The 72,089-nt window shown below is 39.7% G+C and overlaps 1 long non-coding RNA gene across 1 annotated transcript; it reads left to right on the forward strand.

Annotated features, from left to right (window-relative positions):
• The first annotated feature begins 19,117 nt into the window (after positions 1-19,117).
• On the forward strand, positions 19,118-39,285 carry LOC122552822. Its single transcript, XR_006312515.1, has 3 exons — positions 19,118-19,143; positions 29,252-29,477; positions 38,906-39,285. It is a non-coding gene; the product is annotated as an uncharacterized LOC122552822 (long non-coding RNA).
• Positions 39,286-72,089: the final 32,804 nt, after the last annotated feature.

The raw sequence follows: 72,089 nt of genomic DNA on the forward strand, positions 1-72,089 counted from the left end.
AGTTACAGACTGTTGTGCCTGCACCAGTTGACGGAACATGCTGTCCATTCTAATTCTACTTACCAGCACCTAATCTGCAGCCTTGCATGTTGTTGGGCTTCTGGTGCAGATCCAGACTTCTTTCAAATGATTCAAGGGTTTCTGCCTCTTTCTGCATCAAGCCATGCAGTGAATTCCATAATTCTGTCACCCTCTGGGTGAAAAAGCTTTTGCTCATGTCCTCTCTAATCACTCTACCTTAAATCATGTCCAGTGGTATTTGACCTCTCTGTTAAAGGAAAGAGATCTCTGTAAATCTCTCCAAGCCCCTCATTATATTGCACATATCAGCCTCCTCATTTCTAAGAAAAACAACACTAGCCTATCCAGTCTCCCCTCATACCTGCAGTTTTTCAAACCCTGTTTTCATAAATCTCCTCTACTCTCTGTACTCTCTCTACAGCAACTATATCCTTCCTCTAATGAGGTGACTATAGCAATACAAAATAAAACTTCAACTGTGGCCCAAGCCTTTTCTTAAGTTTTTTTTCAGCATTACTCCTCTGCACTTTTACTAATGTCTCACCCAAGGAAGGAAAGTACCCAATATGCTGTTTTTGCCATTTTATCTACATGTTCCGCCACCTTCACGGAATTGTAGACATGAACTTCAAGATCACTTCCTCTATCACCCTCAATACTCTCCCATTTATTATGTATTCGCTTGCTTTAATTGTTGTCCCCAAATGCATAATTTTGCATTGATCTGTATTGAATTCTATTGGCCACTTTCCTGGCCTCCCTTCCTCAGTCATCACCTAACTCTTAATGGACTGATAAAACATCTTTGAGTTTTCCTGAATTTTACCAACCAATATCTTTTCTATCTTCTCTTTGCTTTTCAAATTTCTTATTTTAACTTTTTCCCTGTATTTTCTGTACTTCTCCAAGCTTCCTAAAATTTGGCTTGTTTTTGAGATTGTCTTAAGCTGTATTTTTCTGCTTTATTTTGCACTGTATGCTTTCTGATAGTGAGGAGACTCTAGATTCAGCATTCAGCATTCAGCATGAAGAGTGACACAGTGGCTCAGTGATTAGCACTGCTGCCTCATAGCACTAGGGTCCTAGGTTCAATTCTGGCCTCAGGTGACTGTCTGTGTGGAGTTTGTACCTTCTCCCTATGTCTGTATTGGTTTCCTCCCACAGTCCAATGATATGCAGACTAGGTGAATTGCCCACATTGTTAGGTGCTTTAGTCAGAGGGGATTGGGTTACTCTTCGGATGGTCAGTGTGGATTGGTTGGGTCATAGAGCCTGTTTCCACACTGTAGGGAATCTAATCATTCCTCCCTCTATCTGTGTTAGGATATGTCTACTCTGTGCCCATAGCAGCTCACTTTTGAATGTCTCCAATGATTTGCCACTTGACTTCCCTTCAGGTAGGTGTAACAAGTTCACTTTTGCCAGATTGCAGCTTTGTAAAGTTTGCCGCCCCCAATTTAGATTTCTCACTCGATTTCCATAATGCGAAACCTAACTAAATCTAATTATGATTGTAGTATCATAAATGGTCACCTACTGCCACCTCACCCAGCTTCATTTCCTAAGAATCAATCTAGAATCACACCCTCTCTCATTGGAATTGTTCAGTGCTGGATAAAATAAAGATTCTCTTCAACGCATTTCAAGAATTTTGTGTCTTTCACACTGCTTATACTCCAGGTGATATTTGAGTAATTAAAGTCATCAACTGTTATTGCCCCTATTGTTTTTGCACTCAGAAATTTGTCTAGTACAAATCAAACAGTACTGCTACCCCTTTTTCATTTCTGAGTTCAAACCATATAGTGTCATTTAATGGATGATTTAGTATATCATCTCTCCTCACAGCTATGATTGATTCTTTAATCAATAATACTATATTCCCCATCTTTTTAACTCCTTCTCTAACCTGTCTAAAGACTCTATATCCAGGAATGTTGAGCTGCCATTTTTGTTCCTCCTCAAGCCAAGTTTCCACTGTAGCAAGTATATCACGCTGCCATATTTGCATCTGTGTCTTCAGCTCATATCTTTATTCACCATGACCTCTGCAACTGCCTTTAAATGCAGTCAATTTTCTGTTCTGTACATTTTCAATGTCTGCTTCCTCTGTCTTTCAAAGTCATTCATTAATTTTCTGCCCTCGTTCGCTGCATTGAAATTGCCCTCAGGTTCTCACCCACTGCCAAACTGGTTTAAATTCTCCCAATAGCATTATCAAATCTCCCTGCAAGGATATTTATCTTGGTCCTGTTCAGTGTACCATTTGGCTTGTATAGGTCCCACGTTCCTCAGAACTGTTTGCAATGCCTCAGAAAAATGATACCCACCATTCAACATCAGTCTTTCAGCCACATGTTTAATCAATCAATTATCCTATTTCCATTAAATAAAATAAAGAGCTGCTGATGCTAAAAGTCTGAAACAGAAACAGGGATTGCTCGAGAAACTCAACAGTTCTGGCAGCATCTGTGGAGAGAAAGGAAAGTTAATGTTTTGAATCCAGTGAACCTTCTTCAGAACTGAGTAGCTGTGAAAGGAGCTACATAAACTGAAACAGGGTATGGGAAGGTGAAAAGAGTGAGCAGTAAGCAGAGATGGAGCCCAGAGAGAGAGAACAACAAGTAGGGAGACAAAGGAATGGTTGCTAGTGTGCCAGTAAGCTGCTAATGGGGACCACAAGTCAGTGAAAATGGGTTGGCTGTGCTAAAAGCAGCCCATGTTATGTCAGGGTGTGGGATGTGAAGGTGGGTAAAGGACATTGAAGAAGATGTCCAGGTTCTAAAATTATTGAACTTGATATTGAGTCCTGACGGCTGCCAGGTTGCCAACATCATCTCACAGACTGTGTTTTTCAGCACAGACAATCCATTTTCACCTAGTTATAGTCCTCATTAGCAACCTATCTTTCTCCCTTGCATGTTATCATTTATCCCTTTGTCTCCCTATCCATCATTCTCTCTCTCTCTGGGCTCACTATTTCCCCCTCACCCCCTTTCTTCAGTGTATAAACCACCTTTTCCCAGCTCCTATCAGTTCTGAAGAAGAGTCACTGGTGCCAAAATGTTAACTCTGCTTTCTCTCCACAGATGCTGCCAGACTTGCTGAGTTTCTCTGGAAATTTCAGTTTTTGCATCCTTATTTCCATGTTCATTTGCATGTGGCATTGGGAGTAATCCTGAGACAACTGACCTTAGATGAGCTGCTTTTCAATTTCTTAACTAGCTCCCTGAAATCTGCTTTAAGGGCCTCATCCCAATTCCTACCCAAATTATTGACACCAATGTGCACCACAATCTCCAGTTAATCACCCTCTTTGAAAAGAATGCCCTGTAACCATTCTGTGACATCTTTTACCCTTACACCAGGGAGGCAACGTATCATCTTGAGGTCACATTGACAGTCACAGAAATGGCTGTCTGATCCCCTGGCTATGGAATCCCCTATTATTACCACTCTTCCATTCTTCTTCTTTGGCCTCTGAACAGCTAAGCCTCCTGTGCAATCATTGACTTAGCTGTGGCTGCACTTTAGTTACAGTAATCATTGCCCTCACCAGTATCCAAAAAGAAATACCAGTTTGCAAGCAAGATAGACTCAGGCGACTCCTGCACTGATGCATTGTTCTCTTAGATAGCCTAGCAATCACTCATTTCATCATTGCCTGTATGCTTCTATCCCACTGTGTGACCCCCCTCCCTGAACATGCTATTCACATTGTCCTCTGCCTCGCAGATGCAATGCAGTGACTGGAGCCACCATTGAACTTCTGAAACCTGGAATTCAAGCTCTACCACATATTTGTTTGACTAAACTACATGGCGTGTCCATGACTTCACACGTACTGTAGGATATTCACTCCACTTGGCTGCTTGGCCCATAATTTTAAAAACAGTTTCTTACAAGTAGAAAATTAGAATCACTTACGAGTACTCACCAACCAGCCACACTCTCTGCACTGAAATAAAAGCCCACCACAGGAGGCAGCCACCCACTGACGTACTGTTTTCAGGCTCTCAGGCAGTTCCTTCTTGCGCTGTTCACAAGTAGTCAGACTACACCCCCTAAATGAGCACTGGCTGAGAATTCTCTCTCTCTTCCTCCATCTCTGTTCCTGACTCTCCAGAAGAAAAATCACCCTGTGATAATATTGATTAAGAAGAAACATCAGGACATCAAGAAATCAAAGGAAACTGCTTTCTTCACTACTGCTGTTCTTTCAAGAACTGTGGTCTCAAATTAAAGCCTAATGCGTCAAAGACACACTGAGGACTTCAAAATGAGTATTTATTTGTACAAGATGTGTGTGTGTGTCTGTGTGTGTGTTTGTGTCTGTGAGAAATCACACACACATGATTTCACACAGACTGTACGCTTGATTGAAATAGAAACTGTTGGAAAAGCTCAGCAATTCTGGCAGCATCTAAGAAACTGAGGAAGGGTCACTTGACCTGCAACCTTAATTCTGATTTCTCGCCACAGATGCTGCCAGACCTGCTGAGAATCAAAGATAATGTCTCGGGTTGAGTGACCCTTCCTCATTTCCTCAGATGCTGCCAACCTGCTGAGCTTTTCCAGCAATTTCCAATTTTCCAGCTTCTGCAGTTCTTTTATTATACAGATCTTCAAATTGATATGTAGAAGTTAAGGCTTAACTTTACATCATCATATGGAGGAGTAGTTAGACACTGAATTCAATCCAATGCAACTGACAAAGAAATTAAATAGTAACTTATGAACTCCATTTGAAATACTGATAAATGAAATAATATTCTTTGCATTGTCTGCGTCATTGCGGTGACAATAGAAAGATCGTGGGTTGGATTCAATGCAACTTGGAAATAGTGGCAGTGCTCACTTAGTCATGACAGAGGCTGCATGTCAATCTTCAAGTGGCTTAGTACTGCCTGTGATGAAATTGGAGACAGGAAAATGATCACAGTGCAAACTTGCCCTCTTGCAGTGAGATGTCAATTAGTCTCATTATTGAGCTGACTGACACTAATACTTCCTGAACTCTCTGGAATTTAGTGGCAGCTCAGAGATTAAATATGTGTGACATTGCCTTTCCATGCTTTCCAAAGGCCACCCAGCACCACACTTGTTAGTCATGCCTGTGCCCTTTTGGAGGAATTCTTATTTCCAAGGCATTTAGAACCAAATTGAGGGACTAACCATCTGAAGAGGGCTTACTACTGAAATCCAAACTTTCTTTTGCCTCGGTCATGGAAATTGAATAGACTCGACTCAAATGCTAGCAAGAGCAAAGAAAAAGTTTATTTTTGACCTCTGCAAAGGGCCCTGATACATTGACAAGATGTCTCATGTAAGGGACACCTGATAGCTTTCACATATTCCCTTTATACTATAATTTGCTTCTCCTTATGAACACCTCAAGGCCAGGAGCCTGGAACATTCGAGTTCCTTTCCATATATGGAGTTGTTTTTCTCATTCCTTGACTGTTGATATGGTAGTATAACTGGCTGTTGGTCGGTTTGCCTTTACATTTTTCTGTCTGTCTGCAATACTTGCCCCTATGCCTTTATAGATTTCACAATAAATATTAATTTTCCATTACAGCCTCCAACATTTCTGCCCACCATGACTCTACCCATAATGCCCTCCCCAAAGAACGCCATCCCACTCTCACTCTCCTGAGCTCAGGAATCCAACTGCATTCCCTGGTGAAGATATCAAGTACTATTGGCAGTAGCCAGTAATCGTGGTGACACACCCAGCAAGAAAGAGCTGACAATCTCTGATTGGCTGGTAGCTCAGGGGCTGGAGAAAGTTTCCACTTTCTTGCTCCTAAATTCCAAGTAATCTAACTCCACTCAGGCATCTAATTCAGTCAGGTTTGCCCCTTAGCAGCCAAATCAGTTTCCCGTGGGTTCTTTGAAAAATGGGCTGAACCCTTGCCAGTTATATCAAATTCCACCCCATAATTTTCTAAAGCAAATAGAAATGAAAGTTCATGAAGATCTGATTGTAAAACTGAATATTAAATTCTTGCTGTATTCCTTCAGACAAGGAATAAATCTGATTCCAGCTGTGGCACAGATTATTTCATATAAAAAGTTGGTAATGCATACTATTAATCAGACCCGGAGTGATCTCTGCAATAGTTTTAATTGCCTAAGTGAATCAGAGATGAAATTTTCAGCTTTTGTCCTTTAGTTGATTGTGTGTTTTAGTTGGTTTCTCACCTCTTCAATCTTATATGGTTTCCACGTCGAGTGAAATGAGATATGAAAGAGTTGTAATATACAGGTATGACATTTATGAGGGACAAGGTGGGTGGGCTGTGTCTTTATTTTTCTTATATTTTGCAAACACTGTGGATTGCTTAAGCTATTTTATGCAGCTAGATTTTCAACAAAGCTGAATGGGATGGATGATAAAATAGACAGGCTTATTTTCAAAAGTGTTAGATGATTTCATGGTGTTAGAAGTTAATGTGTAGTAACTGCTTAAAAGTCTCCCTTTATGTGACTAACTTAACAATACACCTCTTTACTTGGACAGTTTTATTTTACATTGTTAACATAATTTTATAATTGAAAAGATATATAACACTTTTTTTGTGTTTGCTAATGGTGAACAAAGTATATGTGAGGGGAAACTGGCTTTTGGAGTGGGAGAAACTAAACTGTTTTCATGGAGTGACTTGTGAGTCCACATATATTTCTGTTGGGCTAATCATCCATCATCCTGCCAGAAAGCTTCTTGGGTGTTGCCACTGTGTCCCTTGTGTAGTCATTTGTAATAAAATAATAACCATCTGGTATTCCTGTAATAAGCAATTAGTTACATTTGAAAGCAAATAATTTTTAGGCAACTGAATAAAGTATAACTGATTTTAAATGTTATTTATAATTTGGTTTAACCTAAACCAATGTGTTAATGTGCACAATAGTCTGATGTACATTTTCAAACTCGACTTACATCAGACAGGCCTTAGTTTTTGCTTCATTTTCAATGTTGTTATGACTGGAAATTATTTTGTTCAACTGGCTGATTAGTACCACTGTCTGTAATATACATCAACAAAGATGTGCCTTGATTTTGGATTATTAAACAATAAATTAAATTATGAAACATTAATGTCGTATTGAATTTGCAAAGCTCAACATTGAGAAAAACAATAATTGTAGACATTATGTGATATGTTTACATATTATTAGGCACACTATATAGTAGATTTTTCTGTTATTGGTTCATTATTGTGCCTATCAAAATCAATATGTGGTCTACTGGTTGTAAATATGACCTACACCCTTCCTAATTGTGAATGTCAGCCAAATTTATTCAGGCTAGCTTTTCTTTTGCATGTACCGCTCAGTCAAATCTATTTCTTGACTTTAACTTAGGTCAATTTCCTTCTCATTACCACTCTTTCTCTTCTCAATGGGTTGTCACGTTCAGAAAACAGTCGAAAGTTTTCACACTTTTTCAAGGCTTACAAAGTCTTTGCTGCTTAGTGCAATCAGAAACAGACATATTTGATGCAAGATGTGTATAAAGTTTTCTTTGAGGGAAGAAACCACTTTAGGAAGGTATCTCACCTGGAGGCCTGGTTTGCAGCTGATTAAATCCATCATGAGACTCCAGGGAGAAACTAGTGTTATAATGGAGAAAGACCATTGAAATTTGAAGCTGTGACCACAGCAGTCTGAAGGGACCACCTTAACCATTACTCTACCTGTCTTCCGTCAGATAGATTTTGAAGTTTATGACTGAACAGTGATTGTTCTAATCTTCACAGTTCCATTTGGGATTATGAAATGTGACAGTCACTCCCAGTTGTAAACCCAGTGTATCATTTTATTATAAATTTCAAAGTATTTTGAAGAAGGATTATTGAAGTTAGTATGCTGAAAATCTGCATAGCTTTTTTTGTGAATTCATAGCAATACTTTTAAATGTTTAATTATATGGAACTTTTCATGGAAGTCTGAAAAATAATCCTGTGTTCTCTGTTTTCATCTTTGCTACAAAGTTACAATGTTTAAATAATAAAGACTTACAAAATTTTTGCATTCAATTTACTGCAGCCTCTAATGCTGACAGATGTGTGGGCTTCATGTGGACTTCTGGTCTTTATCCAGCTCTTTTTTTTTCTTTCCAGTTCCACAAAATGTGTCAACTCCCTCAAGAATTCACAGTATAAATGGTTACAGAGTTAAGGTGAGCTGGGACGAGCCAGCTGAGGTCAGAGGTGTAATTGAGAAGTACATTTTGAAAGCACACAATGAGGACAGTCCCAGCACGCCCCTCATCAGAGCCAACTTTACTGACACCCGTTCCCTGGCAGGTAAGCTCCACAGACTGATGAAATAACCAAGAAAATTATTGTGTAATGAATGTAATGCAGATTGTGCCTTAATTGAATTAAAGGCTGGGTGATACAGATACAGACACCTGTCCAATTACAGTCAGGATAAGGTGTTTACTGTTGCTGTATGGGGCTACATGAAGATGACAAGAATCATTCCTCCCACAGATTAACATAATGAAGAGGAACAGATTATAATAGTTGCTGGCCAGTCTCTGATGTGACTGCACAAAATGTAGAAGTGTATTGGTAGCACATTTCTGCAGGCTGCATTCTTAGTATTTTAATTTGCTTGTTTTACGCTGTTACTTCTGTATAATAAGGTAATTTAAACTTGCCAATTCTTGTTTGTTCCTTTTATAGAAAACTTGACTGATCTGATTCCTTTTACAAATTATAGAATAGCACCGAGTGTCTGCACATTGGCTGGCTTTTCAGACAGTGCACATGGTAGCTTACAACACCAGAAGAAGGTAGAGCATTTAAAGAGGTTTTAACTTCTACATTTCTATGATGAATAATAAAATAGGTGAACAACTAAAGAATTGCAAAGCCATTTACTGGAAAACTCCAACCTAATTTGATGACAAAGTACATTGCCAGACCATAATTGTTCCGTTTTTGGTGAGAAAATGAATCAAACTCGATACCGTTTAATGACATGCATCTTTAATAGCTGTAATGCAGATTAATGGGCTTTTTAATTGCTGTTACATTGTTCATGCAAGAGCCTCGTCGTTAATATGAGGCATCTGAAAGATTAATGAAAGCTTCTTCATTTTACTACAGCAGAGAAGTAAATCCAGGGACAGTCTGACTAAAAAGAATTGATTGTATGGCAAAGTATGAAATTGGAAATCAGATGCTTGATTTCCATGAGGTTCTTAAACCGACAAAGTATTTTTTTTCCTAAGCTCCTTAGGATGTTCAAGTTTACCACATTATTTAAGCCATTTTATTTAACCTTCAAGTTCATTATTTGGAATGCCTCTGCTGCTTACTAGGCAATAGGTTTCGATTTTGCCATGATGTCTAAACAGATCCTTGAATATGCTTCATATCCATGAAGACAGTGCAGACCACAACCTCAGCCTTATAAATTTCATTCAAAACTGCAAATGACTTCGAAATTTTAGTGCCGAGGAACAGATTCTTCTATAGCAACATATAATAGATTTACTTTGCAGTGCTGTGAAGAGCAATTACTATTTTTAATCTAATTTGCCTACTGTTCCTTGAATACCTAAGTGGAACCATGGCGTGAGTTTAACAAGAGATTAACACTGAATAAAAACAATACCTCAGAATTAATTTTACTTTAAATGCGCAAAAAAATCATTTTAAAATCAATAGCATGAGTGATCAGCTATTTTTATATATGTGTCTATAATGATATTGGCAAGTAAAACACAAGTATTGTAGATTGTTATTATTGAACACCATCCTATATGAAGAGTAATGGTTATTTTTAATCAATTACTTATATAATTTAGTGTCATTTCTTGCCCCTCATCATTTTAACCAAACTACCCAGTCCATTAAACAACTATAGGGATGGAATCAAGATTTTCTTTTGAAAATGTGAGCATTTCTGGCAAGGTTACCATTTATTATCCATCCCTAATTGCCCTTGAGAGTACTATAGTGAGCCATCTCCTTGAACTGTAATAGCCCCATATGATGTCAATACACCAACAATGCTGCAGGCAAGGGAATTCAAACTTTTTGAGCCAGTGACAGTAAATTAATGTATAAAATAGAGCTGAATCTTAGTGCTTTTTTGGTTAAGTGTCAGTTTTATCAAGTTTTTTTTTAAAAGATCTCTGTCCAGAAGGCCTAGCATGATCTTTCACTGTACCTTATGAAAATCACATCATTAGCAATCTACATAGCTATTATGGTATCTCTCTTGACTAATTCCTGCCCAGCGTGCCATACCCCTTTCCTGGAAGAAATTGCCACTCACCAGTTGTTTATTAAAGAGCTGCATCACTGGCACCCACTCCATATTTAACAGGTCACTGTGCCCATAGATGTGTACTGGCATTCTGAAGCTGTCCTGCACAGTGTTTCACATTCAGTTAGAAACTGTTGGAGAAAGGGAAGGCAGTGCTATGATTCTCCAACAGGGACCTGGAGGATCTGGTGGGTTGGGTAGTCCAGAGGAGGTGCAATCTCTTTCTGGTGAACTGGCAGAGGAGGAAATAAAAAAGACCCTTGCAAACAGTCTGAGATGACAACCGGGTGACAGTGTGATCACAGTCCAGAGGAGGGGCCAGTAATGCCGCAGGAACTTCCTGCTGTGCCAGGGTAAGTGCCGCCCTCTTTTCTCTGTATTTCATACTCACTTATCTCTGATACTGCAACCACCTCCAACCAAGGCTCATGCTCTGCTACTCTCACAATTGCCTTCAATATTTTCCCTCATTTGCTCTCACTCCCATACCATTCCTGTGAGTTGGCAATCAAGGACTTCATCCACACCCAGAGGAAAAACAGGAGCTGGAAACAGCCATGTGGGAGACAATGACCCTTAGGACCCAGAGGCTGCAGGATTGCAGCTATGCTAAGAGGACCCAGCTGACTCAATATCTGGCTGTATCCATGGACAGGTTGGTGGTTGCCATGGATAGCCAGGTCCAGCACCCTCAAGGTCTGTTGGAGAAATGCACACACCTACACTCTATTGCCCCAGCCATTGGTCCTCAGGACCAAAGTCAACAGGGTGGTGGGGAATCTGATGGCCCCTCCTCACAAGGAGACATCCAGCTGGAGGTAGGACCACAGACATGACCCTCGAATTTATCTTCTCAGGACATGGCAGAGTTGGCCAGGCCTTTCGCCTCCACCTTGTCTGTGCTCCACCACCCCTGATCCTTGGAAGTTATAGCTGAGGACGGTCTCTGGCAAGAAGGCCCTGAGCATGCCCAGGTCATCAAAACATGACTGCTTCCAGGGTTTCCCTCCCACTCCACCAGGGCCAATAAGCTTCATTTCAAACAGGCTCCGTCCCTCCAGCTGTGCGACGTGGGATAACACTGAGGCAGAGTGGAAGAGAAAGAAAGATAACATCCTTTTCCAAAAATGGAACTCTGGTGGCCCACATGACAACACAGTGTAAGTCACATTTGCAGAAATGTTATTGGTGCTGCACTATGATCCCTGTGGAACCCTGAATGTAACTGAGTCAATGTGATACTTATGGTGCATGCAGCATGCATCATGAACTGATGTCTAAATTGAGAGCTTTGTGCAGTATGTGGAAGCAAGATGAATAACATTTCTACAGCAATGGGCTGTGCTGACACTAACACTCCTCATGGTTGAATGTCTCTATTCTTTCTCTGGTCTCTATGTGCAATAAATGGGCCAGGGAGGTGAACAATTAATACGGAGTCAAGGCATTAAGATCATCAGGGATTAGGGAGCCAGCTGGTGTGTGCCCTGTACAACTACAGGGATGGAATCAAGATTTTCTTTTGAGAATATGAGCATTTTTGGCAAGACTACCATTTATTATCTATTCCTAATTGCCCTTGAGAGTACTATAGTGAGCCATCTCCTTGAACTGTAATTGCCCCATGTGATGTCAATGTGCCAACAATGCTGCAGGCAAGGGAATCCAAACTTTTTGAGCCAGTGACAATAAATTAATATATAAAATAGAGCTGAAACTTAGTGCTTATTTTGTTAATGGACCAACGTGTAATGTTACTCCTCTCTAGGGGCCTGACTTTGGTAGGACTTAGAGGCCCACCTCTCATAGGTTGAGACGTTTACCCTGCTCAGTTTGGATGTAGGTCACAGCCATTTTCTTTCCCATTCCATGCTTTCAATTTCCATCATGATGGAAGGTGACATCAGCCAATATCTTTAAGTCTCTGCCTTTACATGACAGTGAGACCCTGAATGCCAATTTCTCCTTCCTGAGACCCCTTCCCATAATCTCAATAGGCTTTGCACCTCTCCAGGTACCCATCCAACACATCTACATGTGGCTTTACTTCCCTACTATTTCCACCAGGCCCTGCTAAATGAGACAACCATGGTCATACACTGTCTACCCCTTAAAACCAGGCTGCTCCTGATCATGGAATACCCCTGTCCTGTGTTACCCCATTACCATCCATGTTTTACCATATCCCCTCCTTACAAATACAATTGCCTGCCTTCACATTGTCATCCTCTCATGGCCCCCAGCCTGCAACCCCTATTCCCACAAATATGTTCCTGAGTCTCCTTACCACAGTAGTGATGGGTGAGGCGAGAAAAGCTCATAAGGTTCTTAACAACCAGTATGTTTCCTAAATAGGCAACTCATTGCTGACTAGCAAGTATCTTGCCTCAACATCCATCAGTTGAATAAAAGATGATGTGAGGGACTTCTGAAATTGAATAGGCCTTGTTGGACTTCTCATTCACTTCTGCCACAAATTATGCCATAGCCAATATTATTCTCGAGTGTCACTGAAGCTATATTCATCCAGATATCTGGAAAGCTTCCAAAATACTCTTGACTTAGGGTTTATGGATGATACACAGGCTTTGGGGACTCAAGAGGTGAGTTACCTGCCACAGAATTTCCAGCTCTGGCTTTCTGTGGTAGCCACAGTATTTATTTGAATGGTTAATTGTAATCGTTAGTTTGCTGATGGTGGGGGATTCAAAGTTGTTACTTTGTTTTATTCATTCAAGGGCTAAGAGCTTTAATGGCTGAGCTAACATTTATTGCCCATGCCTAATTGCCATGGAGAAAGTGGTGGTGAGCTGTCGTCTTGAACTGCCGCTGTCCATTTGGTGCAGGTACACTCACAATGTTGTTTGGGAGGGAATTCCAGGATTTTCACCCAATAACAATGAAAGAAGAGCAATATATTTCCAAGTCAGGATGGGGAGTGATTCATTGAATGTTAAGGGGAGTGGTTAGATTCTTTCTTGTTGGACAGGCAATGCCTGCCACTTGCATGACACAATATTATTTTCATTTACCTACCCTAAACGTTATCCAGGCAATGTATCTATACCAGCATCTGAGGAATGGCAAATGATTCTGAACATGGCCATCATTTGCAAACAACCGCATTTCTGACCTTTGATAAAACAATTGAGAATGTTTTGGCCAGTACCGCTGACAAACTCCTGTAATTATGTTTTGGAGCTGAAGTGACTGGCCTTCAACAATCCTAGCCATTTTCCTTATATTATGCATAATTCCAACAGTGGAGAGTTTTTACCAATTCCCATTGATTTCAATTTTGCTGGGGTTCCTTGATTCTACACACACTCAAATGCTGTCCTCATGTCAAGGGCAATCACTTTCACATCAGCTCACCAATTTCTATGTAGATAGATCAATTTATGTGTTGAAAGAGTTTCTTTTCATGCATTACATACTGCACTTAATAAATTTCCTTCTTAGTCTTTTCCTTCCTGGTCCTGGTAAATTAAATATTTTGCTTGATGATTTGAATCAGAAAGATCAGTCATTTTCAGATTCCTACTTTCTCTCCACAGGCAATAGTTCACCTTTTGAGTAGTTCCAGCATTTCCTGATTTGTGTTTTAGATTTTCAGCACTATAGTATTTTGCCTTTTGTATTAATAAGTTTGATATCCGTTCTGCACTGCAGAATAAATTAGGCCCTCTGTATTTCTGTAGAGTTAACTCTTTTCAAAGACTATTACCTGGAAATTCCTGTTAGTTAAACCCAGAATGTTTGCATGATATTCCTTCTGTTTGCTGGTTCAATGGTGTTAAATAACCTGTCAAAGACATGTCATGTGATTATGTTCAACATTTGTCCATTAATGTTACCAGTAATCATTTTGAGGGTTTTAGTTCTAATTAGAGTTTTTCATAAGGTAGATTGTGCTTTCGCTTATCACATACAAAAACTGGTATTTATTGCAGAAATTTTATGACTTCAATTCATTAGCCAAATATTTAAAATTAGAAATTCTAACATTTATTGAAGCAGAAAGAAGTGAGAATACTCAAAATATTTTCAATCACCTAAGTATCCAAAAAACATATTAATTATTATGAAAATAGGCATTTCAAATTCAAACCTACAACAGAAGTTATTGCATTTTCTCAGTTCTGGAATTTATAGGACAACCACTTCAATACTCGATACTTAGGCTGCATGGTAATTACCCCACACATTCCACCCAATTCAAATTTAGTATTGGTGATATGATATGCATTTGTAAATGTTGAAATGATCCAGTGCTAGTTGTCTAAGACTGTTCAATTTTGTAGAAAGCAAACTAATAAAGTTTTATATAGAGAGATTAAAAATATTGAGGCACAATATGTAGACAGTGGTGAGGACTCAACGATGTACCACTTGTACAATATGCGTGAATTTCATTTCAGTGAAATCAATGTGATGTAAAACAGTTCAGTTGCAATGGCTGTTGTGGTGCAATGTTTGTGTCTCTATCTTTGGGCATCAAGTTCTAGATTTGAGGACTACCTGTCAACAAAGCGTGTCTGTTCATGTCTGAACAGGTTTATTTCAACAACAAAAAAAGTTTCACAATGGACATCTGATCAGTTTTACTAGTTAATTTGCTCAGGCAATTAAAACTTATCCCTCAGTTTTTCAACCTTATTCAGGAAACCTTTATTTGACCAATAAGGACAATAAGTCACAGTTAAATCCATAATATAATTACAATATATCTTAGTAGTGCTGTCACCAAGAACAAATCCTTAAGCATCATAATTTGTAAGAAAATCTAATTTATTTCCAAAGCTCTGCAAGTGACGCCAATTCCAGGAAGCTGTAATATTTTCCATCGTATTTCTAATTTAAACATTTTGTGACTTATTCAGTTCTATACATCTCAAAAGTATTTGCTTAAATTGCACCACTTGCTTGAAAGCTTATACCAAGATTGACATTAATAGGACCATGAAGTAATACAACTGCATGCTAACTGTTCACCTACAGCAAAGGCTATTGATTTTTTTTCATGAAGTGCTGGGATAGTGTGATATGCAGAGTCTGATATTGACATTTGGTCTTGCCTTGGGTAAGTAAATTTTGACCTAGGGCATGCAGAGTATTCATCATGGAAAAACTTCCATGCTGGAAAATGCATTGACATCTTTTGATGTTTACAATCACGACTGATGCAGTTCAGTCTAATAAAGATGCAGTAGAATGGAGACTAAATCTGTCTGTTTGTATTGTAATGATCATATTTGAATATGTAGTTATTCTGCTTTAATATATCTTCATTATAATGTTACTAAATGGTATAATAGATCCAATGTATGAAGAAACAATATTGGTATCTTTTTAAATTAAAAAATAAACTAAGGCATGTACTTTGTTGTGATTCACAACTATATCTGTGATGTATAATTTAGCTTTATTTCAGATGTGAGACAAATATGTCCATTCCAGGTTTTCACTTAACATGGAAAGCTTCTCCATCTCAAGTTTCTGGGAGTAAACTGTTCTACCAAATAAGATAATGAAAGGAAATGTTCATCTTTAGCTAAAGTGCCTTCCCCATGAATTGTTGTAACATAAAAATATTGTTTACAACAAGAAGTATCACCTGAAATGAAATAAGCGATCATCAGAGTGTAAAAGTTTTTTTAAAAACTGAGGGAAGTTTTTCAGGTACACTTCAGTCATGTTTACTTACCTGAAAAGTAAATGGTTACTGCATTACAAAATCTCTTTCACTTGTTCACTTGATAATGGATGGATGAAAACTATCAGGGTGATAACTGTGTAGTTACTTGAATTACTGGCCACAAGGTCACTGGGTAGTGATCAGTTATAGAAATACTACTATCTTTTCTCCTCCCTGCATTGAGGATATGAAAGACAATACTTGGACCCACACTTTCAGGTTGTGGAGATAAACCAATTCATTTCTTGAGTATGAAGTCTGGGACCTTCTTATCTGTACAACTCCACCTCCTACTTGATAAACTTGAAAAAATGAACTTTCTAAACCAAATCTATAACACAACCATACCACTTACATATAAATATCAAATAATCCACCTTGTGCATACTATAATGTCTGTCTTTCATTAGCCTTTTACTGTTGTGGAACTCTGAGACAGTTCTCCCCTGATGGCTGCAACACAATTGGTAAAAGTATCTAACTTTCAGTGAATGAGAATGCATATGGCCTTTCAAGATGACATTAAAGAGCTAACATGCTGAATACCCATTTTTGCATTGCACCATTTCAATACTGTTTTGTAAGGAAAGCAGCTATCTGATAACATTGACGTCAGATCTCAGGTCAAATAGTGTTTAGAAGCCCTTAATGTAAGATGGTCATACAAGCATCTTTCCCTGTTTTGTATATATTATACATAGTTCAATAAAAAGATTTTAGTTAAAGACTAGCTGCACATTCATCTCTGAGCAGGTTCGCAATAAAATGGCAATGGTGAAACCACAAAATTGTTCTTTAGATTAGCACGAAAGGTACCCAGCAGTGCAGAGAACTGATAAAGGCAAACAGTGGCAACAACCATGCTCTGACACAATACCAAGAATGGCAGACTATGCAGCAAGACAGGCAAAAGCAACAAGTAATCTGTTGCACTTTGTAAGCCCCTTTGAACATGGAAGTTTGCAGCCATGATGCTAACAGTCTGAGTTTGCGTGAGAACAATTTGAGCTGATGTGGCAGCCAGCTGACTTTGCATGATGTCAATTTGAGCTTTCAGCATGGCATCAATAATTTGATGGTTTTTGATAGGGCTGTTTTGGAAGTTGAGATATTGGCCACTTGATCATACTACAATGTTAATCCACAAATACACTCTTGGAGTTGACTAATACTTCTGTATCGAAAGGATGAGCTCTGAACTACATGAAAGCCATGTGCCAGATTGGTGCCAGACCCCATCAAGTGCAAGCTTAATGGAAGATCTATTGTTGCTCCAAACATTTCAATGTCCAAACCATTTGCCTTCTTCTGCAGGTCACTTTGCCAACATTCTCACCTGAATTCTCTCCAGTACTACTCAAATGTTACATTGTCTTTCAGTCAGCTGGAACTTGCCCAGCTTCACACTTGCCCGGTTGCAGGCTGATCATGCACAATATCTCACCATGAACGATCACAATTCTAAGCTATCCTCTAATGAATGCAACCTGTCAACATCTGGGCTGACAGCTACAAGTCTGAGAGCAAGTGACAGGGCTTCCACTTCATCACTGACTTCCTGCTTTGATACATATTGATTTTTCATCACTATCTAGACAGGTTACAGATCTTGGATATCTGAAAGGAGATAGGCATAAAGCTAGGTTTACCGCGGGAAGAGAAAAAGCATCGAGGTACGTGCTTGCACCAGCTGCAGCTTTCAAATCATAAGGAATGGTGGGATAAGGAAGAAGTGGAATACGAGCAGGGAAATTAAATATGAGCATCACTGTCAGCAACCTCAGCTATGGCCACTTCATTGATGGAAAACCCTATTTTCCTCATTGCAGTAAGGACACACAGCCTTGCCTGACTGCACCAGTGAGATGCTGCTGTCTCCAGTTTTATGTCAGTGTTCTTGCAAGAGAGAGGTGAGTATGTCAATAAATGTGGTTCAATCTGTTTGGATAGTGGGGCAATCATGGTTGAACACCTGGCAGTATGTAGCATGCTGTAAGATGAGGGTGTGATATTGTGCCAAATGTGTGACACATAATGAAATTATAAATGCTAGATGTGAGTTATGTTTGATTGTGCGGAGGTGAGTGATGGCAAGGTAGGCCAATTAGTAAGATGTGACATTTGAAGATCTCACCAGTCATATGTGGTCATTGAGCTTCATCAATATCCTCAAGGTTAAATTCATAGCATCATCCACCATAGCTATCTAATTTTTTTGTCTCCATGACATTTGTGGGAATGAGTGTTATGATGGGACAAACTGGTTGGCTGGTGACTAAGACACTGGCCCCACAGATAACTTACTGATTGCCAACTAATCATTGAGTCATAGATTCATAAAGTTGTACAGCATGGAAACAGACCCTTCAGTCCAACTTGTCCATGCTGACCAAATACTCTAACTTAATCTAGTCTCATTTGCCAGCATTTGGCCCATATCCCTCTAAACCCTTCCTATTCATGTACCCATCCAGATGCATTTTTAATGTTGTTATTGTACCAGCCTCCACCACTTCCTCAGTAAGAGCTGACAGATGATGAGGCTGAGTATCTTGCTCTAACACGGGAAACCTGGGTTGTCAGAAGGTACAACTAGTCAGAGACTGACAGCTTTAAGGTCCTAAAGTTTTTTGATCGAGGCCTACTTCCTGGAGTAGCCAGTAGTGAGAAGGTAATTTTTTTCATCTTCTTATAGGGTGGTGTAAGAAGGGAGTCTGGGGACTTTTGAACACAAGGGTAGGGTGAGCTATTAGAGGTCATTTCATCCACACCTCTGCTTTTCACCAGATGTGGGCAATTGGAGCAACCCAACCCCAACTGCCACCTGCAAGAACTCAGCAGGCAGGTTACCATGGTTTCTTAATTGCAAAACTAGCCATTTGTCTTGCTCATTGGGGAGGCAAGTGATCGGGAAGTAGGGGTGAGTTGCAGCCCTAAAATGACCATGAATTAGCCACTTAAGGTTTTTATTTGCTGCTAAGTTATGAAAACTGCTCATTACCATGAGTGATTTGTTGGTGGGGAGAAACAAGATTCAGGTGTGTGTAAGAGCACGTCTCCATAAACAAGAGACAAAGTGTTTCATGGGCATTCATGACCAGCAGTGAATTGCAGAAATGCCCAAGAAGTGGGTAAGTTTCTCTCCAGGGCAAACCTGTTTAATTATTTCTCTTTTTTTCACCATGTCCAGGAAGGGGAAAATTGCACCTTGTGCAGAGTCTCCTGGTCCCCTGGGAATAGGTGACATCTTTCCTCCTCTGCATCTCCTATATTAAGTGGTGTTAAGATCAGAAAATCAGTGAAATCTCGGACCTGTTCTCTGTCATGTTGTGCCATTATTATATTTTTCTCTGGTTGAATCAGTTGCAGAATTACTTCAGGAATCTGTTTATGCCATAGTGCACCTATCTTTAAAAGGTGCAGATTGGCTTTAAGCTGCGGAATGACTTTTAACTCGTGCTTGTCTCTGACATATTTTTCAACCTCTGATGATGCACATGCACACTTATCAGCCCATTTAGTACTGGCTGCTTGCTGGAATCATTGAACATCAGCGTGAAGTGTACTGGAGTAACTGACATGTTAATCCTGCATTGCAATCTGCATGTCCATTTTTGAGTTCTTATTGAATTTTGCAGCCTATTTTGTCAAATGTTATTATTTTATTCTAGGTCCAACTGCTGTGCCTTTTCATACATTGTTACTGGTATCATAGCCTTTACCAAATCATGCAAATGCTATTATCATCAATTATTCAATGTTCAAAGATGGCCAACTCATCTATAAAGGCAAAGAGCAAACATGCACTGTAACTAATAAGTTTTGGGTTTTGTATTAGACCCAATGAAGTAAAGTGCTTGATTCAAAAAGTACAATATTTTGTTCTTAATGAAACATTGGAAGTAAAAATGTCAGAAATATATTGAGTGCAAATGTGAGGAAGTAAAAAGTTATATTGCTATAATTTAATTGCATATGCAACATTTAAATTATCTACTAGAATGACTAGTTTGTTTTGACTTGTTGTTAGATGGCATTATCACAGGCGATATATAAGAGTGAATTATTGTCATTTCATATATACACTGAATTAATTTAAAATTCAGAAAAGGTTGAATACATCCTTTATACACTGATTAAAATAAACTGACTTTGTGAAGTGCATTATTTTGGCTTTTGTGCTTCCATTTAGAGTGGAATCTTGTGGAATTGCAGGGGTCAAACTGTCAGATGGAGAGCTAGCAAGGGCCCAGTGGATCCTCTTTGCAGGAAACTCTACCCATCAGGCACTTAGAAGGACAATAGTGGCCTTGCCCTCAGATCAAGGACACTTTGGAGGTTGGGGGAGGAAGGCTTATGTGCCTGAAACCAGCAGCTCTTGTGTCACTGAGGAGATAGTGGCAGAATGACATTCAACTGAGGGTTAAAATCATTGCTGGAACCTAGGATAGAGGTGAGTGATGGCAGGACAAGAGTTAAATGGGATCACTGGGTGACAAGAAGGTGATGAGCTTGGTGTGAAGACAAAGGTGGGTACCCCCCACACTGAGTGATTATTCCTTCCCCCAATTCCATATGGCTCAAAGGCTGTAAGCTATGCCCTATAGATTATTTGATATGTTGGACTGTCAAAACCTGAAAGTGGGGATTTGGTGGTGAGGAAAGAGGCTGCACACTTATTGAGGGAGGATGACTGGGTCCTCATATGTCGTTGTCCCTCAAATTAAATGCTCCCCTCGATCAAACCTGCCATGGGGAAGGACGTAAGATTTTGCCCTTAGAGGTGCTTATAATGTTTATGATAGAATCCCTACAATGTGGAAGCAGGCCATTCAGACCCACCCCACCCCCTCCTATATCTCTGCATTTCCCATGCCTAACCCACCTATACCTAGACACTATGGGCAATTTAGCATGGCCAATTCACCTAACCCACATATTTATGATAGAATCCCTACAATGTGGAAGCAGGCCATTCAACCCACACCAACCCTCCAAAGAGCATCCCATTCAGACCCACCCCACCCCCTCCTATATCTCTGCATTTCCCATGGCTAACCCACCTATACCTAGACACTATGGGCAATTTAGCATGGCCAATTCACCTAACCCACATAGATTTTGAGTGTGGGAGGAAACTAGAGGAAACCCACACAGAGAGGGGAAGAGCATGCAAACTTCACATACAGTCACCCATGGGCAAAATTGAACCTGAGTCCTGGTACTAGCAGGCAGCAGTGCTAATCACTAAGCCACCATGCTGCTCTATTTCATGAATCTCTCTCTCTAATGTTCTTTTAGCAGTTGTTCCCTGTATTTCTGCCAAAGCTTTATTTATAAAGGCCTGGATATTGCAAATGGCAAGACAGTTGTTGTTCCAGTGCTGAAACCCTATGGCAGCACACATCAAAAGAATTGGCAGAAAATTGCATATTCTCCTCGGCAATTGCTCATTGTCGGGGCCCCTCTGAAAGTCTCCATTGAGACCTGAGAATTCAAAAAGATTCCAACTAAATTAAGTAAAATAGCTTCTCAGGAAAAGGTGGGCTAGTAAATAAAAGCAAAATACTGCAGATTCTGGAAATCTGGAACAAGCACAGAGAATGCAAGAGAAGCTCAGCAGGTTTGGCAGCATCTGTGGAAAAGTTTTGAGTCCAGTATGACTTTTCATCAGGCTATTAGTCTAACTCCCAAGTGATTACTAAACTGAATCCATTCTTAGCTCAGGCATCCACAATTGCATCTGCAGCAAACTACATACACTTCCCTCCAATCCTGACCCAATACTCGCCCAGTTTATTCAGCCATCCTTCAATCACTCTGTTCCAGACCCCCCATCTATCTGACATACTTTCCCGTTCTCTTGCTCCTAACCTGACACCCTTTGGCTCCTACTGGACCCAATTCCACACACCCAAGTCCCATGTTGCCAGACTTGTGACCTCCGCCAACCCCCAGACCTGAACCTACCCCCACACTCGCCAGATCTTGTCCCATCACCCTGACCTGCCATAAGCACTGCATCACTTCACCTGAGCACCTTGCCATCTTGGACTATGATATCCCAAGTACTTCATATTCTATCCTCTCATTACTTGGCATCCTATCCATTTGCACCCTACTCCTTATGCAGCTGGAGCTATACTTACGTTCCACCCTACTCCCCACCCTTTTGGCATCATACCCCCTTGCAGCCCATTCCTATCCAGCTGGCACCTTGTGCTATAAACACACTGTCAGAATGCAAACCTAGTTCCATATTTCTGAAGAAACCAAAGCAGAATGTCCTCTCAGAAATGCAGACCTCCCTTCTTTCATGAAGTAGAAGAGTTCCTTGGAAATTCTGGCCCAGTGTTTAGATTTATAGATTAGATTAGATTCCCTACTGAATGGAAAGAGGCCATTTGGCCTAACAAGTCCACACCGACCCTCCAAAGAGCAACCCACTCAGACCCATTCCCGCACCCTGACTAATGCACCTAACACTATGGGCAATTTAGCATGACCAATCCACCTAACCTGCATATCTTTCTGAAAGAAATGTTTAACATGCTTCTCTGATTATTCAATTCTCAGTAACTCCCGGCTTAATCACTATACTCTTCTAGTTTTAGAATTTGCCATCTTGCCGTTCATTTCCCATCAGCTGTTGCTGTTGCCCTTTAGCTTTTGGCTTTGTCCATTACAATTTTCAACACTTAACATTTCCTATCATCTGAACAGTTTCACATCCCTGCCTGATTTTTCATCTTTAAAAATTTAATCATCCAGCTGTCTCCTTCATCTTTATCCTGGCTTGATCCCCATAAACTTCAAACCAGGTTCTTCAACAACACAGATGTTATTGTGACATCACAACAGCTGCTAATACAGAAGACTTCTTTGATTTGTATCTTGTAGTTATTTTCTGTTCTCTTTACTGTTTGTCCAACTAAAAGGGCAATTCCTGACTCAATCTCTGATGACCAGGCTACTTTCCAACTATCTGTCTTAGTTTGAAAAAGCACTTCTGGCTTTACTCTTTTTTTTTTCTAATCTTCCCATCTTTCTGGTGAGGAACTGAGGTCTTCCTGGTTGAATCTTAACTACTGTATAGACAAGAGAGCTGTACTTTTTTTTCAGTTCTGCTCCTTTGTTTAGTAATTTTCCCAAGTTGTCCTTATTTTATGTTTGTTGTACTCACTTGTTTCAAATATTTCCATTTCATCCCTGTCAACTCTGCCTCTCCCTTGCAGTTATAGAGTCACAGAGATGTACAGCACAGAAATAGATTCTCTGGTCCAACTCATCCATGCTGACCAGATATCCTAAAATAAATCTAGTCCCATTTGCCAGCACTTGGCCCATATCCCTCTAAATCCTTCCTATTCAAATACCCATCCAGATGCCTTTTAAATGTTGTAATTGTACCTGCCTCTCCTACTTCCTCTGGTAGCTCATTCCATACACTGACCACCTTCTGTGTGAAAATGTTGCCCCTTAGGTCCTTTTAAATCTTTCTCCTCTCACCTTAAAACTATGCCTTCTAGTTTTGGAGTCCTTCACCCTGGGGAACAGACCTTATCTGTTTACTCTATTCATTTTTTTAAGTTAGAACTTGACTCTAAATTCAACTGTATACTCATAATGTAAGACATCAAGACTGATTCTGACCTCACTCAAAGGCCATTTAATTTAAATTGAACACAGTTTGTGGGATGGTGCCCAGGAGTGTGAACGCAGTCCCTGTCCCAGCCCTGGCCATTTAAGGAGAACTCGAGTGGATCTACAGTCACCCCAGCTGAAACTTCACCAGGGAGAGTCTACTGTTGGTGCAATTGTAAAGGAGTAGCTAGCAGTAGCAATGGATGAAAGAGCAGTAGATAAAGAGGAAGCATTTAGAATGTTGTGAATAATCAAATTAGAAAAGGTCACCCATTCCTGATAGATTGAACCCTGAAGTACTGAGGGTGAAAATTATGAGGCCTCTTGTCATAATCTTCCAAGTGTCCTTATATATGGAGCTGGCACTAGAGGATTCAAGGACTGAGGATGTTGCATCCCTGTTCAAAAAAGGTGGAGATGGATAAGCCTGAAAACTAGTCAATGCAACACAATCGAGGGAAATCTTTTCGAGAAAATGGAAAAGAAATTGAGTTCTGTAGCACACATTGCATGGAGCCTATAACTTCAACTTTATGGCTAAGCTTTGGTGTCGAATGGTTGATTAGAGTGCTATCAATACCCTCAAACACAATTTGCCAACAATCCTACAGTCATTATTTTCCCTCTGTCATTGACCATTACATTATCTTCTTTCCATCAAGGCCAAAACCTTACGCAAAATATATATTTCGACTCAAATTTACAAAGTAAATAATGCCATAACACATACAAAAATAGTTAATTACCTTTGGCCTTTCTTTATACTTCTCTGTCTGTCATCTTCTCTCCTGTTCTTAGAGATCTCTTCAGTTACTGTAGCTCGGCTGAAAGAAGGCACTGACTTTCAGTTGAGAAGATTGTAAGTGTCTTTGTAAGGCATCCATCAAGCAGCTCTGGACCTGGAAGGCCTAGCATCAAGCGGTACCAGCTTGACATGAGCTGGCTGGTAGGTGAATTAATTAGTGGTGGGACCATGATTTCTGTCAATCTGAGAAAACAGGTTATTATTTGCTGCTACTATTCTGGAGCAGCATTGCTTGTAATCCTTTGGAGAATAGTTGGATCTGCATCCCCTTTGAACACTGGAATTTTGTGATATGTTGGTAGTAGTCTCAGCTTCTATTGTAGCATTCACAATGATTTAGACTTATCCTGATATTGGGCAGTAGATGCAGCATATTGGGTGAGTTCATAGGCCCAGCTAATGAAGGTGAACATCAATTCTATATTGTAAAGGATGCTTTGTCTAAAACCCTATGTTATGAGGTACTTGATTCTGCCATGTTTCTTGTTATTGATTAAAATGTGTGCACATTAATCAACCTTTTCTATGACCTTCCTCATCTGTCCTTTCCAAAAGAATTAGTGTGGGATCTTGTATCAGAGAAACTGATTATTTTTGTTCCCAGCTTTGATTCCTATGCACTTATGCCTGACGCCTCACCACATGCAGATCATGTCTTTAAGCTATCTGTTTAAGCTAGGACAGTTTCACTATCTGAGTTGGTAGCTACAACTGTGAGATTGAGTACTTCATCTTCATTTTCTTGTTTTTGCCTCCTCCACTGACTGTATGCAGCTTTCTGTTTCTGGATATTTGAAAACAAAAAGGGAGAAGCGTTCTGGTGTGGTCAGGACAGTGAGGAAAGTTCCATCAATAGTGTGATGTATGGTATATAATATCATTTTGTTTTAGGGTTTTTGTTTGAGCAAGTGACATTGGGTTTTGATCTGTCTATGTGAAGGGGGCTTAATGATGAGTGTGTAAGTACTTCTGTCTGAAATAAATGCACAGAGACCAGGTCCCATTACCAAGTCACCCTTTATTTACTAATGCACAGTACACTGGCTATGGCCAACCAGTTCAGAGTCAATTCTCAACTGAGGAGATTTGAATCTCCTGGTTATATTGTTCAGCCAAGGCTTTTCTGTTTGGGGTTGTTAACTTGGGTCAATCAAGCACTTCATAGCTAACAAGGTCAACCTGATCCCAATCACTACACTATTGCTATGGCAATTTTAAAAAAAAAAAACAATATGAGTGCGACTTTTTAAGAGAGTTGTGTGATTTTGTTTCCACTTGGTGATATTATACATGGCCAAAGCAAACTGTGATATATTAGGCCATTATTTAGGTTCTGGAATCATTTTGGTGATTTAGTGGAAACAACAATAGCTTGGAATAATCCTTTTGGTTTCACTTAGGAAGGTTTCATGTCCTGGTTGAAGCTGGATGAGTAAAGTTAATTTTGATGAGAAGAGATCATTTAGAACTGTTAAGATATAGATTACCTCACTGTAGGCAGTTTAGCTTGAAAGTTCCAAACCAGAAGTGTTTGGTTACAACCATAAAGGCGTTATTCCAAGTTGATAAAATCCAAGTCAAATAGTATGAAGGCTCCAGGAAGAGATTATCAGATTCTCAAGCTGAGGAATTGAAGCCCCACAACTAAATTAAGCTTAATAGAGAAATATTTTTGCTGTGAGTACAATGACGGCAGGGTTTGAGATTAATGAGATTGTATTTTCCAGATGTTTCTAAATCTTTCAACTTGTGTTATATGTAAGTAGTTTGGTTTGCTCTATTCTAACTTCATTTCTTTTGTGTGATAAACTTCTGTTTGGTTTTTAAAACTGAATCTGCAGCATTGCATGTTTGTGTTTGAGTGAAAGGCCACCTCATTAAAATAAAATAAAATAAAATATGATCTATCAAACCAGATTTCAGTCTGGAATCTGACTGCCCAGTGATAACATCAGCTGTGATTGTAATAGTAATCTCGCCCACATATGATGATTACAGTCTCAGTTTGCTCATTCGATGAGAGACAGCAACATCTCCTCCATGATGACTAAACATACAGATGAACATGTTTTCCAGCTGTTTCTTAATGCCTGCTAATGTGCACAATCTTCTCCTAAAAATACAAGAGAAGTATTGAGTGTCATGCAGTTCATTTGAGTGATATGACTTGTTATAAGCTGAGGATTTATGAGCTGTGAATTGTGGCTCTGAAGCCTGCAGCACCATTAAGTATATGAGGGCATTGCTAGACTCTACTCCTGCCTCACTTTATCTGCTACTGAAGTTCTCACCTGTGCCTTTTTTTAACTTTGCGGCTTACGTATTCCACTGTTTATCTAATCATTTCCCCATGATCTATCTTCCATATACTTGACATTGTCCAAAGCTCTGCAGCCCCTCTCCTAGTAATTCCAAAATAATTTGCTGGGTGTGCTGCAGCAGGCCAATGAAGTAGGTCAAATTTTAATATTTATATTCGATCCATGGGCATTAAGAATTTCCTGGATGAAGTGTGAAGTGTAGATCATTAAGAAACAAACAGCAAGGGACCCAGACCTGAACTCTATGATATGCCACAGGACACAAGCTTCCAGTCACAAAAACCTTTGATCATCACCCTCTGAGAATTGAATACATAAAACAAAATAACAGTGAATTTTAGGGAAGTTGAGCAGTGAGGATGACATGTCTGAGACAATAAGAAAACCTGATTTTCCTTCTATTCTTTTCAATGGAAGGAAAGTTGGACAGATTTTGTTTGAGATATAGAATGCTTCCTTTTGAATTTTCCCCTGTGTACTGTGTTCAGACAATAAGTACATAAATCTCCCTCTATATCTTACGCCATCTTCCCACTGAGCATGATGGAACAGAAACAAGGGACTTGCTATATGTGATACATTGTGCATGTGCAAAAGGCTGCATTTGTAACTATTGCAGTAGACAGAACTTTTAAGATTATCCCATTCTCTTATCTCTTGTGGTTTACTGCTTGCCTCTTGTGTTGCCATAAAGTCTTCTATTTTCAATTTCAATGAGCAAAGCGACTAAAAGAAAGAATACTTGGTGTAGTTTCCCATTGCCTTATTCGTGCATGCTTAAAGCAAGCACAAACCCTCCTCAGGAGGGATTCCTCCACCTCTAAGCAGCTGCTGTACCTCAAGTTCGAGCTGTGCCATCATTACCACTGAAAAATTAATGGCTCCTTCATCGTGTATGGCATGTAAATCTGAGCATGCAACTATCACTTGGGCCTCAAATAACTCACTAAGTGGCAGGAATGACCACAGCTTAAAGTCTCAAATGATCTGCTGTGCTACATAAAGTGCATATTCAGATTCTAATTAATTTAGTGTTGTTGATAACCTACAATTTATCTTTGTAGAAAATTTGATACCACAGAGTTGCCACAAGTTATTTCCATTTTCCTTTCATGCAAAGCACTTTCTTAGTTACAGCAAGAAATTGGTTTAGAAGTTGTTTGTCTGATAAAGTGCACTATAGTTTTCAGCCAGATAATTGGAAAACAAATCCTTAACTGGCTGTAAATTATGTATCATTCTCATCTTTTAGTGTTCATCTATTTATTTCATAAAATAAGATCAATGAAATTCCGCAACAATAGCAGGAAATCAATTTGAAAATAGTGCATCATTTATGGCCTTTATTGTAAGTTATAGCTTGTTTGACAGTAATCGGGTAGGCTGCCACATAGCAGATGTAATTTCTTGTAACGCATCTTCAGATAAAATTTGTCGATCCATTTCTAATGCAGCCACTGCGATCTGTTTTTCCTGCTCTGATGCTTGATCTTGGACAAATAGGTAATATTTGGAATGCACAATATTGCATTGTTACCACCCATTGGATTGGAAATAGATTGTCACAAACCATATTATAGGAAGGCATCAATTTAATATGTAATATGATATAAGATCTGAAAAGTTTTCTTTGATACTGGGAAAAGAAAATAATTGCACTTTGTCTGGGATAATTAGATAGTAAGAATATGTACAGCACTGTTTATAGTTCCGCTAGTTTAGATTCTTTTGGTGCTTAAACTATGATCTAAACAAAATAAAATTATGGAAATTAACATAAATTGTTTGGGATATTTTAAATCAGTAAATTCCAGTCAGCAGGTAGTAAGTTGGTAAGTAGCAGAATAACTGCTACATAAGATTATAACAATCCCAAAATGATTTAATCGAGCACAGTTTTTAATATTGACCAACTATCTGGAAACTTTTAGAATAAAGGATTCTCGGAAGAGAGGAGAGAAGACCAAAAATGTTTCTGTTTAGTTGTATAAATATGCAATGGTTATTCAAGTACAAATTATTTTACTGTTATTATATGTTTTATTAGATTATTTATAATCTTACTACAACACTAGTTTAACCAAAAGTCTCAATTCCTCTTCGTCCTTTGGTTTCTATTCTATCTCTCTTAGCCTGTGATGAACTTGCAATCCACATGAGTTTTAAAAATGAAAAAAAAAGCTGTGTATGCTGGAAATTTGAAACAAAAACCAAAATTACTGGAAAATCACAGTAGATCTGACAGCATCTGTGGAGAACAATCAGTTGACATTTTGGGTTCAGTGATCCTTCTTCAGAACTGTACTGAAGAACCTGCCTCCTTTCAGAAGGCTGTAAGAAGTCAGCCAGGGGCAGGAATCTGATATTGGCCTGACCATGTAAAGACAGCAGATTTCACCTCAAGGATGTTCTTAAATCAATGAATTTTTGCTTCAAAGTTTACATTAGACTGTATCTTTTTTAATTCAGATGTTCTTCAATTCAAATTTCTTATACTGCCATGATGGAATTCAAACCCCCATCCTCAAAACATTAGCCCGAGTCTCCAGTTTGCTAGTCCAGTGACATTACCATTAGACCATCAGCTTCTCACAGATACAAATTAATATGATCTACCAGTATTTAGGACATCTTGCTTGTGCACCTGGCAATGGATGAGCACTGATAATCTTCTAGCTTTCAATTCATTTGTGTGGTAGGTAAAAACCTATTTTGGATTAATGATAGCATTCTTTCAATGGAAAATAATACCTGTATTGCTACTGCAGGGGTATCAGTGTAAAATAACTAGCTTCTTTTGATGCTCACATTTTGAGATACATTGCCAATTCAGGATAATTGAAGTAGATTAGATACTTGCAGGATCAAAATGACAGCCTTTGGCCTACTCGTGGATGTGCATGATAGTCAGTGAGCAATGGTCTTATCAGGTTATCCATTATTCTACAGGATAGTTTGATCTACAATATTTTGATTGAACTTACTGGTGAGCAAATGGCTGGGTTTTATTTCTTAGATTTCCTTTTTGGCCAGTTTTATAGCATGTGAAGCTATAGGTGTCTTGACATGTATATTGGCTTGTGATGGGGGTTTCAATAGATAGTAACAGGGAATCTATTGATAGATCTAAGATCTATCATGTTAGAAGAGGACAAAGCAGTTTCATTTAAAGAGAAATGCAAAATAGCAGAGGTGCTGTTAATAGCAAACTCCAAGCAGCTAGGACTTAGCAAAAGTTCCAGATAATTTGGAGGGAAGCCTCAAGTTCAGTAGGAAGAAAGATCTAGCAACAGAAGACTATGGAGATGTAAGAAAGGAACACATCCAACAAGGCTGTTGAAGGCATGGGTTTAAGGAATCCATGTTAAGTAATAGGTAAGCTGAGTTAGCAGTTTATTTTATGAGTATCTGGGAGAGATAGTAACTAAAGAAAGAAGCATCACATAAATGCACACCAGAAATCTGCCAAATAGAAACCAAGCTCAACTGTGCCAGCTGAGCATAAAGCTTTAACGTAGAGGAAGTTCACTGATATAAGGCATTGCTGGAGAAAAGAAGGGACCACTCTTTCTGATATATCTGAAATGAGATGTTGCCAGTAGTTCTTGAATTGTGTGATATGGTAAGTTTTTTATGATGTACACTTTGTTCTTTTGTTGCAAGTATATTGGCAGCCTCTTGTGAATATATTCAGTGACTGACCTCATGGTGAGCAAATGATAATAAAACTTAGAGTCGATCAAGCCAATTCTCACTGTGGGATATGAACAGCATTCCCTCGAAAGTGTATCCACTCCAAGGTTCCATGTACACCAATCTGCTTCAGCATGCCAATCACAACATTGGCTTTGAGTTCTGATGGTCACTACTGCACACAAATTTGAGAAGCCCACTTAGCTGGAAAGAAAATTAAAGGGAACACTGGATATGGCTTGTCCAGTATTACCATCAGCTGGAATCAATTAGATTACTTACAGTGTGGAAACAGGCCCTTCAGCCCAACAAGTCCACATCAACCCACAGAAGCGTAACCCACCCAGACCCCTACATTTACCCCTTCACCTAACACTATGGGCAATTTAGCATGGACAATTCACCTAACCTGCACATTTTTGGATTGTGGGAGGAAACCAGAGCACCCGGAGGAAACCTACATAGACACAGGGAGAATATGCAAACTCTGCACAGAGTCGCCTGAGGCGGGAATTGAACGCAGGTCTCTGGCGCTGTGAGGCAGCAGTGCTAACCACTGTGCCAATCGTAACAATACTTCTAACCAAAATCATTTGTCTGGATGAATCCCACTGCCACCAATTGCCCACTGTCCACTTCAGGCCAAAACACCTTTTTTGTCAACTTATTGTGCAAAAGTATTCTATTCAAACAAAGTGACTTCATAAAATTTAGTCAATATACTCTTCCATGCTGTCAACATAAATGTGCCCATGCCCTATGCAAGTTTAGCCTTAACTTTCACAGTTCTGGATTAGATTATATTCTATTTGATATTGTCATGTTTTCAACAAAAGTACGAGGTGAAATAGCAAATTTTAAAGTATTCAGTGTTGAAAGAATACTGACATGGGCACACTTTGATTAACATACAACATACATATTTCCAAACCCCAATTTTTAAATATGTTATTAGATACATATAATTTTCTTGACCACTTCCTTCTCGTGTTTTCTTTACTATTGGTTAATAAAAGTCCATTGCATTCTACCTAATATCTCAAAAAGCTTTTAATCTATTAGCCCTTGTGTTTCAGATAGATTAAATTAAAATTTAGGAGTATTGAGAAAAGTACTTTCATTTCCTTTTTTTAAGGATGATGTGATCCTGTTAAGCGCAGTGTCAGCAATGCAATGCAAGATTGTGTTGTAAATGTATTATTGAACCTTTTATCCCATCTACAGCATTCTTAAGTGTCTTAAGCATTCTCACCAGTGAAAACTGTCTGTTTTCAGCTCTTAACAAAATCAAGGGAAGGAAATTCATCTTATACCTGAATGTAATAACATCAGGTTGCTCAAATATGGAGTCTCAATGAAAAGAATAATCATTCTATTCTGATCATCTTATATGAACATTATTGCTATTTTAATACTGTTGAATGCAAAAGGTCAGATTTTAACAGATTATTATTGCATTTTTGGATCAGTATAAAATAAGGCAGCAAATAGTTTTCACACTTGATCTTTTATGTAATGGTATTGATAAAGCATCTTTTGGTAAAACAGAGTATTTCATCAATGTAACTTTTTTTGCAAACTATGTGCTTTGAATTAATATATCCTGTTTACGACTGCTTAACTGATGCAAAAGTCATCATGGCATGCTCTTTATTATATTCATTTTGCTGCAATACTTCCTGTACAGCTTTCCAAAGATAGCAACATTTAGATGATGTCAATGTTAGTAATAAAAAAAAGCATCATATAAACAATTTGCAAATTTAGTATTTGTGTGGAGAACAGCAATTTGGGTAACAAATGAATGTAAGCTATGCAAATTGAAGATATTTATGCATCAAGTATAACTTAAGCAATAACTAAAAAGTTCCTGTTTAATAATTAGGTGCTGACCATTTAGTTAGTACAAGACATATATAATTCACAGCATATTTGTATTTATGTGGAAAAATTTGTTTATTTTTGTTTTATTTATTTCTGTAACATACTCATGATATTAAAATTGCAGTATTTGTCACAACACCGTTGCTATAATCTTGCTTCTTTTACATCCATAGTACGGGTTCATGACTTTCCAACTTGCACAAAATGATATTTCTAATTTTCTTAATTTTGGGTTTTTTTTATCATGGTGGGATGATTGCCAAAAATGCAATGAGAAACATGATCTATCTTATGAAGCCCTGGCTGTGTTTGATGTAAGTAATTTCCCAATCCTGTTTTTGCAATGAAGTCTCTCTGGTAATATAGGCAAATGCAGACATTCCAAACTACAAATGAAACAAATGATGAATTCATTGTTTCCACTGCTGTTGGTTGAGGGAACTATGTCTGCTAGGACACTGTGGGAATTCACCTGCTCTTCAAACCAATTTGACTTTCTTTTTAAGTCGATAAGGTATCTGGTCTTGAAATGGTTAATGCTAAAGAATGCATTAAGCTCTGCCCAATATGATGATGCCAAAAGGACTTGATAGGGAGAACAGCTCTGGATATTGAACATAGACGTACCGATGCATGGGGCTAAATATTGTTTTTTGAGATTTTTGGGGAACTTGTCACTGTGAGGGCTATTGAATTGTCTCACCCAGTCTTGCCAGACGTGCCTCATGAATTACCTATCACACCTCATGATATTTCCTAGGTCCTATTTCCACCCCAGCTTTCCACATACTGTTCCTGGAACAACTCATCACTGAGAGGATATCCTGGAATTCACTAAGATTACCTTTCACCTGTGCTATCTGTCAAAGTGTATTGAGCACCCAGGCAAGCTCTGTTAGTCTAGAATTGTCATGTCCAGTTTCTGATGTATACCTTAGACATGGCAGACAAGAGAAAATTGGCACCCTGTATTGCTAGTGGGGTCCAGGATGGGCTGGAGTCAGAATGGGATTTCCTTCTCCCTCGAGACCAGTAACGGAGACCACATCAGGCCACACCAATCTAGTCCAAGGTTGCCACCTAGGTTAAAGCTGACTCAGCCATCTAAAAGAATGCCTATCACTATAAGGTAATGTCAATATCCTTCTCATTCCTCCAGGTAGGTTACATAATCTTCTCTCTGACACCTCAGATTTGCTCTTTCGCTGCTACTATATATACCTCCCACCAAGGATCATGCTCACCACTCTCTCAATTGCCTGCAACATCTTCCCTCACTTGCCATCTCCCATTCCAACCTGCCACACCACTAACCCTGAATACCCCCTGTGTTGCCTTCTTGCTCACATGGGACATGTTGTCATATGCACCAACAATAATAGCTGTGCCAATCAATTTAATCTCTCATTCCAAGGGGAAAACAACCCACAATAGGGCAGTAAGAGTCAAGATGGGTGGTGTGCTGCCTGTCTTTTATCTCCTCACTCCTTACATGAAGAGAGTCCTGGCTCTGACAACCTTGAGCAGGGCTTGGCATGGTCTCAGAGGCTGCCCTTGACTTACTGTTCCAGGACACATTGAGTGAAGGCTATCTTCCTTGACTTAATTGAAGACTGAGTACTATGAGTTTTGTATTTCCAGATGAGGGTCACAAAAAGGTAATGCAAGGCAGGGATGTTGTGAATATCCAGATAGGCTAAGAGAGAGAGTGTTATGACAGCATGTGAAGATCCTGGAGATGCAGCCTGGTCCAGTCCATGAACTGGTTGCACATCCACAAGCACACGATTTCCTTGCTGCAGCATTTCAATGATTGCTACTGGTGCTACCCTAGTTCATCATAGAACTGCAAAAATGTAATGCAAGTGGATCCAAAATTTTTCCTGCAGGGTTATTCAGTTATTTTCTGATTTTTAAGTGATTTGAATGGCTCCCAGACCCCTTGTTCTGGACACTGGACTTATTTAGGGGATGTGAAATGAAGATGCAGTAGTCAGATGTTTCAGGACAAAAGAATCTCTGCGTTCTTTTCAAATACAAAAGGTAATTATAATACAAGAAAATAGGTAACACAATAAAACAAGAAAATTGACACTATCAATACACAAGAGAACAGTAGTACTTTAAATACACTATTAACTAGATTAACATTGTAAGAACACTATCCTACTGACACACAGAGAAAACAACAGTGTTTAATTTCAGAGTCTTTACTGAGAAATCTTACCCTTGGAGTCTTAATGCACTGTCACCACTCGTCTTCCTCTTCCTGCTAGTTAGGTTGGAACTTTGGGGTCTTGGGAACTTATGCTCACCACTGAGGAAAGCACAGTTTTGAAGAGTGGCTGGCTGTTCCCACTTGCTGCTCCCCACGCCGGGACGAAGACTTCGGAATGTGTAGGTTCATCAATTTGAGTTGAGTCCGCTGATCCGGTAAGGTGCACATTGGATCTGTTGAGTAGGTACCCGGTTTTCATTACTTTTGTCTGGTTTTGCAGGCCTGGGTTTCATCTCAGGTTTTGCCTATGGACTTTGGTGTTGGTCGGTCGGTTATTCCTCGGGGTTGTTGGTCTTTATTTATGGTGGTGCTGGTTTAGTTGCTGAGGTTCTTGCCATCATTTTTTTTTTTTGGATCAGAACAGGCTGTGTCTGGAGACTCTTGTTCAGAATTCTTGGTTGACTCTCCCCTCTTGGATGTCTTTTGTTCCGATAAAAGTTTTTGGTTTGTGCTCCATGTTTCTTGGTTCCGAAGCTGCTTGTTGGGATGTGGAAACCTGTGGGAAAGCAGTTTGTGCAGAAGGCTGTTGTGGAAAAGGCCACCTGTATTATATCTTGACATTCTCTTCTGAAGTTAATTGGCTGTTCCGATCTTGAGAGTAGGTGTGAATGGATTTCAATTAAGGTTGAATGCCTGGTATCTCTTTAGGCCCCATAGAGTCTGCGCTGGGTAGCCCAAGATGTAAAGGATGCCTTGGCTACAGTTTATTGGCTTCTGTTTGTCCATTGAGAGGAGGTGTAAATTGGAATTCCAGCCTGAACATTGGTTCCAGATAGCTATCTCCATTCCATGAATTATGCGGTCCCCTTTACCTTTTAAAAGTTTTGAAAAGTCCAGAGTTTCATGCAATGTTTTAAATATTGGAGATTTTTGCTCAATCCTACAGACCTGAGGGTTCTTAGAGCATGATATATGTTGGATGCCAATGTCTGTGACACATGCACTGAGATGTTGGTGCCCAGTTTCCAACATGGAGTCTTCTTAGGTCAACTGGCAAGCTGAATTTGCTTTTGTTCCTAGCTGAGCTTTCACATCATCAAGCTTATTTGGTGAGTTTGGTGGGATGGGAGAGTAAATATCAATGAGGTGAATTCACTTAGCAAGGTTTAACAAACAATAATTAACCTCAAGTAGCAACTCCCCGCTTGAGAAAAGCATGCAAGATGGTGCAAGTCATTTCTGATGTCAAGTTAGACCTTGCTGCACTTGTCACCCAATTCTGCAACACTTCTCACAATACTGCTGAGACTCTTAAGATTCTGCCATCATCTTTGTATCCACATCTATCATACAAAAATAATGTGCTTGTTTGACATCATATAATAGCTACATCTTCTTTGGGCCAACAGCCTCTTCACATTAGGCTACCTCTGGTTTGTGTCTACCATACTTGGCCAAGCAGGTCCTGTCAATCCCATTCTAAAAGGAGTACAGTGACAGCAAACCTACCTTAGTAACCAGTCCTTCAGATAGCTCACTCAATATAAGGAACAGTCATGAGGATTCATCACAAAACAATTACATCCAACTAAACAGCAGATATTTTCAATAAAACCAAGGACTGTGGATGCTGAAGATCTTGAATAAAATCAAAATTTGCTGGAGATATTCACTGGGTCTGGCTTTCTCTGTGGAGAGAGAGCAGAGTTAACATTTCAAGTCCAGTGACTTTTCTTTAGAATCCTATTCTCTATTATCTTTCAAAAGTTAAAGTTTCATAAAATCAGTATTTCCTTAATGATCAATTAAAATTTTAACTTAAATTACATGCTTAGGTCTAATGATGAGACTTGAATTTTATGAATATCTAACTCAGAAATAAAAGTGCTTGTCTATGCTCCACACTGAGCCAAGTTGACATTTAAGAAAAGGAAGAGAATATAAACATACCATAGAATATAAACTATGATTTAAATCACAAGCTTCTGCATCAATACTCCCCTTTATACATAATTTGAAAGCATTTTCTTTTGTATGTTGAGTCTTTCTTGAATATTTTATATGAATGATCAGTGTGTTACGTCTAGGTGAGGAGGGGTAATTTGGCTCTTTTTAATACCTCTCAGCTGGCGATAACAAAGATTCTGAATTATTTTTAGTGCACAGCTATACCGTACATAATTTAAAATATAAAGGAGCCAATAGCAAGGTATTTTTGAGTGGAAGAAGAATTTTATTATTTACTAACCATGAAAAAGTTATAAAGCACAATATCAAACACACAAGCACAGGTATAAAGTTTAAAAAGAGTAGTATATCCAAAAGGAAGATCAATTATATACATTTTGCAAGTCCTTCCAGCCCTTGAGGTGTTGGGTTTTACCTGAGAGCACGTTTGTTTAATTACTGACTTGTACCCTCAGTAGTGACAAAATTTGTAGGTATTTTTGAGATCTCAATGAATTGCTGTTTCTTTGATTGACTCTATTCGTTAGGTGCAATGTTTGAGAGGCTGGGATGAACATGGAGAGAGAAAGGAAAACCTTATATTTTTATTGTTACAATTCCATGATTCTTCTCTCTTTGCCCAAAATCTGTTGCCTGAACTATAGTTCAGTTTTATATTCCCGTGCTTAGCTTTACTGTTTCTTTCTATCAAGCTGGATAAACTTTGATGCCTATATATGGTACTTGTAGATAGATGTGAATTAAACAGGAGATGGAGATCTGAGTTTCAATGATTCTTAATGATCAAGTTGCTTTCACCACAGACTTATTCTTGTTTATTAATAGATGCCTGATCTTACCTCAACCTGGTTAGGTGACTACTATGATCATCTTAAGTTAGTGTTCTTCCCTTTTTATAATAGAAAATTACCCAAGAACAGTCTGAAAGCATGGAAGTCAGATTGTGGAACTCTAAAATTAATAGTTCATTTTTACCACCAGTGTAATAATGGATACAACTGGAGAGAGTGACTGGTTCAAAAATTGTTTTTGAAATAATCCATATAAACAGAAAATAAAATTAAAAAGTAAAGGTAAACATAATTGTACTGTGACTTGTTTCCATCCAATAGAGTAAGAAATGAGGCAGTTTGACAATTTATTTTCTACTTTACAAACTGTTAATTTCATGTCATATTTTGTTCTACAGGTAGACAATCCTTTATCTGAAATTCCGAAATCTGAATTTTTTTTCCTGAAGTTTTTTTTTCCATTAACAATGTTGCGTGGCGTGCATACAGCTAAAGCAACTCCACACCTACTCAACCCACGTCACTCAAATGTGATGTAGTGGCGTGACCCAGCACTGACAGGCATTAATTCTGTCTCAGTGCTCATAGTAATCACAGCTCATAAGCCCTTGGTGATAGGGGATCTCAGGCTAAACCAGCTCATAGGCCGTCAGTGGTAGGGGATCTCAGGCTAAACCAGCTCATAGGCTGTCAGTGATAGGGGATCTCAGGCTAAACCAGCTCATAGGCCGTCAGTAATAGGGGATCTCAGGCTAAACCAGCTCATAGGCCGTCAGTGATAGGGGATCTCAGGCTAAACCAGCTCATAGGCCCTCGGTAATAGGGGATCTCAAGCTAAACCAGCTATAAGGCCCTCGGTGATAGGAGATCTTGCCCTCGAGGTACCTGCCAATTTGATTGGTTGGTGTTTCTAGAACTCATGGCTGTGTCACAGCTGTGGGAGCTGCTGAGGTTGCAAGAAGGAGTATGACAAAGATGGATGGCTACAGCAGACAGGTAAGCTCCTGGCTTTTAGGGTGGAGAAGGATTTGAGGCCTCATGGATTGATGAGAGTGAGGTTGAAGATTGGGTTTTGGAGGACAGACAGTGAGGTATGTGGAAGCGGACCATCTAGAAATTAGTGCCAATGTGCACAAGGCACCATGTGAGTGATATAACTCTCTCCAAATCTGTTTAGTGTGCCACCTTGCACCAGCCTGTCCATACTAACCATACTATGATGCTGGTAGGGTACTATCTAGATCAATCAATATGACAATAAGCTCAATTGATCCTTAACTGGTTATTTAAGTGTGCCAGGCAATTTGCTGATTGCAGTACCTATCTATCCATTCTATTCTGCTGGGCAGCTCAATGGTGGTTTTGCCACCCTTTGTTCTGCATGCGCTCCCCACCCTGCACATTCCCAGTGGAGGAAGTTGTAAAATCCAGGAGACGACACTTAATATACAATATATTAAAATGAATAATGAAGACACATTATAATACAATATGATTGATAGTTATCTACACTTTGTTAGTTGCTAAATCACACATGGTACATTGAAAATGGATGTTCTTCTCTTACAGGGTTAGCTGGCTATTCCCCACATCAGCTCGTGCTTGAAGCATGCACAGTTGTTGGCTATGCAAACAGTTTGCAGATCACTGTGTTTATATCCTGGACTCAAGAAGCATATATGTGCAGTATGTAGCCTTCACAAAACACCATTTATGTTCTGTATACTATAAAATTCTCCAAAGGGATCAATCAGAAAGCGTTTGTGACAGAAAATTTAATTTAACTGATTAAATGCATCAAAGTGATTAGTTTAGTGATACTGTGAACCGTTGATTATCATTTGCTGTTCAGAAGCCAACTTAATACTATTATTAGGTTTAAAAAATCAAGTTAGCTACCTACAATTTGAAGGAATATTGATGGCTGTGTTGATATTTAGAAAGAAAATTTATTTCATCTCCTCTGAAATTACTGGATACTGTTACATTTATATGGGAAAGAAATAATCTGTTTCAGGATTTAAATAAAAATCTATTTAATTTTTAGCCTTTTTTTAACAACGTCACATGACGACTAAAGCCTGCGGTTAGCTAATGTTTGAAATTGCTAAGTCAAAACAGTCGATCGCTAAGCTTACCCAAATATATCTCGGGGTTACACTTGCCATAAATCTGTCGCATCGTAAAATTCTTTCTGAAAATCATATAGGATTTTTATTATGGATTATAGGATTTAATAGAATTCTATAGCAGAAGCTGTAAATTATATGGAATTTTTACAATTGATAATAAGATTTAACAGGATTATATAGTACACCCTATAAATTATGGGCAATTTTTAGAATTGCAGAGTTTTTCCTATTTTTCTTAATTGAATAACATACCTCTATTTTCTGCAAATAATGGAATCTGTTGATGAATTAGCCAAGCAGGCCTTGCAATTATTTTTCCAAAAATATGTATTTGTCACCCAGGCTATTTGGACACAAGTTATTCTATGTTTCAACTCCAATTCTTTTATATACATGAAAAGTATCTGACTTTTCCATTTCATTCTACTTTCCCTAAGAATATATTGATATCATTGTGAGTCACTCTGGAGAAAGCCAAAACTTAACTTCTCCTTCTAAAAGTTGAATGCCTTCAGTAAATTCATTTTATAATGATAAGTTTATAATTAGATTTAATTGCATATTTTCCATATAAGAGTTTGGGTTGTTTCACATTTTACCTTTTTCCTTCCAATTTGAAAAGTGAATGGTCTAATTTGTGTCTGTAATTTGTTGTTGATTGTTGTTTTAAGTTGCTACAACCACAATTTCAAAAATAAATTGGAGATGCCAGTGTTAGACTGGGGTGTACAAAGTTAAAAATCACACCACACTAGGTTATAGTCCAACAGGTTTAATTGGAAGCACTAGCATTCGGAGTGCTGCTCCTTCATCCACAACCACCTTATTCTTATTCTTATTTTTATTTATATACCTCAACCTTCATTGCTTTACAGGAAGATCCAAGGAGTATTAAGACCAGGATACATTTATACCTAATGCAGATTGCTAACATTATTGTTCTATAGTTCTATTGTCTATTTTTTCATGTCATGATATAAAGAAGCATTTACTGTCAGTGAAATTTTTTTGATGAAGTTGATGATATCACCATCAGTTTGAATGCTACTTGCAAGTTGCTGTGATCACAATAATAATGGTGCATTCATGCATTTCATATTGAGGTGTATTTTTCTTCGCTACATTGATGACTGTATCGGCGCTACCTCGTGCTCCTGCCTGACCTGCTGTGCTGTTCCAGCAATAAAGTTTCAACTTTGATCTCCAGCATCTGCAGACCTCACTTTCTCCTCGTATTGCTCACAATCTCAATCATGAGGAGCATAAGGGTATAAACATACATTTGTCAATTGTCTGATATCCAAATAAAACTCACTTTTTGAGGAGGATCTCTCTGTGACTGAGGTGGCTCTAAGATACCATTCCTGATGAAGGAAATTCAGAACCAAGTTGCTGTAATACATGTAATAACTGTACAGCTGGACCAGGAGGCTTTGGCAGTATTCCAACGTGCTATGCAAGGTTAAGCAACCTTGCTCACTAATTTTCCAACACATAGGTGGACAAGTAGCAGAAAGTTAAACATTTTTATTGGTTAAACTTCTGAAGTATACTGCCATATACCTGAAATTCGTAAACACTATCTCTCGTCCTGTGGTAGAAATGTACATTATATAAAAGAAAAATAGAAATTCCACATGTGTGGATTGCTCAATAGCTTGATTTGAATACTTTTGAGCATGGTGATATGTTATTGTATAAATCAAATACCTAGTTAACAAAAATAATTTATGGGGGTAATAGCTTAGAGTCATAGAGATGTACAGCATGAAACAAACCCTTCAGTCCAACTCTTCCATGCCAACCAAATATCTCAACCCAATCCAGTCCCACCTGCCAGAACCCAGTCCATATCCCTCCAAACCCTTCCTATTCATATACCCATCCAAATACCTTTTAAATGTTGCAATTGTACCAGCCTCCACCACTTCCTCTGGCAGTTCATTCCATACATGTACCACCCTCTGCATGAAAATGTTGCATCACGTTAGCCAACCTCCAGTCTTCTGGCACCTCACCTGTGACTATCGATGATACAAATATCTCAGCAAGAGGCCCAGCAATCACTTCTCTAGCTTCCCACAGAGTTCTTGGGTACACCTGATCAGGTCCTGGGGATTTATCCACCTTTAACCGTTTCAAGACATCCAACGCTTCTTCCTCTGTAATCTGGACATTTTGCAAGATGTCACCATCTATTTCCCTACAGTCTATATCTTGCATATCCTTTTCCACAGTAAATTCTGATGCAAAATATTCATTTAGTATCTGCCCCATTTTCTGTGACTACTGAAGTCACAGTTACATCACAGCTTACCCTGAGACGCTCATCTAGTTAGTCATCATACCCAAATCTAAACATTTCTCCCCTAAGTACTTTTGCAGTTTCTATCATGATTAACTAAAACTATTTTCTTAACATTACTAACTGGAGCATTTAACTAAAAGTATTCCCTTTAAGATTGATCAATTGTACTTCCAAGTCAACCATCTCCCATCAAAATCTATTATCCATAGATTCAAGCACTGCAGAGATCTCACAATTCTCCCTGATGTGGTCATCTTGTGCGATGCAGATGGTGTTAGCCTGAAGGTTGACCTGGAATTGTATATATTGTAAATATGACACTGGCTCAAGTCATGCTCCAGCATGATCAGATCTTAAGTTCTGGATCTTTGGCCTAAAGTGGAGAGTGTAGTGTGTATTCCAGGTGTGGAAAAGTTACTGCCACAATATGCTGATCCAGAGGTGTTAGGAAAGGTTTGGTATTGTTGGTAAAGGCAAAAGCTGAGACTTGAGTCATGGCCTTCCTAGCACTCAGGCTCAGTGATTTGCATCTTGTGCACCACTCTCCTGGATCCTGCAGACATTTGGTTCATTTGTTCCACTCCATCCACTTCAAATTGAATTGTATCCAAAATATGTGATCTGACCTCTTCTTAAATATATTAATGAGTTCACTGCCTGTTGTCAGTGAAAACGCTAGCTCCTAAATCAAGGTTCACTTGAAAATCCGAACCAGTGGACCTCTTGTGAACAGTCTTGTGATTTATTTTTAATTATCATCTCATTACCATGTCATTTCCATTTAACGATGAGTTGATGGGGGGGTGAAACTGGAAAGTAGTTTCTAAAATCTTTAGTAATTGGATATAAATAGGTTAAATGAGCTCATTAGAATTCTATATTTAAGCTAGATGAACAAAGATGTTTTGCCAACTATAATGAATTGTCGATATACCTTTTTTGAGTCTGAGTAAATTATATTTCTCTGGCAAATTTAGGTGGAATGAACCTGCAGAAATTAATGGTCATCTTGAACTTTACTTTCTATATGTTTGGGCCAATGAAGAGAATTTAAGGAACATAAATGTAATAGCTCCCAACTAGTTGTGAATTTCACTGTGGGATAATTTGAAACTGAGACAAAATACTTTATAAAACTTTCTGCATCTATGTGCTATTAAAACTTAAAATGTTGAAATCTATGTTAACGGTTTTATGCCAACCTTGTGAGATTTTGATTTTTAAAAATAATCTGTTAGTATATGATGTGTTGTCTGGAAAGGGTCTCCATATGGACAAACATAATGGCATAACTAAATTTGTAATCCAAAGTGCCCCTTTTCCATCACTTTGTGTTCACCTGCAAATTTTACCAACTCAAGCCACATTGAATTTAGGATTACTTTCTAATTGAAATATTACTTGGGGGAAAAAAAAGATTATTAGCTGCTGAGAGGGCACAGGTTCAATACTATGCAAGGTTTTAAATTCGTAGGAAATGTGATTGAATCAATGCCCTGACATCATCTCAGCCATTTCTGGGTTTGCTGATGAGGCTTTCAGATAGGTAACTTTTATTTGTGAAAACTTACTGTTTCATCAAGGCATACTAACTTTAATTGTTAGAAATATATTTTCTGGGCTGTCTGCAACCCACTGGAATCAATTAAGTGAGAATGGAAAGTAACAGCAGCTACCTTCTCCTCAGCCATGTGTCACTCCACACTGCAGAGGGAACAGACCCCAAGAAACAGCTTAAACAATGTGAGGCCCCCAATACAAGGTATACAGGCAGGAGATTAATTTGACATTCAGGATTTCAGTACAGGTCCCTGGTAATATTTCTAATGTCCTTTCCAGTGGGAGAGATGGGCATTACTGCCAGTGGCTATCACAAGAACATGACCCATAACTCCCACTTTGGTTCTCTGTCACTCGACAAAGATGCAAGTTGTCTTTACCCACAAGGAGATAAAGCAGAGAGTTATGCTCATGAGAGATGGCTTGAATGGAGGGGAGAGGAGGGAAGGAGGAAACATATGAATAGTGACTGTGAGGCATAGGAACTAAGGGATATGGGGATAGTTCGGGTAAATGGCATTGAAATGCCCATCAGCCATGATTGAATGGCGGAGTGGACTTGATGGGCCAAATGACCTTACTTCCACTCCTATTTCTTATGGTCTTACGGTCTTATAGGAGTGAGATGGCACAAAGGTAGGGATGTGTTGTTGGTCCAGATGGAGATGTAAGGATGTGCCTGGAGAGAGAAAATTAGTGGAGGTGTAAAGTGTGCAGCCTGAGAAGTACTCAGCTGGAGGATGCTAGGAAAGACCAAAGTGTGGGACATGGTAGTTGAAAGGACACCACTCATCATTCCTAGTCTGTTGTGATTCTTGATTGTCTTGGTGCAATGTCTCCAGATTGGTGGAGATTCACGCTGCTGCACATTTCAACATTGAAAACACTCTATACTCAGTGCTGGGAAATCTTGCTTTTTGAGGTGCTATAGAGATCCACAATGCCAGCACTTTTAAAATGGCTGCTCGAGCTTTCCACTCTTTCCCCATTTTAGTGAGTTTTTGGAGGAGCAGGCCTGCCCCCTCTCGGTCTGGCAAGCTAAAAGCTCCAAAGCCTCCATTTTTAAATAGAATATCTGACAGCTTTTTGCTATACGGCCCAACAACAATGTGGTCGCAATAATTTTGTTTTTCAACACACCTTACCAAGACAGGTATATAAGGAAAGATTTAATAGATTTCTCTGGCCTTTGGGATCTCTGATTAAATTATGTTCACTCGCTCAGGGTTCCATTGTTAGATTGAAGAATGCATTAAATCCTTTAAAGTCGATGAATCCAAAATCTGCAGGAGTCTCATCTACACCCTAACTTGTGAGATCATCATCTGCAATGGACCCTACTACATTCACTGCAATGTACTTACCTGGTGCTTCTGCTCTTCAGCATACAAACTCTATACGGTTTGATCTCTCTTGAATTGTTTTATGTATAACTGACTACCCTGGTCTTTCTATGGATTTTCAGGATTTCCGAAGGCTTTCTATACGGTCCCACAAAAGAGATCAATGTGTAAAACAGAAATGCGTTGATTTGGGCATTGTGTATTGTCATAGGGAGGCCACTGGTTGGCAGATAGAAAAAAAAACTTGGCAATTAAAAAGTTTTTTTTGAGTGGCAACAAGAAACTATGATTTGGAGGTGCCGGTGTTGGACTGGGGTGTACAAAGTTAAAAATCACACAATACCCAGGTTAAAGTCCAACAAGTTTAATTGTAAGCACACTAGCTTTCGTTGCTCCGAAACTACCACCTGATGAAGGAGTGACACTCTGAAAGCTAGTGTGCTTCCAATTAAACCTGTTGGTCTATAACCTGGTGTTGTGATTTTTAACAAGAAACTAGTGGGGTATCACAGAGATCAATGCTTGGATCCGGCCATTCGTAGTAAATATTAATGATTTAGACAAGGAACTAAATATTATATACAACTAAGTTTGCAGATGACATAAAGCTGTGTGGGAGCTGTGACCTGTGAGTAGGATGCAGAGATGATTCAGACAAATGGATTAAGTAGGCAAAAACACGGCTGATAAAATATATTGTGGATAACTTTTTTATTATTCACTTTAGATTCAAAAACAGGAAAACATATTATTAACAGAATGACAATAGATTGGGAACTAAAAGTGCTACAAAACCTAGATGTCCTTGTACAGCAGTCACTGAAAGTGGAACTGACTGTGAAGAAGGCAAATGGTATGTTAGTCTTCATAGCAAGAAGACTTGAATACAGGAGCAGGTATGTCTTGTTGCAATTTTATCGGGCCTTCATGCGACTATGCCAGGAGTATTGTAGTTTTGGTGCCCTTACCTGAGAGAGAATGTTCTGGCTATAGAAAGAGTATAACAAATGTTTACCTGGCTGATTCCTGGGATGACTAATGTATGAAGAGAGAATGGATCAGTTAAGATTATATTCACTGGAGATTCAAGAATGGGGAAGAGATCTCATAAAAACCTATACAATTTTTACAGGACTAGACAGTGTATACTGCAGGAAGGAGGTTTCCAATGACCAGGGAGTTTAGAACCATGGAGCAAAGTTTACAGATAAGCAATTAGCAATTTAGGACTGAAATAAGGAGACATTTCTTCACCCAAAGAATGGAGAGTTATCTACCACAAAAAGCAGTCAAAGCAAAAACAGAATATTTTCAAGTAGGAGCTGGATATAGTTCTAAAGGGATCAAAGGGTAGTAGGAGAAAGCAGGAATGGGGTACTGAGTTGGATGATCAGTCATCACATTGAACGATGTGGAAGTGCCATGTTGGACTGGGGTAGACAAAGTTAAAAATCGCACACACCGGGTTGTAGTCCAACAGGTTTATTTGGAAGCACTAGCTTTTGGAATGCTGCTCCTTCATCAGATAACTAGTGGAGTAGGAATTCTGTGTCCAATAATGCTACTTCACTAGCTACCAGACGAAGGAGCAGCACTCCAAAAGCTTGTACTTCCAAATAAACCTGTTGGGTTATAACCTGGCGTCATGTGATTTATCACATTGAATGATGGAGCAGCCTCAAAGAGCCAATTGGTCTCCTCCTGCTCCAATTTTCCATGGATCAAAGATTTTCAAATAGCTGCAGGAGAAGCAGTGACTGGGTTTGGTTGATCAGTGCTGACGTTGGCTCTCTGAAATTTAGTAGGGAATCAGCAAGGTAATTTTTGATTCTTCTTACAATTTCTCCTGATGGGTTTTGTCAAAACCACTCTATTGTTGTTAGATTGGTGTCGTCATCACTGCCACCATGGCTTGTGGTTTGGTTCTACTTCGACTAATTTTTGAATTTCTCTTTGGGTATTTTGTTGTCAGCTCGAGGTTGGAAAGATTTCCTTCGATTATGGGTGACTGAGGTCCGACACTGATCAGTTTCTTTCAAAATCCTTTATTGACACCATAGGACATTCTCCTCTTCTGGATACAGTCAAATAAACTAAAAATTAAGTAGTAAAATACTATGGATACTGGAGATCTGAAAGAAAAACCAAACGTGCTGGAGAAATTCCGCAGATTTGGCAGCGTCTGTGGAGAGTGAAGCTGTTAACTCGAGTTGGGTATGGCCATTATTTGGCTTTGAAGAGATGTCATATCAAGTTCAGAATGCTAACTCTGTTTCTATCAAAGAGATGGTGTCAAACCTGCTGAATTTCTCCAGCACTTTCAGTTTTTATCTCTTTTCTATAGAAGATTCCAATTCTATTATTTGAACATGATTGCTGATATTATTGTTGCACCATGATATACATCACTATCTCATTACTCAATAATAACCAAACAGGACAAGACAGACACTATTGAAGCAAACTAGTCAGAAGCATTATCGAGTGAAAGTATAGGTGAATGATAGCAGATGTTTAATATTGAATTCACTTTATTGCAGAATAAATATATATGCCCTAAGGCAAGAAGTCGACTTACCAAATAAAACTGCTTTTGTCAACAAAACAAGTAAGACATGACCCAATTAAAGAAAAGAACATGCTGAAATGAAAAGAATAGAATATATCTACAGAAGTGGCAGAAATGTAACAGCAAAAGAAGGCAAAAAAGCAAGTCAGAGCTGAAAGAAGGATTATAGTGATTGGAACCAGCTGGATGTTGTTGAGTATAAGATCCATGATTGGGCTTGTTAACCTGGCCCGATCAGGAAAGCCCGAGCTCACTAATGTAACCAGGAGATTAAGCACTACCGCTGTTTAAAAAAAACTGGAATAGGAGATCCATAAACAGGTCCAGGCAGCTTTGTGTCTTTCACTGTGTCTCACACCTGTGCGCACACACAACATGGGTGCTGGGGAAAAATAAGCACACGCAGTTAGGCGGTAGTGTGGGGTTGGTTTTTAAAAAAAAAAAGAATTTTTAAAAAATGGAACATAAGATCCATAAACAGGTCCAAACAGCAGGCTGTAGTGGGGGTCATTATGGCTAATTGCCTGCCCCCTTCCATGGTTACGTCTGTGCCCGGGTGCCGTGGAGAAGCAGCACGTGTTGTCAATCAACACCCTTGCGGTTTTCAGGGAGAGGTGGGCACTGCAGGGAATGGAGTGTTTTATTTCCCCATCCAATCTATTTTGATTTAATCCCTGTCCTCCCCTTCACTGTTTAATCACGCAGCATTGCCCTTTGATGAGAAGGGTGACTGTTTGTCACTGGCCACTTGGGTCTTTCCTTTCTTCCTGGTGGTGGAAATTGAATAAAGATTTATACACCTGTTGTCTTTCACTGTGTCTCACACCTACATACACACGACGTAAGAAAAAACCAGGAGAGATCAGGTGCAAAAGAAGTAACCAGGAGATTTAGAGTCTCCTCAGTTTAGAAACAAAAAGGTGTAACCAGGAAATTAAGCACTACCGCTGTTTAAAAAAATGTAACCAGGAGATCTATAAACAGGTCCAGGCAGCGGGCCATGGAGGCGTTCATTATGGCCGATTGCCTGCCCCTCTTCCATGGTTAAGTCCATGCCTGGGTATCTCTGGAGAAGGAGCACACGGTGTCTACCACACTCTTGAGGTTTTCAGGGAGAGGTGGGCACCTCCAACTCTATTTTGATTTAATACCTGTCCTCCCCTTCACTGTTTGATCACGCAGCACTGCCCTTTGAGAAGGGCACTGCTTGTCACAGGCCACTCGGGTGTTTCCTTTCTTCCTGGTGGTGAAATATAAATAAAGATTTACACACTTGTTGTTCTTCACTGTGTCTGACATTTGCACACACGTGACATGGCTCTGGGGAAAATATAAACACTACTGTTATTAGGCAGTAGTGTGGGGGGAAATGAAATAAAGCAAAAAATATATAACCAGGAGATTTAGACTCTCCTCAGTTTAGGCGACTGACTATGTGCTGGATGCTACTGTTGGTTTCTGATTTTTTTGGGGGGAATCCCAATTCCTGAACTGGCTGATTTATTTAGCCAGCTTGTTAACTGGTATTCCTTTAAAAAAAATGTAACCAGGAGATCCATAAACAGGTCCAGGCAGCGGGTTGTGAAGGGGATCGTTATGGCTGATTGCTTGCCTTTCTTCCATGGTTATATTCAGGTCTGGGTGTCCCTGGAGAAGGAGCACAAGGTGTAAACCAACACACTCGAGGTTTTCTCGGAGAGGCGGGCACCGCGGGATGTCGATTGTTTTATTTCCCCCCTCCAACTCTATTTTGATTTAGTCCCTTCCCTCCCTTTTCACTTTTTAATCACGCAGCATTGCCCTTTGATGTGAAGAGCACTGCTTGTCACTGGCCATTCTGGTGTTTCCTTTCTTCCTGGTGGTGGAAATTGAATAAAGATTTATACACTTTGTGTCTTTCACTGTGTCTCACATCTGCACACACACAACATGGGCGCTGGGGAAAAATATAAGAACTACTGCTAATGTTGGTTTCTGTCTTTTTGGGGAACCTGATTCTTAAACTGACTGAATTATATAGTCAGTTTATTAACTGGTATTCCTTTTTATTGAAGACTGATTTCTAAACTGGTTGATTTACACAATGTGTTTCAGGTGTATTTCAGTTCTCATTAGGGAACTGTTGCTTCACTGGCTGGTTACAGCCTGTGTGTTAATCTTTTCTGTCAGGAATGTCAGGGGTTCTGTTCACTCAAAGTTGGCTCTGAGGGAGCTGGATCAGTGTCAGAGACTTCCACATGGAGATAAAAGGTGACTTGATAACAGGATATCAGCCTCTGTGGAGTTCTTTCAATGCCAGTTCCACCATATTCATTAATTTGGTCCTGCCTGTCCATCCTATTAGACTTATTTAACATTGACTTTGTCCTCAAATCACCCCACATACTGACCAACTACTCTTTCAAATACCCATCACACTAGTTTAAACCTTCCTGATTGGCACTAGGAAACCTCCCTGCTAGTGTGTCTCTAGTTTAGGTGCAACTGGTTCTTCTTGTACAGGTCCCACCTGCCCTTTAAGTAGCACTTTTAAAAGAAATGTAACCAGGAGATCCATGAACCGGTCCAGGCAGTGGGCCATGGAGGGGGTCATTATGGCAGATTGCCTGCCCCTCTTCTGCAGTTACATTCGGGCCCAGGTGTCCTTGGAGAAGGAGCACCCAGTGTCCACCACACCCTTGAGAGTTTCAGGGAGAGGTGGGTACCGCGCGGTGTGGAGTGCATTATTTCCCCCTCCAACTCTATTTGATTTAACCCTTGCCCTCCCCTTCACTTTTTAAATCACACAGCATTGCCCTTCGATGTGAAGGGAACTGCTTGTCACTGGCCACTCAGGTGTTTCCTTTTTTCCTGGAGGTGGAAACTGAATAAAGAATGATACACCTGTTGTCTTCCACTGCGTCTCACACCTGCGCATGCACAACATGGGTGCTGGGGGTAAAATAAGCACTACTGCTGTTAGGTGGTAGTGTGGGGGTTTTATAAAAATGAAAAAGAAAAAATGAAAAAAAGAGAAGAAAGATAAGAAAGACAACATGAACAGAGATGTAGCATCTCCTCAGTTCAGGGGGCTGACTCTGAGCTGGCTGGCCATACAGCCAGTGTGTACTGCTGCTGTTGGTTCAGATGAAGAGGAGGTTTTTTGTTGCCCCGCTGTCTGAAGAAGACATTTGATTTTGAGTTTTCTTTATTATTTTTTGTGTTTGTCTTTCTGATTTTCTTTCTATTTTATCCTTTAATTTGAGCTGTGTTCAGCTGCACAAGCAGCTAACACCACCACTGCTGCTGCAGCAGCCGCAGCCTAGGCCTGCTCCCACTGCTGTGTCCTGGGCCTCACCTACACCTGACAACTATTACTTCTGCCTGGGGCCTGCCGACACTGCTGCTGCCTTGGGCCCCACCCAGACATAAGCACTGTTGTTGCTGCCTGGAGCAGCAACTGTTGCTGCCTGCTGCTACTTGGGGCCTACCTCTACTGCTGCTGCCTGGGCCCCACCCAGACTTAAGGACTGTTTAAAAAAAAATGTAACCAGGAGATCCATAAACAGGTCCAGGTAGTGGGCCATGGAGGGGGTCTTTATGACCAATTGCCCGCCTCCCTTCCACAGTTATGTTTGGGCCCAGGAACACATGGTGTCCACCGAGACCCTCAAGATTTTCAGGGAGAGGTCGGCACCGTGTGGTGTTGAGTTTCCCCCCTCCAATTCTATTTTGGTTGAACTCCAGCTCTCCCATTCACTTTTTTGATCACTCAGCATTGCTCTTTATTGAGGAGGTCACTGCTTGTCACTGGCCACTTGGGGTTTCTTTTCTTCCTGTTGGTGGAATATAAATAAAAATTCCTACACTTGTTGTTCTTCACTGTGTCCTACACCTGCACACACAACACGGGTGCTGGGGAAAAATAAGCACTACCGCTGTTAGGCTGTAGTGTGGATAAAAAAGAAAAAAAATAGATAACCAGGAGATTTAGACTCTTCTCGGAAAAGAAATATAACCAGAAAATGAGAATCTCCTCAGTTCATGAATTCACTCCAAGCTGGCTGGCCACAGCCAGTGTACTGTGCACAAGTAAATAAAGGGTGATTTGGTGACGGGATACCAGCTTCTGTGCAGTCATTTCAGAATACAAAATGAAATTTGCAAAGGATATCAAAACTAACACGATTCTTTACAAATATATTAGAGAAAAGGGACAATTTGAAATGGCTTCAGCTATTTTAACAGACTTGTTGAAAAATTGCTTTATATCCATCCTTACAGACAGACAAAGGACAATATAGCTAACAGTCCAAAGAATAATGAGTCAAGAATTGGAGCACACTAAGGTTGATGTTAATTAAGTACTGAAAAAGGTAATGTACTAATAGCTGATAAATTCTTAGGAACTGACAGTTTATTTCTCAGGTGAGGAAAGTTGGTGAGGAAATTGCAGATTTATTTTTTGTCATAATCATCTAAAATTTTCTTGATTCAAGAATTGTCACTCTATATTGGAAAAATGGAAATGTTACTCCATAAACCAAGAATGTTTTGTGCATTATTCATGGACTATCAGTGGTATGGTCAGCATTTATGGTCCATCTCTAACTACCTTTGAGAAGGTAGTGAGCTGTCTTGATAAATCGTAGCAATCTGTATAGTGAAGGTATTAACAGTTCTGTTAAGTGGGGGAAAATGATCTCAATGAGCTCTGTGAGCAACCCAAAATTCCATGCAGATCATTCACAAATCAGACCCTACATATCACCATATCTACTCAGCCATGCTAACATATCTTAACATACTGCAATAAATAAGGCACGCACAAGTATATTTTCTCATGACTTCTGTAAGGTAAGAATTTCTTCAGTTAGCAGAAACATCAATAAGTTAAGAGAGAATAAGTGAGCATGATCGTAACCTCAACAACCATCTGATGAAGGAACAGTGCTCCGAAAGCTAGTGCTTCCAACTAAACCTGTTGGACTATAGTCTAGTGTTGTGTGATTTTTAACAAAGTTAAGAGAAGCATTTTGAGATATTCTGAAAGTATGTGTGGTGTTGTGGAACAGTGAACACATACTGTATGCGTAACTCCTTTATAGAAACACAGAAATATTCTTGGAAAATATTTCTTATGCTAGGCAGTACACTTCTTATCTTGTTCAACAAAGTATTATAAGAAATATTGCCTTCAGAAGTACCCAGCCATGCAGAATTCAACTGGGACTTTCTGCTAGCTTCATTCATCTACTTCAATGCTAAATAAATTCTTCATTTTACCTCCAGTTGTATGTGCAAATCACTTGGCACAGACCAATTCTTCCTTAATTATCGGCTACTTCCTAATGAATTCCACCACCAGTTTTATATTAATTTGTTCTTAGCTGTTTTTATACACCTTTTTCCCACTTATTTGTTCAACATTGTGAAGGGTTCAAATACTAAGGCAAGTATATCATCATTAGGAAGCCGGCAGCAGGAGCATAAATTAGAGCTTTTTTGGTACCATAAAGGGCAAACATTTCTAAATGGTATGAGAAAAAATTTCATACTGTTCTTGAGAAAGAATGATTTAAGTTTTGTCAACAAAATAGGCAAATGGAATTTTGATGTACTTAAAAAGCATGTAGTCTACAGACCTTTGTGTATTCTGAAATAACTTTAATTTATGTACTGATTTTGAAATTGTGTTGTAGTAACATTTACATTTATTTGTCTAAAATTCCTCTGACCACTACTTTAGCAAAGGTGTTAATTAATTTATTACAAAAAGGGAAGAATTTCCATTTAAATAGACCCTCTATTATCATAAAGTGCTCTACATCGAGTGAAGTGTTTCAATGAAGTGTAATCACTGAATAATCATGGGAGTAAAATACAGCAGCCAACACAGCGAGACCCAACAGCTGTGATAGACGATCTTCAGGCAAGGCTATGTCCACTTGTAAGATTTCATTATTCCAAAATGGGATAAAGAGGAAAACAGGATATGACTCAAGTGCTCCTGCCCTAATCCTGTAACATGGTCGTGTTAAGCTCTCAGGAGAAAGAGGTAGGTTGCAAACCTGCATGCAACAATCCCAATGCTATTCGCTCCATTGCAGGGGTGTACTTTCAGATACCCAAAATTTTTCATGGAGTTGAGATGGCTTCTGATAGCTTCTAAAGGAGGTGTGGTTCATGCTATCTCAGGCAAGTCATAAAACATAGAACATAGAACAGAACAGTGCAGAACTGGCCCTTCGGCTCTCAGTATTGCGCCGACCTGTGAACTAATCTAACCTATCCCTCTACACTATCCCATCATCATCCAAGGATTGTTTAAATCTCCCAAATGTGGCTGAGGTAATTACATTGGCAGGCAGGGTATTTCACGCCCGTACGACTCTCTGAGTAAAGAATCTGCCTCTGACATCTGTCTTAAATCTATCACCCCTCAATTTGTAGCTATGTCCCCTCATACAAGCTGAAATCATCATTCTAGGAAAAAGACATCCACTATCTATCCTATCCTCTGATCATCTTGTATGTCTCTATCAAATTCCCTCTTAGCCTTCTTCTTTCCAATGAGAACAGGTTCAAGTCTCTCAGCCTTTCCTCATAAGACCTTCCTTCCAGACCAGGCAACATCCTGGTAAATTTCCTCAGCACCTTTTCCAATACTTCCACATCCTTCCTGTAATGGGGCAACCAGAACTGTACACAATATTCAAGTGCAGCCGCACTAGCATTTTGTATAGTTGCAGCATGACATTACGGCCCTGGAACTCAATTCCTCTACCAATGCAACCTAACACACTATATGACTTCTTAACAGCACTATCAACCTGGGTGGCAACTTTCGGGGATCGATGTACATGGACTCCAAGATCCCTCAACCCTCCACACTACCAAGAATCTTTCCATTGACCCAGTATTCTGCCTTCCTGTTATTCTTCCCAAAGTGAATCACCTCACATTTATCTGCAGTGAATTCCATTTGCCACCCCTCAGCCCAATTCTGCAGATTACCCAATTCCCCCTGCAACCTTTTTCCACACTGTCCACTACTCCAGCGACTTTAGTGGCAACTTACTAACCCATTCACCTATGCCTGCGTCCTAGTCATTTATAAAAATGACAAACAACAGTGGTCCCAAAACAGATCCTTGTGACACACCACTAGCAACTGGACTCCAGGCTGAAAATTTTCCATCAACTACCACTCTCTGCCTTCTTACAGAAAGCCAGTTTCTAATCCAAACTGCTAAATCACCCTCAATCCCATGCCTCTGCATTTTCTCCAACAGCCTACCATGTGGAACCTTATCAAATGCTTTACTGAAGTCCATGTACAACATGTCAACTGCCCTACCTTCATTCACATACTTGGTCATCTTCTCAAAAAACTCAATGAGGTTTGTAAGACATGACCTGCTCTTGACGAAATCATGTTGGCTATCTGCAATCAAATTGTTACTTGCTAGATGATTATGAATCCTATCATGAGCCATGGGGGAGTTCTAAATAGATAATTTTAAAGGTTTTGCTAACTTTACATGTTATAATGTAACATGTCATAAGTTAAGCATGTTTTTGATGCAATGATTGTTAGGGTTTGTTTAGTAAAGGTAAATAACAATTAAATTGACCAGATTTGACCAAATTGACTGGTATAGGTCTGAGGCAATGGACAAGCTGCTATATGACAGCTTGGAGATTGTGGACTGGTCCATACTCAAGAACTCAGCAGCCAGCTTAATGAGTATGTCACAGACTTCACCAGTAAGTGTGTAGAGGACTGCCTGCCAAAGAAGTTAATCAGAGTGTTCCTCAATCAAAAACAATGGATGAATCAGAAAATCCACTTCCTACTGAAATCCAGGTCTGAGGCATTCATGTCAGGTGACCCTGACCTATACAGGAAATCTAGGTACGCAGAACCATCAAGGATGCCAGAATAAACTAGAATCCCAGACTAAGTACACAATCAGACGTCAACTGTGGCAAGGTTTACATGATATAAAGGGCTACAAAGTGAAGCCAGGTAGAGTCACTGATAACAATGCATCTCTCCCTGATAAGCTCAATGTATTCTCTGCTCATTTTAAACAGTGAAATTATGTCACCTGTCCCAGCAGCCGTGGGTGCATCTGTACCCACGGGCACCACCACAGACGTCAGATCAGCCTCCTTGAGGGTGAATCCATGGAAAGCGACTGGCCTGGATGGAATCCCCACCGTGCACTCAGATCCAATGCAAACCAGTTGGCAGGAGTATTTGTAGACATCTTTAACCTCTCCTTACTATATTGTGATGTTCCCACTTGCTTCAAGAAGACTGCTATCATCCCGGTGCCAAAGATAAATCAGGCAACCTGCCTTAATATCTACTGCATGGTGGCTCTGACATCCATCATTAAGAAGTGCTTTGAGAAGTTAATAATGGCACGCATCAATTCCAGCCTCCCAGGTTGCCTTAATCTGCTACAATTTGCCTATTGTCACAATTGGTCCATAGCAGACGCCATCTCCCTGGTCCTACATTCTGGATAACAATGAAACATGAGCCAGACTCCTATTTATAGACTTTAGTTCCACCTTCAACACCATAATTCTAATAAAACTCATCTCCAAACTCCAAGACCTCGGACACTGCTCTGCCTGTTTGCAACTGGATCCTTGACTTCCTGACCCACAGATCACAATCAGGAAGGGTAGGTGACAACACCTTCCCCACAGTGATCCTCATCACCAGTGCCGTGCAAGGCTGTATACTCAGCCCTTTACTATACTCCTTATACACTCACAACTAAGTAGCCAAATTCAGCTCTAACTCTATTTACAAATTTGCTGATGACACCACCACAGTGGATTGGATCTCAAACAATGACAAGACGGACTACAGGAAAAAGGTAGAGCGCTTAGTGGCATGGTATAAAGACAACATTTTTCCCTCAGTATCAGCAAAATGGAGGAACTAGTCATCGACTTCGGGAAGTAGAGTGACTGTCTGTAGTGAATGGTGCCGAGGTGTAGGTAGTCATGAGCTTCAAGTTCCTAGGAGTAAATTTCACCAACGGTCTGTCCTGGTGTATCAATGCTACAGTCAAGAAATCACACCAACACCTCTACTTCCTCAGAAAGGTTAGGAAATTCAGAATGTCCACAATGACTCTTACCAAGGACCCCTCCCACACCAGTTATACTTTCTTCCACCCTCTTCCATCAGACAGAAGATACAAAAGTTTGAAAATATGTACCACCAGACTTAAGCACAGCTTCTTCCCCACTGTTATCCGACTTAAGAATAGACCTTTCAAAAATTAGAGTTGATTTTCTCTGCATCTTCTCTGTAGCTGAAACATTGTATTCTGCTTTCTGCTCCATTACCCTAATGTGCTTAAGTAAGGTATGATTTGTCTGGTTAGCATGCAAATCAGTACTTTTCACTGTATCTTGGTACCTGCAGCATTAATGAATCAAATCAAAAAATTGTGAAAATGGAAATATCTTCAGATGGATTAGATTAACTTATCCAATGGTTAAGTGCTCTTCATCATTGAATTGCACCAGGATTTAACTTTTATACCTGCCCTCTGATCTTTTCATTGTTAAAATAGTCAGCCATCTGTTCAGCCCTTGATGCAGTGGACTGATCTGTTCCTCTACCTCAAAGGCTTTAATGTGTTTACCTCTGAAGGCTTTGGCACAGTTGGTAAAACAATAGAATGTCATTGTGAATGTTTGGCTTATTTCTAAACATCATGAATGGTTTCAGTTCAGTGGAGTCTTTTGTTACAGCTGCTAAGCTGCTGTAAACTCAACTTAGGCTGATGATCTCTCAAGACATATATGTTTTTTTTAAAAGTAGTTCTTGAAAGATTGTTGTTGGTTTATCTTAACTTTGAGTTCCTCAGTGTTTCTTTTAAGTGGAGTTTGAACAGATGATTGCTTCTTCTGATAGTTTTATGAGAATTTTAAATATATTATCATACGGCTCATGAGTTTTACTCAGCAGTGAGTGGGCGATGAAGATGAGATGGGTAAGTAGGCAAGGGATGCTAGTGGGGATGCCTATGTACCCATGTACAGAACTGTGTCAGAATCCAATGAATAGAAGGGGATGTTGTAACTTCCTGCTTTGGTGTCTGCTTGCCTCTGTTCTCCCTCAGCCTTACTTTGTGAGGTGGTGGCTCTGACTCCAGCCCATTGCTACTATCCTTCTATAGAAATAGTATGAGTAATGGTGAAGTCGCCATAGCCTTACCAGATCTTAGGGCTGCTTCCTCATTGCAGAGGGGATGACTGATGGTGTTTTAACCTGAGGATCACCATACCTTAAGTGAGAGGAGAGGCTGAGAAAGTGAGCCAGTCATGGTAACCTCTGCCTGTAGGCACTGCCAGGCAGAAAGTGGGATTGTGACATTGAAAATCCTTCCAATTTGTGATTTTTGCCCCAAAAAGGGAAAATCGAACCCAAGACTACCATCTCATCTGGGTGATGAAATGACCAGTAGTGCAGCATTTCTTCAGTACTGCACTGTTCTTTCTTGAAAATAGTTTCTAACCCAGTGATAAGAGAGCAACCATCGAATATAAGTGCGCATGAGATTGTTCTGCTAAAATAATTGAAAAGGAGTTCAGACTGCAAATTGGAAAGGATGGAGAAAAGGTTTATAAGGGTGTTACCAGAACTGGAGGGTTTGAGTTATAAGAGAAGGGTGAATAGGCTGGGACCATTTTCACTGAAGCATAGCGGCTTGAGGGGTGACCTTATAGAGGTTTACAAAATCATGAGGGGAATAGATAAGGTGAATAGCAGATGTCTTTCCCAAAGGTAGGGGAGTTTAAAACTAGATGGCATATTTTAAGGTGAGAAGAGGGATTTAAAACAGACCTGAGGTGCAATGTTTTCACAGTGGTTTGCATGTGGAATGAACTGCCAGGGGCAGTGGTCGAGTGAGGTACAGTTACCACATATAAAAGCCATATGGACAGATACATGAATAACAAAGGTTTGGAGGGATATGGGGCAAATGCAGGCAAATGGGATTAGTTTAGTTTGGGAAACCTGGTTGGTATGGATGAATTGGACCTGAAGGGTCTATTTTTGTGCTATGTGACTATATGACTCTATGATACATCTGTGCAGTGTTCATAGCTCTAATGCCTACTGACATGGTCCTGGTGCATTTCCTTAAAGACGAGAAACTGTTTCTTCAATCTGACTTGATGGGTACAGCTAAGGCACTTTTATGTATGAAACATCCAATAGGGTCTTGACTTTGATCTACAACTTTACAAATATGCTCTTAGTGACAGAATCTGTAAAAGAAAATGAAAAGCTTTCTTCCAATATTGTTTTGAAACATTTGATCTAAAATCAGACCTATTCAAGTCAATGTCAAATTTGATTATTTGAAACAACTACCCCTAATAATTATTGTCATATTGCTAAATTAATTTCATCTGTTAAAATGACAAATTACATTAATCCAAACACAGGTGATTAAAATCTGATAGTTATTTCAGGAAAGATATGACACTTTGGAAACTTAATTCAGCTGCAAGTGGGCATGATCCAATGCAAAATTATAATTTATCAGCATGTTTAGATCTCTAAGCTCAGATTGAAGTTTAATCTTAGTACCATGTAATAGTAACGTCCTTGTAGGTCATGTGGGCATCAGCTGTAGCTCAATTGAGATATCTATTTGGATACTAGACTATTGCATTGAAGTGACATTAACATTTCTGAGACCACAGATGATACTTGCCTGACAGGAAGCTTTAAAACAAAAAAAATGTAAAGTACTCAGGGAACTATAGGGTCATTGGTTTGACATCATCAATAAGAACACATTTTAAGGGCATCATTAACAATACAGTACATGATTCTTTAGATAGAGGGCTCATATTTGAGACTCTCAAAAACAGCTTCAAAGAGAGATGATGTATTACAAATCTGATTTCTTTTAAAAGAAGTCAGCATGATCTTAGGTGATTGAACCTTAGGCATTGTTTATTAAGCCTTCCAGAATTTCTGTTTCAGAAGGTATCGGGCAAGAGGCTTATCTAAATGATCAAAGCCTTTGTACGGTAATAGATTGTACTGGATTGAAATCTGCCTGGAAGGCTGTATGCAGATTTTGTTATAGGCAGATGTTGTTGCATAGCGAGCTCCAATGTACCAAAGGAAACAGTATTGGGTGTATTGGTCTTTTTTCACTATTCTGATGAATTATGATAAATGTAGATGCAAGCTTTGAAGTGACATTAACATTTCTGAGATCATAGATGATACTTGCCTGCTTTAGGAAGATCTTGATGTGTTGAATATTTGAACTCGTAGCTGCAAAATAATGTTTAACTTGGAAAAATGCAGTGCTCAGGGTGTTTGTTTTTATTCATTGCTGTATTCTGGGCATCACTACCTCGACAAGCATATCCATAATTGCCCTGGTGAAAGTGATGGTGAGCTGCCTTCTTGAACCAGTGCAGTCCTTGGGATGGAGGGACACCCAAATGCTTTTAGGAAGGGTGTTAAAATACCAATGAAGGCATGTGGCAACGTTAAAGTTAAATACAAATAAGCTTTCAGGGTAAGTCATTGAAGTAGGTGGAGAAAGGAAATGATTTGGATGTTTTAATGTGTATATCTCTAAATGTTCATGAACAATGATGGAAAGTATTAGCTAGAAGTAAATGAGTACATCCAATTAACAATTGACTGTAATGCAAAAATGACAAGACCATTGTCAGGCATCATTTAGAATATTATACACATAAAAACAAGAGCAGAAATTGCTGGAAAAACTCAGCAGGTCTGGCAGTATTTGTGGAGAGAAATCAGAGTTATTGCTTTGGGTCCAGTGACCCTTCATTAGAGGGCCCTGTGTTCTGAGGAAGGATCACTGGACCCGAAATATTAACTGTGATTTCTCTCCACAGAATGCTGTCTGCTGAGTTTTTTTGTTTCATTTTGCAACAGTTCTGTTTTTGTTTCTGATAGCCAGCATCCACAGTTCTTTCAGTTTTTATTTAGAATATTACGTCTAGTTTGGACTTCTCCCATGGTTGATGATATTGAGGGTCTGGAAAGAATACAATGGAGAACTGCTAGGTTAACACATCATTTGAACCATCTTAGTTATGAAGACTGAATAAAAGAGTTAGAATTCACATCACATCTATTCACTCATCAGTCCTGCGCTCACTGACCACTGTTGGCTACCAAACATGCAACACATTGACTTTAAAATTTTAATTCTCATTCATAAATCCCTCTGCACTTTCTGTTTCTCTAATATTTGCAGCATAACAAAAATTCTCATAAAGTACAATGATGTAGCTGATCACATGTCTGATATCAGTAAGAAAGAACAGATCAGTCTAGAATGAGTATGTGAAGAGTGAGATCTTATACACTACAATGAAGAGCTATATTTGATAACCTGCTCGATACAGATATTGATAAAGAAGTGCTGTGAAGCATAGGGAGTTGAATGACCTCACTTAGTGTTAAGGAGCAAACAGTCTCTGGAACAGTGTATGTGGAGACCCCCACAGCCCAGATATACTCTTGACCGGTACGCCACTGTGCAGGTAACACTATTGGCTTAAAGATAAAACTTAGTGGCAATGATGGAAAACAGCTCCAGAACCGGAACCAGAGTCCAAGGCTGAAAAGAAGAGAATTTGAAAGCAAGACAAGACTTGGAAGGCTCTGGGGGGGATAAAATAGGCTGGAAAAGGAGGAAACTCCAAAGGTAGGAGACGTATATTATACAGCTACTGCGCAAGATGACTCCATACAGTAGGGACACAAACTTTAAAAGATTTTGAAACCCAGTCTCAAATCGACAATACTCTGAAGAATAAAAAGACAGGATTGAACTCTTTAACAGCAAGAAGGAAAAACCCAAATGATCTCCCAGGTTAGTCAGGTGCAATATTCCACAGGAATAACAACTGCGGTAAAAACTTTACCATGACCTCAATGACTTTACAATGCAGAAGGCCTACAACAAAGCCAGAGGTGGGAAATTTGGAAGTGGCTGTGATGTTCAATATAATAGCTGCAGGCTTACATGAGAAGTAATAGCATCATCAAGTCAATGCAATTTTTCATGCCATAGCTTCAGAAGCTGGCGCTGTGGAGTATGCTACATTGATTAGTTTAGCCACGAAAGACATTTAGTGAGAGAACAGGTGAGATTAAATCAGAGGTCTAAGTATTTGGGAGAGTCAATCAATGTCTTTTTAGTAGATGTTTAACATAGAGTCATAGAGATGTACAGCATGGAAACAGACCCTTTGGTCCAACTTGTCCATGCCAACCAGATATCCTATATTAATCTAGTTCCATTTGGCATCACTTAGCCCATATCCCTTTAAACCCTTCCTATTCATATATCCATCCAGATGCCTTTTAAATGTTGTAATTGTACCAGCCTCCACCACTTCCTCTGGCAACTTATTCCATACACATACCACCCTCTGCATGAAAAAGTTGCCCCTTAGATCCCTTTTAAATCTTTCCCCTCTCACCTTAAACAAATGCCCTCTAGTTCTGGACTCCCTCACCCCAGAGAAAAGACCTTGTCTATTTATCCTATTCTTGCCCCTCATGATTTTATAAATCTCTTTAAGTTCACCTCTCAGGCTCTGATGCTTCAGGGAAAAACAGTCCCAGCCTATTCAGCCTCTCCCTATTGCTCAAACCCTCCAACCCTGGCAACATGCTTGTAAATCTTTTCTGAACCCTTTCAAGTTTCTAATCTAATCTAATCTAATCTAATCTAATCTAATCTAAATCTTTTCTGAACCCTTTCAAGTTTCACAATATCTGTCAGAACATTGTAGTACCAGATCTATGAAGGGTGAATTAATTAGATGGTGTATTGTCATTGGTCTGAGGAATGAGAAGCCAGCAGATTTCCCTCAATCCAAGGGGCATTTTTTATTGGAGCAGGGAATCCATTTTCCTACACAGGCAGAAATCAAAACAAAAAAATTAGCTAATACTGTGATAAAACATCGAATTTCATCCAATATATTCAAATGTGTAGGGCCCCAAATGGAGTTGTCATTCTCCTGAAAGTCCAGCAGATTGGCAAAGAGCAGGACTCAACATCATTGACCATACTAAGTTGTGCAAACGTGGGTCCAAGTAGAATCACATGTACAATAAATGTCCAGGAAGGGGAGCTGAGGTGTGATCAGACTGGTCAGTTGGGCTACTTCTTAAAATGGTGTAGATTAATGGCATGTTCACCACCTCAAAAGTAAAAAAAAATTCTGTTAAAGAAAAATTCCCTGAAAAATGGAAATTATACAACAAAGAAAATGTTCAAGAAGATACAGAACCAAGAAGTAAAAGCAACATTCCAGAGTAAGTCAAAGAAGGTCAAAATAGATTTTAAACAGAATAGTTGATATAGGAACAGCCGTTTTATGACTGATAGACAATTGCCATGGCTGAAGACTGAGACTCAGACTAATAAAGATAAAATGCCATGGTCCAGATCTTTAGGTGCCTGAGCAAACCACCCCATTGCTTAATCACGGAAGACAAAGCATCATTGAACTACTATATATACTGAGTAATCAGAATGCTTCATAATTGAGCAGAAATGGATGAATTTACCTAAGCATCTTAGAGAGAATCAATGCAATGCTTCAGATTGAAGAGGGGAAAATGTTTTGGAAAGATTTTACAATCCTATTTAAAGTTTTGAGTGATAAATCCATACTGCAGCTTTTCAAGTTGGCATTATTACTCATTGTAAGATGTTTTGCTATTGTCTACTTTCCAGGTAGGCATCCATATATCTAGTGTGGTAGAGAAAACATACACTTTCTAGTTTATTGAATTTTGTGTCTTGAATGCAATGCAATTTAAGCATAAAGCAACTAATGTGAATGCTATGTAACAGAGACTGAGAATGAAGTAGATGGTAGGACTTATTTTTTTCCAAATCCTAAGTTGTTCTCCCACCAAGTTCATATGACACTGATGTAGTAGTTGGCATTTAAGGCAATCCCCAGCAACAACCCTTTCAGATCCTTGCACAATATCTTCCACCAAGATTTCTTTTGCCATTATAAATACTTCTATATATTTGTGAATATGTAATTACTTTTGCTATGACTGCATTTCCCATTAATTATCTGTCTTCACAAATTCAGGCAGTCTGGAGATTTCACTGTTTACCCAGCATGCACTCTTGCAACTTGGAAGATTAGTAGATCTCTGGATTGAAGACGACTGACCTCGAAGCTGTTCCAGACAGTGTGAGGTCTAAGAGTCATTTTAATTCTAATGTTCCTCATTGGGTTTGTCCCAAATCAGGGATTAGTTGGCAATTGATTTGCAATATGATATTCCTGCATTCATTCCTTCAGCTATATGAACAATTTAGTCTGCAGTTTGTTGAGTGATCTTACCTTTCCTGATAAGGTCGGTATTCACACCTGTTACGCTAAGTCCAAATGTGTCAACCATCTTGCATGGTCATGCTTATTAAACTGTGGAGTTTGCTGATCTGATGGGGCTGCTTCTTATGCCCACAAAACTATCAAAGTATAGATAGATGTAGAGTCAACTTCAAAGATTGAATGGGGAGCTGGGTCTTTAGCTTTCTGCCCATCAGCAATTCTGTGAATGGTTAACTATACTAGTGTCTGGTGGAGTGGTAATTTAACAATGCTGTGTGAAAAACAGCATTTTTCTTCAAAAAATATTTGTCATTTGGACCCCACACTTAGCTTCCCCAGTTGGTTATAAATGCCTCAACAAATGTGATATCCAAATTGACTGCAATTTTGATAAAGCATTTCATAGCAAACTGTAATATGTTATCTAGCATGACCCCATCAGGGATGCCATGCATTGCAAATATTTCATGCAAGACCAAGACAACTACATTAAGTGATGATACATAACATTTCACTTATATCCACTGTGGAAAAATAATCAATGGCAATAAGATAAAGCTTACTGTAAAAAATGAATAAGCTAGTGCCCACCCATTCTCATAGTTAAATGGGAAAGTTAACAGTTTCAGTAAGCTCTGACCTGTGCATATGCAGGTGGATTATGAGAATTCCAATCTCTTGAGATCCTAGGCCACCAAACTGCAGGCCAAAATATGGCTTTGCAACTGGTGATCCTTAAGTATCCTTGGTGTATCTTATCGAGAATATCTTCCCAAAGTGAAGCTTGATTGTACCAGCCTATTATCACATGTCAGTAATTTGTCCACAATTGTGAAGTTCTGATCAGGCTCATGCCTGAGGCATAGTGACCCTTAGGTTAAACTCATGACCAGTCATCTCTATGTAATGAGAGAACAGCCTTATTGTCCTCTGAGACTATGGTGACTTTATCCTTTTCTTAACAATCTATTTCATCTGTTGATGATGGTTTGACCAAATTAGAAACAAGATAGAGTCATATATCATGGAAACAGACCCTTCAGTCCAACTAGTCCATGCTGACCAGGTTCCTAAAGTAAATTAGTCCCACCTGCCAGTTTTTGACCCATATCCCTCCAAACATTCCTCTAGTGATTTATCCAGGTAGATATAGTTGACTATGAGATCCTTGATTGGGGTTGTAAATCTGGGCCAGTCAGGAAACCTTGATTGACCAATATAAACAGGGAATTTGGAATCTCCTCAGCCCAGGAGACTGGCTTGGAGCTGGCTAGCCACAGCCAGTGTACTGTGTACTGCGTATAAGTGACCTGGTGGCAGAATACCAGCCTCTGTGCAGTTATTTCAATTTCCTATTCATGTGTTTATCCAAATACCTTTTAAATGTTGCAACTGTACCTGCATCTGCCACTTCCTCTGGCAGGTCATTCCACACACAAACCACTCTCTGTGTAAAAGAAGTTGCCCCTCATATCCTTTTTAAATCTTTCTCCTCTCAACGCTACTTTGAACACCCCCACCTTAGGAAAAGACCTTTGCTATTCACCTTTTCTATGCCCCTCATGATGTTATAAACCTCCAAAAGGTCACCCCTCAACCTCCTACACTCTAGTGAGAAAGGTCCCAGCCTTTTCAGTTTGTTTTTATAATTTAAACCCTCAATTCTGAGCAAATACCTGGTAAATCTTTTCTGAACTCCCTCTAGTTTAATAATATCTTTCCTATAACAGGCAGACCAGAACTGGACACAGTATTTCAGAAGAAGCCTCAACAACATCTTATACAAACTCAACATGACATCCCAACTCCTATACTCAAAGGTTTAGCAATGAAGGTAAGCATGCTAAATGCCCCCTTAACCACCCTGTCTACCTATGATGCAAATATAAAAGAATTAAGTACCTTTATCCCTTGATCTCTGTTCTACAACACTACTAAGGGTCCTACCATTAATTGTATAAATCCTGCCCTTGTTTGTTTTACCAAAATGCAGTAGCTCACGTTTATCCAAATTAAATTCTATTCACCACTCCTCAGCCCATTGACCCAATTGATGAAGTCTTTTTGTAATCTTAGATAACCTTCATCACTGTCCTCTTTACCATCAGTTTTGGTGGCATCTGCAAACTTACTAGCTATGCCTCCTGTATTCTCATTGAAATTATTTATATAAATGGCAAAAAAAAATTGAACCCAGTGGATTTTGGCAGATACCCTCAGGGTAAAAGTCAAGATTGCTGACTACATTTATGACACCATTCAGGCAGTATTAATTCAATGGCATACTGTTTAGGATCTCCTGTGCACCAGAGATTTTCCAAAAGGCAACATTGAGACTTATGGGAAACCGGAAATGGCAAAACTAAAGAAACATGACCAGAAGGTCAGGATATGCAAAAGGCAGTACATAATGTAGGCTTTGCATTAAATTCAAAATGGGAGAAAGTGAGGACTGCAGATGCTGGAGATCAGAGCTGAAAAATGTGTTGCTGGAAAAGCGCAGCAGGTCAGGCAGCATCCAAGGAGCAGGAGAATCGACGTTTCGGGCATAAGCCTGAAGAAGGGCTTATGCCCAAAAAGTCGATTCTCCTGCTCCTTGGATGCTGCCTGACCTGCTGCGCTTTTCCAGCAACACATTTTTCAGGTTAAATTCAAAATGTCAACACTCTGAAATAGTAATTACATTTCTGGGACACCTCAGCCAAAAATAAAGCATCATGGTTAATCCAAGGTATACAAATGCCATCAATGAATTTGACAGCACTAGAACGCTTAAGTAATGCACAACATTTCTTTGGCATGAGAAATCAAGTGACAAAGTTAATCTGAATTTAGCCAGAATGATGCAACGTAAAAGAGACCTTTAGAAAAAGGGCAAGCAATTGTTGTGCAGTCAAGGACAGACTACAACTTTTGAAAGGATGAAAGACAAGTTATTTTCTACTAATATTCTAGCACATTCCAGTTCAGGCTTATTCATTACAGTAGTCATAGATACATCATCCACAGGACTAGAAATAGTCCTTAAATAAATTCAATCTGACAGGAGATGAAATATTTTCCTTTTAAAATCAAGAGCATTGACTAAAAGACTGAATCGAGTTTAGAGAAGGAAGCATTTGCAGTTACATGGGGATGTGAAAGATTCACATGGACTGAAATGTTAGGTCAAAACAGAACACAAACCTCTGGTAACATTGGGACTGAAATAAATCTCAACAATGCACCTATCCTTGCCAAGATTCAGGCTTAGGCTTATGAGGTGTGACAGTTATGTAATCTTTGTTGCAAACATGGCGTAAGTACTATCAGGCAGATGTTTGAATGCAGGAGTGTATGGAACAGAAAAAAGGTCTACATTTTTGGACAAAAAGTAAAATCTCATTGTATGATAATCATAACATTTCCCTGGCAAGAGAAGGAAGACTTAAACAAATTTGTGCAGCTCAAAGGATGACAAGAGGTGCACAAAGGTCAGTCAACTCAGGCTATAAGGATAGTTGTGCTATAGTCTGGTAGTTCAAGGGCTGAAAGGTACCAAAAGCAAAACCAACATGACAATAGGGGAAGATTTATTGGTAAAAGGTAGTTAGAATGGATATAACACAGTCAATGCAAAAGGAAATTCTGCAGAAACTCCACAGAGACACCCAGGTACCACAAAGTGCTGAGTAAAAGAACAGGATGCAATGTGTTAGCCAGGCTTACATTTTGTCATGCCATACACAGCCAAGCATCAAGAGTGTGGTGCTGGAAAAGCACAGCAGTTAGGCAGCATCCAAGGAGCAGGAGAATTGACGTTTCAGGCAAAAGCCCTTCATCGGGAATGAGGAGGTGAGCTGAAGGGGTGCTAAGATAAATAGGAGAGGAGCGGGGGGGGGGGGAGGGTAGCTGAGAGTGTGATAGGCAGATGGAGGTGGGGGTAATGGTGATAGGTCGGAGGAGAGATGGACTAGTAGGACAGGTCATGAGGGCGGTGCCAATTGTAAGTTTGGATCTGGGATAAGGTGGGGGGAGGGGAAATAAGGAAACTGCTGAAATCCACATTAACACTGTGGGGTTGGAAGGTCTTGAGGCAGAAGATGAGGAGTACTTCCTGAGGCATCGGGTGGTTAGGGAGTGGTGATGGAGGAGACCCAGGACCTGCATGTCCTTGGCAGAGTGGGAGGGGGAGTTGAAGTGTTCAGCCACTGGGTGTTCAGCCATTGGTTGGTGCAGGTGTCACAGAGATGTTCTCTGAAGCATTCTGCAAGTAGGTGTCCTGTTCCCCAATATTAGAGGAGACTGCATTGGCAGCAATGAATACAGTAAGTGACATGTGTGGAAGGGTAGGTAAAACTCTGATGGATGTGGAAGGCTCCTTTGGGGCCTTGGACGGAGGTGAGGGGGAAGGTGTGGGCATATGTTTTGCAATTCCTGCGGTGACAGAGGAAGGTGCTGGGAGGGGATGGTGGGTTAGTGGGAGAGCGTGGACCTGACAATAGCATCATGGACAGAATGGTCTTTATGAAAAGTAGATAGGGGTGGGCAGGGAAATATATCTCTGGTGGTGGGGTCCATTTGTAGGTGGCGGAAACAGTGGAGGATGATACAGTGTATACGGAGGTTGGTGGGATGGAAGGTGAGGACCAGGGGGGTTTTGTCCTTGTTGCGGTTAGAGGGGTGGGGTTCAAGGGTGGACATGCGGGAAGTGGATGAGATGCACTGGAGGGCATCATCAACCATGTGGAAGGGGAAATTGCATTTTTTAAAGAAGGAAGCCATCTGTTGTGTTCTGTGGTGGAACTGGTCCTCCTGGGAGCAGATGCAGCAAAAGTGGAGGAATTAGGAATAAGGGATAGCATTTTTACAGGAGGTAGGATGGGAGGAGATGTAGTTCAAGTAGCTGTGAGAGTCAGTGGGTTTGTAGACGATGTCCGTGTTGAGTCGGTCACTGTTGATGGAGATGGAGAAGTCCAGAGAGGGGAGGGAGGTGTCTGAGATGGTCCAAGTGAACTTAAGGTCGGGTGGAATGTGTTGGTGAAGTTGATGAACTGTTCAACCTCCTTCTGGGAGCACAAGATGATGCTGATACAGTCATCAATGTAGCAGAGGAAAAGGTGGGCAAAATAGACTGTTCCACGTATCCGATAAAGAGGCAGGCATAGCTGGGGCCCATGTGGGTGACTATAGCTATGCTTTTTGTTTGGAGGAAGTGGGAGGATTCAAAGGAGAAATTATTGAGGGTGAGGACCAGTTCAGCCAAATGAATGAAAGTGTCAGTGGAAGAGTCCTGGTGGGGAAGTCGGGAGAGGAAGAAACGGAGGGCTTGGAGGCCCTCATCGTGCTGGATCTAGGTGTACAGGGACTGGATGTTTATGGTGAAGATGAGGCTTTTTGGGCCAGGGAAATGAAAGTCTTGGAGGAGGGAAGGGCGTGGGTGGTGTCCAGAATGAATGCAGGGAGTTCCTGGACCGGGGGAATAGGACAGTATCAAAGTATGTGGAGGTGAGTTCGGTCAAGCACCAAGCTCCAAACACAGCCAAGCACCTTCAAAGACACTGATTACATCAAGATTTTCACAAAGGCAATAGGAAAGATTGGCAAATGAACTTGTTCATTTATAAAGGGAAGATGAGTTTAGTCCTAGTCAGCTGTTATCTGAGATGGATCAAAATGGCAAGATTTCATTCAGCCACAACACCCTGGTTTGTGATAATAGTCTCCTGTAAGAACAGACAATGAACTACAATTTCTAAACAAGGATTTCAGGAACTTCACATTGGAAGCAGCCATCAATTAAGTCACAAGCTCTCCATTTTGTCCTTAGACAAATAAAGAAACAGTTAAAGAAATCACGACTACAAAGTCACTGAATCATAAGAATTCAAGCTAACAATCAGCTCTACTTCCTTACAGCATCACATAGTCATCGAACTATACAGCACAGAAACACACCCTTCCGTCCAACTCATGCAAACCGATCAGATATCCTTAACTGATCTAGTCCCATTTGCCAGCATTTGGCCGATATCCCTCTAAAGCCCTCCTTTTCATGTACCCATCCAGATGCCTTTTAAATGCTGTTATTGTACCAGCTTCCATCACTTCCTCTGGCAGCTCATTCCAAGTACACACCACCCTTTATGTAAAAACATTGCCCCTCAGGTCTATTTTAAATCTTTCCTCTCTCAGCTTAAACCTATGTCCTTTAGTTTTGGACTCCCCTACCCGAGAAAAACCTCTTCAAAATAATCAAGTTAGGGAGACACAATTTCCCATGCACAAAGCCATGTTGACTATCCCTAATCCCGTGCCTTTCCAACTGCATATTAATCCTGTCCCTCAGAATCCCCTCCAACAACTCACCAACACTGTTGTCAGGCTACTGGTCGATAGTTTCTTTACCAGCTTTCTTAAATAATGGCACCATGTTAGCCAACCTCTAATCTTCCAGCACCTCACCCTTGGCTATCGATAATACAAATATCTCAGCAAGAGGCCCATTAATCTCTTCCCAAGTTCTGGGATACACTTGATCAGGTCCTGGGATTTATTTAACTTTATGCATTTTAAGACATCCAGAACCTCCTCTTCTGTGATATGGACATTTTTCAAGATATCTCTAGCTTGCATGTCTATCTCCAGAATAAATACTGACGTGAAATATTAATTTAGTATCTCATCCATCCCATGTGGCTCCACGTACGGGGCGGTATGGTGGCTCAGTGGTTAGCTCTGCTGCCTCACAGCACAAGGGTCCTAGGTTCAATTCCAGCCTTAGGTGACTGTCTGTGTAGATTTTGCACATTCTTCCTGTGTCTGCATGGGTTTCCTCCCACAGTCCAAAGATGTGCAGGTTAGGTGAATTGGCCATGCTAAATTGCCCATAGAGTTAGGTGCATTAGTGAGAGGGAAATGGATCTGGGTGGGTTACTCTTTGGAGGGTCGGTTTGGACTTGTTGGGCCGAAGGGCCTGTTTCCACACTGCAGGTAATCTAATCAATATAGATGGGCTTGTTGATTTTACAGACACCAATTCTCTCCCTAGTTATTCTTATGCCCTTAATGTATTTCTAAAATCTCTTTGTATTCTCCTTAAACCTATTTGCCAAAACTATCTTATGTCCTTTGACCTTCTGATTTCCTTTTGGAGTATATTCCTACTGCCCTTATCCTCCTCTAGGAATTCATGATCCCAGCTGTCTATACCCGACATATCCCTCCTTCCTTTTCTTGACTAGAGCCTCAATTTTTTTGTCATCCAGCATTCCCTATACTTACCAATCTTGCTCTTTGCACTAACAGGAACATACTGTCCCTGAACTCTCTATCTCATCTTTGAAGTCCTTCCACTTTCCAACCATCTCTTTATCTGCATATAGTCTCTTCGAATCGACGTTTGAAAGTTCCTGCCTAATACCATCAAAATTGGCCTTACTCCAATTTAGAACTTTAACTTTTAAATCAGGTCTACCCTTTTCCATAGCTATCTTAAAACTGATAGAATTATGATGACTGACCCCAATGTTTTTCCTCACTGACAACTCAATCACTTGCCCTGCCTTATTTTCCAGAGAAAGTCACTTTGGGCTCATTTTTGAGAAGATACATCCACATACGGAGTCAGAAAATGTTCTTGTACACGCTTAGCAAATTACTCTCCATCCAAGATCTTAACACAATGGCTGTCCCAGTCTATGTTTGAAAAGGTAATATCCCCTACCAATATCTTTGATCAAAAGGCATTTACCAATAAAATTATTCATAGAGGTGGTTGTCAACAAACATCCCAGTTTTAGATCACCACCACAAGCTCTACATAATCCCTCAAGTCCATAAGAGAGTAAAACAACTCAAGAAATATTACTGCAGAGACAATATAACTCTTGACCTGGGCAAAAACTGTGCATTAAAGGCCAGGGAAGACAATCTGGCCAAGGAACAGGCATTTAGAGATCATGGTCATCAGACAAACAAATCAATTAAGATCTTGTTTTATCAGAGCATCTGAAGGGACATTTGGGAACAACAGAAGATATTTATCTTATTCCACCCAAGAAGTGATAAGAAGTGCAACTATTACAAGGTTTGGGACAGCCATACCTTTACTTCATCAGACAGCGTTCAGATTGATACAACTGTTCCTGACACACAGCCATACTATCACCAGAGTGTGGAATTCAAGTGAACCAGATCAGGATGTCCAGTCAGACTCAGATTTGAATTTTGGGCAGGGAACTGGGTGAGATGGTGATTATGGGAATAATAATGTTAATGATTAAAGAAGACCATTTAAGTAAATAAATGTTAACTACTAGAATAAGGTAAATCAAATAGCAAGAAACTCTGGGGTAATGTACTGTGCTCAGATTCATATGAAACAAAGTAATGTACCTGGTGGCACGACGCTGACATCAGGAAGAGAAAAGATACCAGTCTAGAATGAATATGT

This window comes from Chiloscyllium plagiosum, chromosome 9 (genome assembly GCF_004010195.1).
Source record: "Chiloscyllium plagiosum isolate BGI_BamShark_2017 chromosome 9, ASM401019v2, whole genome shotgun sequence".
Lineage (NCBI taxonomy): Eukaryota > Metazoa > Chordata > Chondrichthyes > Orectolobiformes > Hemiscylliidae > Chiloscyllium > Chiloscyllium plagiosum.